Source organism: Hordeum vulgare, chromosome 2H, assembly GCF_904849725.1.
Source record: "Hordeum vulgare subsp. vulgare chromosome 2H, MorexV3_pseudomolecules_assembly, whole genome shotgun sequence".
NCBI classification, from domain to species: domain Eukaryota; kingdom Viridiplantae; phylum Streptophyta; class Magnoliopsida; order Poales; family Poaceae; genus Hordeum; species Hordeum vulgare.
Genome location: NC_058519.1, coordinates 556,984,496 through 557,056,584, shown reverse-complemented (window position 1 = coordinate 557,056,584; position 72,089 = coordinate 556,984,496). Strand labels below are relative to the sequence as shown.

Here is a 72,089-nt window from a genome sequence, read left to right as displayed (position 1 = left end):
GTTTTCTTGCGGAGTACTCCTTCTAGTCGGGAAAAAAATCATTCTATATTCTCCCGAAAGGTCTGACCCTCGTATCACGCAATTTTCCTTTTTTTTGTTTTGAGCCTGTTTCTGCTGCAGATCTAGATCGCTATGGCGTCCCCAAAAGCTCCGAAGGACAAGATCTTCGAGAAGGTCATCAATCCCTACCTCACGGGAGTGCTGCAACACCCTCAATCTATCGAGATGCGTGAGGGGATGCTGCACATCCGTGATGTTGAGGGGCCCAAGAAGACCGGAAGCGTGGAGGCAAGGCTCAAAGCATTGGAGCAACAAGTATTCAAGTGCCAAGGGATGGTGGAGCATGGACTCAACGCCAACCACATGATGATCACGAAGTTCACCAACAAGCACAAGATCGATGCCAATGACATCGGGAAGCACCTCTCCAGGCTCTATGACAGAATTGATCACCTCCAAGCCCATATCTACAACCTGCAAAACCAAAACTGTGAGTATGAGTATAGATTTAAATCAATACGGTTGGCTGCAGATTTGAGGACTCCGGAGACTCGGTCATCTTTCCATGATGGAGCACCTATGCCTTGGAAGACGGAGGATCAAACCTAGATTGCAACGACTCCACCATCATCACCTCCAAAGGAAGATAACTAAGCACGGGTATGGGCAATCCCCTTGACTTGTGCCAAGCTTGGGGGAGTTGCCCCGATATCGTATCACCATCACAACTTTTGCCTTTACTTTTCTTAGTTTGATCCTTTTTGGTTTTATCTTTCTCTAGTAGAATAAAGTTCTTAGTGTTTTAGGCTTGAGTTTTGCTTTGTGTCACCCCCGATGTATTCGAGCTCGTGAGCCATATAATAAAGAGTGTCTTAGTTAAGGGCCTTGCCTCATGCCATGATCAAAAGAATGATAAAAGAACAAAAGCATGAAAGATCATGTAATGATCTTATGGAAAGTGATGGCTTCACATATAAAAGAATGATGATTGAAACTTGTTGAGGGTGGACAAACATAGACCTTGGTCATTGTTGCAATTAATAGGAAGTGATAAAGAAGGAGAGGTTCACATATAAATATATCATCTTTGACACCGTCTGTGACTGTGAACACTCATTGAACTATTGCATGCTTAGAAGTAGATGTTGGACAAGGAAGACAACATAATGAATTATGCCTGCTTGGTTCCGAACAATGATTATATGACTAGATATCCCTTAGCATGTGACGATTGCTTCCACCTCATATCAGCCAAAACTTCCGCACTAAGTAGAGACACTACTTCTGCATCCACAAACCTTCAACCCAGTTTTGCCATGAGAGTCCACCATACCTACCTATCGATTGAATAAGATCCCTCAAGTAAGTTGTCATCGGTGCAAGCAATAAAAATTGATCCCTAAATATGTATGATCTATTAGTGTGTGGAAAATAACCTTTGTACGAACCTGTGATGAGGAAGACATAAAAGCGACAGACTGCATAATAAAGTTCTTTATCACAGGAGGCAATATATATTGACATTCCTTCACACTAAGAGGTCGGACATCCAAACCTCAAAAGCGCATGACAACCTCTGCTTCCCTCTGCGAAGGGCCTATCTTGTACCTTTACTTTTTGCCCTTGAAAGAGTCATGGTGATCTACACAAATTCCTTATTTCGCCTTTATCTTGGCTAACGTCATATGCTAGGGAAAGAACTATATTCATATGTCAACTTGGAGGTAAGTATTCATGAATTATTATTGTTGACATTACGCTTGAGGTAAATGGTTGGGAGGAGAAACTATAAGCCCCTATCTTTCTCTGTGTCCGACAGAAACATTGATCTCATGAGTACCACGTGAGTTGTAGGAATTGTAGAAGACAAAAGGATGATTGAGTATGTGGATTTGCTTTACAAGCTCTTGCTTGACTCTTTCCGATGTTATGATAAATTGCAATTGCTTCAATGACTAAAGGCTATTGGTTGTTAATTCTCAGTAAGGTTCATGATCCATACTTTACTTTGTGAAGGAATTATCACTTTAGCATAAGAGAATATATGATGATATTGTTGTTCTGATTATGATCATGATGCCTGCATGTCCGTATTTTGTTTTGTCGACACCTCTCTCTCTAAACATGTGGGCATATTTATTGATCTTGGCTTTCGCTTGAGGACAAGCAAGGTCTAAGCTTGGGGGAGTTGATACGTCCATTTTGCATCATGCTTTCATGTTGATATTTATCGCTTTATGGGCTGTTATTACACTTCACGGTACAATACTTATGCCTTTTCTCTCTTATTTTGCAAGGTTTACATGAAGAGGGAGAATGCCGGCAGCTGGAATTCTGGCCTGAAAAAGGAGCAAGTTTGAGATACCTATTCTGCGGAACTCCAAAAGCCGTGAAAATCAACGAGGATTTATTTTGGAATTTATAAAAAATACTGGGCCGAAGAAGTACCAGAGGGGAGCCAGCAGGAGGCCACAAGCCTGCTAGGCGCGGCCTACCCCCCTGGTCGCGCCTAGGTGCTTGTGGGCTCCCTGTTGGCCCTCTGGCCCCCTCTTTGGGTATAATTAGGGTTTCGTTCCAGAAAAAATCAGGAGGAGGCTTTCGGGAGGAATCGCCGCCGCCACGAGGCGGAACTTGAGCAGAACCAATCTAGAGCTCCGGCATGGTCGTCCTGCCGGGGAAACTTCCCTACCGGAGGGGGAAATCGTCGCCATCATCATCACCAACACTCCTCTCATCGGAGGGGACTCATCACCATCAACATCTTCATCAGCACCATCTCATCTCCAAACCCTAGTTCATCTCTTGTAACCAATCTCCGTCTCGCGACTCCGATTGGTACTTGTAAGGTTGCTAGTAGTGTTAATTACTCTTTGTAGGTGATGCTAGTTGGATTACTCGGTGGAAGATTATATGTTCAGACCATTGATGCTATTCAATACCTCTCTGGTCATGAATATTATTATGCTTTGTGAGTAGTTACTTTTGTTCCTCAGGACATGGGATAAGTCATGCTATAAGTAATCATGTGAATTTTGTATTCGTTCGATATTTTGATGCATTGTATGTTGTTTCTCCTCTAGTGGTGTTATGTGAATGTTGACTACATAACACTTCACCATTATTTGGGCCTAGAGGAAGGCATTGGGAAGTAGTAAGTAGATGATGGGTTGCTAGAGTGACAGAAGCTTAAACCCTAGTTTATGTGTTGCTTCGTAAGGGGCTGATTTGGATCCACTAGTTTAATGCTATGGTTAGACTTTGTCTTAATTCTTGTTTCGTAGTTGTGGATGCTTGCGAGAGGGGTTAATAATAAGTGGGAGGTTTGTCGAAGTAAGGGCAGCACCCAAGAACCGGTCCACCCACATATCAAACTATCAAAGTAGCGAACGCGAATCATATGAACATGATGAAAACTAGCTTGACAGAAATTCCCATGTGTCCTCGGGAGCGCTTTACCTCCTATACGAGTTTGTCCAGGATTGTTCCTTGCTACAAAAGGGATTGGGCCACTTTTCTGCACCTTTGTTACTATTGTTACTTGCTACTTTTTACGGATCATCTTATCACACAACTATCTGTTCCTGACAATTTCAGTGCTTGGAGAGAATAGCTTGCTGAAAACCGCTTTGTCAGATCCTTCTGCTCCTCGTTGGGTTCGACACTCTTACTTATCGAAAGGACTACGATAGATCCCCTATACTTGTGGGTCATCACTCAGCATCGATAGTAGGTTTCTTGAGAGGACTCATGTCAGCCGGGTCAACATTGGCCCTGTGGAATTTCAACTCTTCTGTCGCGCACGCCGACTCAACATATGCAACGTCTCCTTCCTCGCACTCCTGTGCTATTTTTCGATCCCCATCGACTGTCATGGTACCCTTGAGACCTGAGATGTTTAGCTTGAGATATACATAGGAAGGCCGGGCCATGAAGCGGGCGTAAGCCGACCGTCCAAACAAGGCGTGGTAGGGTCTCTTGATTTTGACCACCTCCAACATGAGAGCATCACTCCTATAATTGGACTCGTCACCAAAAGCAAAGTTTAATTTGATCTTCCCGACTTGGTATGCCGACTTTCCTCGGACTATGCCGTGAAAGACCGTTGTAGAAGGCATGAGGTCATCATTGAAAAATCCGTTCGCCGGAAGGTGTCATAAAACTAGTAGAAAATAGGGCTTCGGTCCATTCCTGAAATCCCATTAATCCCGGTTCACTCACAAACCAGGACCCGAGGGGACGTCGGTCCCTGTTCGTGAGGCCAGGGCGCCGACCGGGCCTCATGGGACATTGGTCCCGGTTCGTCTGACTCCTTTGGTCCCAGTTCCAGACAAGAACCGGGACCAATGGGCCTCACTCCTGGCCCACAAGAATTGGTCCCGGTTTGTGGCTGGAATCGTGACCAAATGTTGTCCTTCAGTCCCGGTTCCAGCCACAAACCGGGACCAATGGTTGGCCAATATATACCGCCCGCCCGTGAGCAGAGCAGTGCACTGCTCTGTTTCTTGGCCGGTCGTGGGAGAGCTTTGTGGTGCTCTAGCTCACCTCCTATGCACATGAGGTGTTCGATGAAATTCCCGAGCCACACTTAAGCTTTCTCCTCTCGAAGCTCCTTGTCCAAGCTCCATTTTTCCCAAGATTTGTCTAGGTTTGGCGGTTCGTCCTGTCCCGTCCCCATCCTCACCGTCGTCGACCGCCCGCGCCCATCTCGGCGCCGGCACCATCATGGTTAGCCTCTTCTTCTTATCTTCTTTCTAAAAGAAAAAAGTTCTTACTTGTATGATTTAGATAGATACTTGTGTAATTTTCTTACTTTTATTATTGCTTGTTATTATATAGTGCGATGGTTTTGGTATCGGCCTCTGTCGGCCCTCGTCCTGTCTATGATTCAGATGTGGTATATATTATCTTTTATAACTATTTGTTTTATTTAGTGTTTATGACAATTATGCCGGCCAATGTGACATAGATTTTTTAATCTAGGAGGTATGTGAACCGGAAATTCCAACCGACATAGAAATTCTTGTCGAGAAGTTAAATTTGGTTGAAAAAGAAAAAAATACTTGAATTTTTTTTACAAAGAGTTGAAGAGGAGAAGATGAAATTGGATTTTAATGTTGCCAATATCGTCGACGATCACAAGATCAAGGTGGATGCAATGCGCTTGAAGATTAGAAAGATTAAAAAATGCCATTCATACTGAGGCTTGGTATCATTATGATGTTGGATCAATTGGTACCTTAGTTGCGGTTATGATCGCATTTGTTGTTGCATTTAAATTTTTTAGTTTCAATGTATGTTTTAATTAGATGCTCTAGAGAGCTATATGTTGTTCAATAATGAGAACTCGGTATGAATGTTATGTATTTATAGCTCCACATGCCACTCTGCGCCATTTCTTATATCGAACTGACATTATGAAAGTAATGTTATTGTCATCATGTATCATATAATTGTTGGTGCGTCAAAACGAAATATAAATATTCTACTTGTTACACATCAATCTTGTCAAACATAAGATCTTCATACACATCGAACAACATGTTGATAATAAATGAAGATGTTTCATCTATGACAAAAATAATAAGCTTCTTGCTTAGGTGAACTGAGCAAGCTACATACGAAAAATGGTTCTTAAATTCTACGGCGGGATAACAAATGAAACCAACCATTTATGTATACTATCCAATGTATTATGTAAAAAATTCAAATGGCATGAAACAACTAATTCAAGAAGTGGCATCATTTTACCAGCTATACACTCGAGTCGTTCTGACCGTCTTTCTTATAGTTGAAAAACATATATTTCTTGAGAACTTACAAGTAATTGTTATGATTATAATCTAGAGAACGACCTTGTCCTACTAAAGAAGAAACAATCCAAGAACAATCCCCCTTTCTCAGTTGTAACATTACAACACAAGTATCATCTGATTCTAATCTCACCCTCTCTTACTGGTTATGAACTAGCTGCCTTGCTCCTCCGCTCAGGCTCGTGTGGCCTCGTCAATTTGGTCTCTTTGGTCGCCTCACACTCAACATCCTGTAGTTTTCTAATGAATTCCATTCAGTTTTAACTCAAGCAAGTTTTCTAGTACAATAAAAATTGCAACCAAACGATATGGGCAAACTTGATCATGGCCTAAGTTTTCCTCTGATCTAGCAAGAAGCTTATCGAGGCGGCTCCAACCAGCACGTGATAGGATCAAAGGGTCAGCGGCATGCTGGATGGTCCTCGTCCACTACACACCCTACAGATTTTTTGTTTGAAGAATTCATGTAATAAATAGAATCTAAGTGTAACTTCCATATATAGTATATACTCCATAAACATCATGAATTACGTGACCTATGCATCATTTAATTCCATGGAGACTTCAATGGTGTGTGACCTATGCAGTTTGGAATTTCGTCAAATTCCAATGAAAGGGGTTCGGAGACTACCTTGGAAGTTCTTCTACATCATGAATCTCTTTGAATCATTCAATTCTTACTTTGCTAATAGCAACATCCATTATATGAGGGCTATGGAATGTTTGTTTGACACATGACGTCCACCAATGTGTAAACCTGAGTTCAACACCTACCATCGCATTCAATTATTCACTTTCTTTTGTTATACAATTTTGTATGCACTCACTCAAGCTGACCCAAACTGAGTAAAAACGGGGGAAAATCATAATCTATCAGGAAATATAAAATGCATAGAAACAATAAGCAGGAGCACGTTTAGGCTGCAGTACAGCCTAAAAACTGCTAACCAAATCTAAGCACGGTAAAATAGTTATAGGCAGATTCATGAATATCTATATTCTTACCAAATCAGTAGCCTATCATTGTACAAATTTCTCGAGAGCACTACTGACAAACTGAAATTACACTCGACGCAAGAAAAATATCAAAATATCGATGCTGCTTCCCTGGGTGTATTCCCAGATTCAATTCAATAGGAAGAAGATTGTAGGGCATAGAGGAGAGAACGTACTAAATTCCACCGTGGTTAGGCATACTACTTTTGGTCCAATAAACAGAGGACTTAGAAGCAGTACTTCAGAGCAATCTGCCACTGCCATGTTGTACTCATCAAAGAGGAGGGGCACGGGGGAGGAAGCACGTCAGCATTCTGCGGAAAAGGCAGTCATGCATCCCCCCATGGAGTACGCGAGCTACCTCTGACCGCTGGTGAACCACTTGTCAGAGGCGCTAGTCCACAAATCTGACCTTCCCCTCGCTGGATGCAGTACACCACGAGCCTCAAGGCACCCTGCCGCCGCGCTCCTTCTCCGCCTCATCGCCGGCAAGCCCCACCGCCCCCGCTCGGATTCTTAAAAAAGAAAAGCCATGTTAATTTCCATGGCAAACATCGCGCCGCCTCAGACAACCCTGGCGCCTAGCAAGGTCCAGTCGTTGCTCGCCTTGATCCGGACCTGGCTGTCATTCCGCGAATCCAGCCTGTCCGCCGCCACCCTGTGTAGACCTCACTCGATCGGATCGATCAGGAAAGCCGTGTGCCTTCCCACTCGCTCTTTGACCCGCCTCGATCCGGAGAAAGGGGTAGGCGCGCCAACGAGACAGGCGGTGGCGACGCGGGGTGAGGGCGGGAGGGACGAGGCGTTGCATGAGGTGTATCGATGTTGGAAGGTCGCGAGGGCCGGCGAGGTAGGTGGTAGCTGCGTGCGATGAGGCGGGGTGGGGTTGGGCTTGGCCAGAGATGGCGGCGGGGTGGAGACGGGATTGGGAGGCACCGTAATGAGGGTGGATGGGTTATTTTTTCTCTCACACGTACCGATTTGTTGACTTACTTGGAGGACCATGGGTTGAATATGTAAAAACTCAGGGGTCTTTCTGTAAAATGGTTGCGACGGGTTTTTTGACAGAAGCAATAGCCTATTTAGTATTAGGTAAAGATTTTGGTCACTCCTGTACTTTGGCTTTAACGTGATGATGAATTTCTATTAATTTGGTCACTTCTCTATTCATGATATGTTGTAATGGGTTTTAATATACTTTATTATATAACGCACGCAGATGAATCGACGATGATGTACGGTGACCGACGCACCTCCGAGTATATTAAGGGCTGATGTCTACGCACGCTTCTATTCTTGTAGACTATGTTGGGCCTCCAAGCATAGAGGTTTGTAAGACAGCAACAATTTCCCTCAAGTGGATGACCTAAGGTTTATTGAACTCATGTAAGTAGAGGTTGAAGATGGTCTCTCTCAAGCAACCCTGCAATTAAGATACAAGAAGTCTCTTGTGTCCCCAACACACCTAATACAATTGTCAGTTGTATAGGTGCACTAGTTCGGCGAAGAGATGTTAAAAGACAAGTGATATGGATGGTAAAACAAGGTATTGTAAATCTGAAATAAAAATGACAGCAAGGTAGCAAGTGACAAAAGTGAGCATAAACGGTGTAACAATGGTGTGAGAAATAAGGCCTAGGCTTCATACTTTCACTAGTGGCAACTCCCAACAACTTTAACATAGTCTAATCACATGATATTTCCACTAAAACATGCAATGGAGACGTACTTGGAGGTCATTCGTTTTGTGATCAAGAGAGGACGAGAATTATGTAGGGCTACAAAAGCACACATCAGAGTTCGTAGTTCTCGTGTATGGATTTCCCAATGTCACCGCGGCCATCCAAAGAGAGTACCACAATCACCACAACATATCTCAAGGATAGTCAAAGACAAGCACCAAGAGACTCTCAATCTTCAATCAATTTAGAAAAGAGGAAATCACTCATGAAAATATTCTTCTAATCCATGTCTAATAGACTGTTGTCACCATGGTCTCGGAGATTATACTAGATAAGATCAAGTAAATACATCAATCCAATACATAGAAGAAGGGGAAACATCATGGGATCACCCTAGATTAACATAGCCTATGATCACAATCAAGATCACATCATGGGAGAGAGAGATGACCACATAGCTACACGTAGAAGACCTCAGCCCCGAGGGAGACTACTCACACATGGCCATAGTGAGCAAGAGGTTGATGCACAGGTGCAGCCCGGAGAGGAGACGACGGCCGACGGCGGCCACGGTGGTGGCCGCCCTTGGCCCCCCCTTCTTACTTCAAGATGATGTTGGTATAGAGGTGTTTCTCCACCCCAAGTGGCTGCCTGGGAGGAGGACATCTCGTAGCTCTTGGTGGCTCTTCATAAATCAGGTTTTTCCTCTCCTTTTATGAGTCGGGATGATCATCCTTGGCCCTCCGATGGATGCGCCTTTGATCAAAGGGCTCTTGGGCACCTCTAGAACCTTCCTAGGAACCCCTCTCAGCCCTAATGAGGTCCCCAAGTCGTGGCTTGGCCGAATCAATCTAATATGGTAAAAGTTGGACTCAATCACGTCACCGATTCCTGTAATCTTGTAATCAGATATTTGTCCTCCAGTAAAACGGGCTTACCTGGAGCGTCCGAACTCCAAATTCGTCGAATTTTATGTTTAGAATTATCAGCATAAAATTTCCCACAACGTTTGCATCTATTATGTTTCCATTTGACGTCATCTTCAAGGCGAAAACAGACGATATCTTAAATCTAAGGGGGGACAGATTTCAGGAAAGTCAGAGTCCCACTCCAACAAGGTTTCCTCTTCTATTTTTGATAGTTCCTACACATCAGAGTGTAAGACAAGAACATTGTGCACTTTTGCACCTATTAGTAGGTTAGTACAAATAAATCATAAACTTAATATAAAAACAATTGTCAACAACATAAAAGTAGCATGAAACCATCAAAAATTATAGATACGTTTTGGACGTATCAACATCCCCAAGCTTAGTTCCTACTCGTCCTCGAGTAGGTGAAACGATAAAAACAAAATAATTTTTGAGGTGGCATGCTACCAACAAAATATTGATCATCATATTTATAAAAACATTTGTAAGCTGAGATCATAGCACTCTAAACATCGGCATGATAGATATAATTCTTACAATGGAACTTAGTAACCATGTTGGAACATGAAAAGTAACACAAACAAAAGATCATGAATAATAATGCACTTGAAAGTTACACGTTTGTTTCGAGCATAAAGAAAACATAGCAAAGTGGTATTTGCTTGTCCTTAAGAGTGCGGCAAAATATAAATGCCAGGACACCTTCGAATTTCAAGTGGTGACTAGATACAAATAATTTGAGAACAAGTAATAACATAATCATGAATCAATCAATAATAAATTTTGGGACTATGCGCATTATACTCAGAATGACAACTATGCTCCCTTAATTGGTGCATAAAGTTAGAAGATGAAGACTCAAGATAAAATTGAAAGAAAGGGCCTTCGTAGAGGGAAGCAGGGATTACTCATGTGCTAGAGCTTTGAGAGATTTTTGAAATCAATAAGATTGTAAAACAAGCTTTTGGGAGGTGCATAATTCGTCAATGAATGCTAGCAGATAGCCCAATACTTCTCATGCTGGACTACTTTAGAGGAACGGCTCCCAAAGTGGGGACGATCACATCCCCTTAGTCTCCTTTGTTTATTACTATTCTGATTCTCATGAACAAAGCGTGAAGGAGGTGTTGTTTTTTGCCATTATCTTTTATGAGTTGGGCACACTCATGCCAGTCCCTCCTCGTATTAGGGTTCACAGATTAGACATGCAAACACAAGATGAAGGTTGTCAAGTATGACAATATCATGAGTTATCTACTACTTCCTCATGAGCTAAAACAGAGGCACAAAACAGGAATAATTTTGAAAGTTTTAAAGGTAGCACATGAGAAATTTACTTGGAGTGGCGGTTAAATACGACATGTAGGTAGGTACGGTGGACACATTTGGCAAACTTTTTTGTTGGGAGTTGTATGCACGAGTAGAGCTCATAGTCACTACAGGTGAAGGCTAACAAGAGACTGGGAGCGACCAACTAAGAGAGCAATAACGGCCAAAATCATGCATAGCGACAAAACATTATTAATCACAACATAAATAATATTACAAGTCAAAAACTAAATGATCATAGAGGATAGAGGTGACTAGTTTGTAGTCATAAGATGGTGTGAGCATGCGCCAAGTCAACCCAAATGAAGCAGTAAAGGAGAATACCACAATATTATGCTTCGATATGATAAAAACAACACATGATTCTTTCAATGGCACATTAAGCACTCTCAGCTCTTTGAGACAAGTCATGCTACATCAATAACTACTAAGCATATAATTAAGATAATATCTAACATGACATGTTAAAGTCTAAGCCAAAGTCTAAACAAGCTTCCTATTGCACCACTATAAGCATGAAATATTTTACTCTTCTCCAACACTAATCAAATTTCTTGAAACAACTCTCATAGATAATATTAATTAAATACCAAAGAGATAATCATATATAAATGAAGCAAACTAACAAGCTCTAAACAAAATATGAGTGGAAAACACGAGCTAAACGCAGTACTAGCAAAAAGTGAACACTCAGAGAACAATAAGAGTGAAAAGCAGAGTGTTGTAAGCAATTAAAACAGAGCGTGTCTCTCTCCCAAATAAGAATTATAGGATGTAACTTATTTATGACCATCAAACAAAACTAAAAAAACTAAGAAGTAAAGAGTGGGACGCTCCAAGCATAACACATAACATATGAAGTGATAAAATATAGCATGGAGATGGATGAACTGATGATTGTTGATAGAGAAGGGGATGCACGGGGGCATCCCCAAGCTTAGACACTTGAGTCTCCTTGAATATTTCTTGGGGTGCATGGGGGCATCCCCAAGCTTGAGTGCTTGACACTCCTGGATCTTCTTTCATCATCTTCCATCGCATACTTGAAAATTTCCTTCCTACGAAACTCATCATAAGCTGATTAGAGTGGTTAGTACCCATGATAAAATAATTCATTATCTACTAGAAATGAAGATTTTCATGAAAATATACTGTTTCTCATGATTGCCAAAAGGTTTTTTGCAAAGGAAAAACAAGCTTGAGATTTGCAAAATGATGAAAACGCAAAACATGGCAGAATCTATGAAAAACATAACAACATGTAGTAAATAATTTTTTTGGAGCACTTCTGCAACCCAAATGAAAAACTCAGAAAAAATGCCAGAAATACAATTATATAGAGCATGCTGCCAAAAATAACTGAGATCAAAACGATGATTTGGTGATTTCTGGTGATTTATTTCGTCAAGCAGACAAAATCTGTTTCTGGACAGCATGTCACAACTTTTGAACTTTCTTGCAATCGGAGGCTAAAACTTAGAACAAAGCTTGAAAATAAAGATACAATGACGTTGCTAAAGTAGTAACAAGCATCAAGACCACTAAAAACTGAAAGTAAAAACTCAAAGTAAAGATAACAAGGGTTGTCTCCCTAGAGCTCTTTCTTTATAGCCATAAAGATAGTCTTAAGATTTTACTGATGCTCTCGTAGGAATAAGAGTTGTAGAACAAAAGAGAGCATCAAGAAGAGAATACCAAAGACATTTAAGTCTAACATGCTTCCTATGCATAGGAATATTGTAATAGAATAATTCATTGAAGCACAAAGCAATAAGCATAGGAAGGCAAAACAAGTGCAACTTCAAAACCTTCGACATAAAGAGAGGGAACTTGATATTATTGAAATATCTATAAGCATATGTTCCCTTCTCATAATAATTTTTAGTGGCATCAGGAATAAACTCAACAATATAAGTATCACATAAAGCATTGTTACCATGATCCACATGCAAAAAGGTACTCTTACTCTCCACATAAGCATAATCTTTCTCATTGGTAATAGTGGGAGTAGGACTATCATTATCATTATAATAATCATCATAGCTAATTTTCTCCTCAAAAGTTGGGGACTAAAAATATCATGTTCATTAAACCCGTCATCCCAATCTTAGAGCTTTCCATGTCATTAGCAATATTGGTATTCAAAGGAAGCATACTAATAGCATTGCCACCATCATAATTGTTATGCAAATAATGAAGTTCCAAAGGTTTTTTAATTTTCTCCTCAAACACTTCATGTCCTAGTTCGAGATAAAGTTTATAAAGATCTCTCATATTTTTGTTGTTTTCAATTAAGACTAACTAGTGAAATAAAAAAAAGAAACAAAAAAATTATTTGCAAGATCTAAAGACATACCTTCAAGCACTCACCTCCCCGGCAACGGCGCCAGAAATAGCTTGATATCTACGCACGCTTCTATTCTTGTAGACTATGTTGGGCCTCCAAACACAGAGGTTTGTAGGACAACACCAATTTCCCTCAAGTGGATGACCTAAGGTTTATCGAACTCAGGGAAGTAGAGGTTAAAGATGGTCTCTCTCAAGCAACCCTGCAATTAAGATACAAGAAGTCTCTTGTGTCCCCAACACACCTAACACAATTGTCAGTTCTATAGGAGCACTAGTTCGGCGAAGAGATGTTAAAAGACAAGTGATATGGATGGTAAAACAAGGTATTGTAAATTTTAAATAAAAATGGCAACAAGGTAGCAAGTGACAAAAGTAAGCATAAACGGTGTAACAATGGTGAGAAACAAGGCCTAGGCTTCATACTTTTACTAGTGGCAACTCCCAACAACATTAACATAGTCTAATCACATGATATTTCCACTAAAACATGCAATGGAGACGCACTTGGAGGTCATTCCTTTGTGATCAAGAGATGACGAGAATTATGTAGGGCTACAAAAGCACACCTCAGAGTTCGTAGTTCTCGCGTATGGATTTCCCAATGTCACAGTGGCCATCCAAAGAGAGTACCACAATCACCACAACATATCTCAAGGATAGTTAAAGACAAGCACCAAGAGACTCTCAATCTTCAATCAATTTACAAAAGTGGAAATCACTCATGAAAATATTCTTCTAATCCATGTCCAATAGACCGTTGTCATCATGGTCTCCGGGGATTATACTAGATAAGATCAAGTAAGTACATCAATCCAATACATATAAGAAGAGGAAACATCATGGGATCACCCTAGATTAACATAGCCTATGATCACAATCAAGATCACATCATGGGAGAGAGATGACCACATAGCTACACATAGAAGACCTGAGCCCCGAGGGAGACTACTCACACATGGCCATGGTGAGCAAGAGGTTGATGGAGAGGTGTAACCCGGAGAGGAGGCGACGGCTGGCGGCGGCCACGGCGGCGGCGGCCCTTGGCTCCCCCTTGTTCCTTGGAGATGGTGCTAGTATGGAGGTGGTTCTCCACCCCAAGCGGATGCCTGGGAGGAGGAAATCTCATACCTCTTGGTGGCTCTCCAGAAATCAGATTTTTCCTCTCCTTATATGAGTCGGGATGATCATCATTGGCCCTCCGATGGATGCCCCTATGATCCAAGGGCTCTTGGGCACCTCTAGAACCTTCCTAGGAACCCCTATCAGCCCTAATGAGGTCCCCAAGTCGTGGATTGGCTGAATCCATCTAATATAGTAAGAGTTGGACTCAATCACGTCATCGATTCCTATAATCCTGTAATCATATATTTGTCCTCTAGTAAAATGGTCTTTCCTGGAACGACAAACTCCAAATGGGCCGAATTATATGTCTATTATTATCAGCATAAAATTCCCCACAACTTTTGCATCTATTATTTTTCCATGTGATGTCATCTTCAAGGCGGAAACAGACAATCTCTAAAATCTGTAGGGGGGATAGATTTCAGGAAAGTCAGAGTCCCAGTCCAACAAGGTTTCCTCTTCTATTTTTGATAGTTCCTACACATCAGAGTGTAAAAGAAGAATATTGTGCACTTTTGCAACTATTAGTAGGTTAGTCCAAATAAATCATAAACTTCATATAAAAACAATTATCAAAAGCATAAAAGTAGCATGAAACCATCAAAAATTATAGATACGTTTTGGACGTATCAAGGGCCTGCATAATTTTCTCGAAACGGCTGAGGCAAACAAGCGGAATGGTTCTATGCATTGTCCATGTACTGTGTGTGGGATACAAAGGCTTTCTCCAATTCTAAAACCCTTCACTTCCACCCTGCTTGAGAAGGGATTTATGCCACACTATAATGTTTGGACCAAGCACGGAGAAAGAGGGGTTATGATGGAAGACAACATAGAAGAAGATGATGATGACAACTACCCGCCCCTGAATACGGTGATGCTGCAATGGGGGAAGCTGAAGATCAAGAGGAACCAGACGATGTTCCCGATGATGATCTTTGTCGGGTCATTCTTGATGCATAGAGAGAATGCGAAAGTGAAAGGGAGAAGTTGAAGTTTGATCACATGTTAGAGGATCACAAAAAAGGGATGTACCCAAATTGCGAATATGACAACATAAAGCTCGGTCCCACACTGGAATTGCTGCAATGGAAGGCAGACAATGGTGTATCTGACAAGGGATTTAGTTCGCTGCTGAAAATAATGAAGAAGAAGCTTCCAAAGGATAACGAATTGCCCGACAGTACGTACGAAGAAAATAAGGTTCTATGCCCTCTAGGATTTGAGGTAAAGAAGATACATGCATGCCTTAATGACTGCATCCTCTACCGCGGTGAGTACGGGGATTTGAACGAATGCCCGATATGTGGTGCATTCCGGTATAAGATTAGAAGAGATAACCCTGATGATGTTGAGGGCCAGCGCACCGGTAAGAGGGTTCCTACCAAGGTGATGTGGTATGCTCCTATAATACCACGGCTGAAACATTTTTTTAGAAACAAAAAAATGCCGAGTTGATGCAATGGCACAAAAAGACCATAAGAAAGACGGGAAGTTGAGAGCACCCGCTGACGGTTCGCAGTGGAGAAAGATTGATAGAAAGTGGAGCGACTTTACACGTGACCCAAGGAACGTATGGTTTGGTTTAAGTGCAGATCGTGTTAATCCTTTTGGGGAGCAGAGCAGCAAGCATAGCACATTAAGTGCATATGACTCTATATATGTATAACCTTCCTCCTTGGTTGTGCATGAAGCGGAAGTTCATTATGATGCCAGTGCTCATCAAAGGCCCTAAGCAACCCTACAATGACATTGATGTGTACCTGAGGCCATTAGTTGATGAACTCTTCAATTATGGAATGGAAGAGGTGTACGTGTGTGGGATGAGAACGGACAAGAGGAATTTGACCTACATGTGTTGTTGTTTGTAACCATCAACGATTGGCCTGCTCTCAGTAACCTTTCAGGATAGACAAACAAGGGATACCACGCATGCACACAATATTTAGATGACATCGACAATATATGTTTGGACAAATGCAGGAAGAATGTGTACATGGGGCATCGTCGATTTCTTCCGACCAACCATCAATGCCGAAAGAAAGGAAAGCATTTCAAAGGTGAGGCAGATCACCGGAAGAACCCCACCATCCGTACTGGTGATCACATACTTGATATGTCAATGATTTACATGTAATCTTTGGAAAGGGTCCTGGCGGACTATCTGTTCCGACTGACGATGCCGGACGGGCACCCATGTGGAAGAAGAAATCTATATTTTGGGACCTACCCTATTGGAAAGACCTAGAGGTCCGCTGTGCAATTGACGTGATGCACATGACGAAGAATCTTTGCGTGAACCCGCTAGGCTTCTTGGGAATGTATCGGAAGATAAAAGATTCACAGGAGGCACGGGAGGAACATCAACGTGTGCATGAAAAAGACGGCATGCATCCAAAGCAGTATGAAGATCCTGTCAACTACGCTCTTACCAAAGAAGATAAGTAAATCTTCTTTGAATGTGTGCTCAGTATGAAGGTCCCGTCTAGCTTCTCGTCGAATATAAAGGGAATAATAAATATGGAAGAGAAAAAGTTCCAGAACCTAAAGTCTCATGACTGCCACGTGATTATGACGCAACTGCTTACGGTTGCATTGAGGGGACTTCTATCAGGAAACGTTTGATTAGCCATTGTGAAGATATGTGATTACCAAAGAAGATATCTGCAGAGCTAGATGGCAGTTCCTTACCTGTCCTCATAGTTGAGGGCAAGACTTTAGTTTTTTGGATCTCTCGGATTCCTCATAGTGATCAACAGACGTAAATCCCAAGTGACTCAGAGAATAGAGCTATGCCTCCCCGGCAAGGGCGCCAGAAAATAGTCTTGATAACCCACAACTATAGGGGATCGCAACAGTTTTCGAGGGTAGAGTATTCAACCCAAATTTGTTGATTCGACACAAGGGGAAGCCAAAGAATATTCTCGAATATTAGCAGTTGAGTTGTCAATTCAACCACACCTGAAAGACTTAGTATCTGCAGCAAAGTTTCAGTAGCAGAGTAGTGTGATAGTAACAGTAGCAGCGGTAACAGTAGCAGCAGTGACAGCAGTAACGGCAAAGTAACATAGCAAGGACCAGTAGGAAAAACTCGTAGGCATTAGATCGGTGATGGATAATTATGCCAGATGACATTCATCATGTAACAGTTATAACATATGTGGAGATTTGTAACTAGCTCCAGTTCGTCAATGCAATGTAGGCATGCATTCCGTATGTAGTCATACGTGCTTATGGAAAAGAACTTGCATGGCATCTATTGTCCATCCCTCCCGTTGCAGCTGCGTCCTAATGGAAACTAAGGGATATTAAGGTCTCCTTTTAATAGAGAACCATAACAAAGCAGTAGAACTTAGTGAATACATGAACTCCTCATACTATGGTCATCTCCGGGAGTGGTACCGGCTATTGTCACTCCGGGGTTGCCGGATCATAACACATAGTAGGTGACTACAACTTGCAAGATAGGATCTAAAACACACATATATTGGCGACAACATAATAGGTTCAGATCTGAAATCATGGCACTCGGACCCTAGTGACAAGCATTAAGCATGGCAAAGTAGTAGCAACATCAATCTCAGAACATAGTGGATACTAGGGATTGAACCCCATCAAAACTCACTTGATTACATTATAGATCTCATCCAACCCATCACCGTCCAGCAAGCCTACGATGAGATTACTCACGAGCGATGAAGAGCATCATGGAATTGGCGATGACGACGGTGTCGATTCCCCCTCTCCGGAGCCCAGAACGGACTCCAGATCTGCCCTCCACAGGAAGAACAGATGGCGGCGGCGGCTCCATATCGTAAAACGCGATGAACTCTTCTCTCTGATATTTTCTGGCCGAGAGAGAATTTATAGAGCCGGAATTGGAGGCGACGGAGCCACGAGGGCCCCACAAGCCTGCCACGCGCGGCCAGGGGGGCACCTCCTAGGCTTGTGGGCTCCAGGCTCCGTCCCTCCAGATAATTCTTGCGCCAGTATTTTTTATATATTCCACAAAAATCCTCTTAAATTTCCAGGTCATTTTGAGAACTTTTATTTCCACGAAAAACAACACCATGGCAATTGTGCTGAAAACAACGTCAGTCCGGGTTAGTTCCATTCAAATCATGCAAATTAGAGTCCAAAACAAGGGCAAAAGAGTTTGGAAAAGTAGATACGATGGAGACGTATCACCGGGATCCCGTTGTCGACCGAGAGCTTCTTTGGTGGCTGTCACATGGGCCACTTTCGGTGCCAAGGCTGTCGGACCCCGGGAGGAGGTACGTCGCCGTGTTAGGTGATATCCCACAAGTATAGGGGATCACAACAGTTTTCGAGGGTAGAGTATTCAACCCAAATTTGTTGATTCGACACAAGGGGAAGCCAAAGAATATTCTCAAGTATTAGCAGTTGAGTTGTCAATTCAACCACACCTGAAAGATTTAGTATCTGCAGCAAAGTATCAGTGCAAAGTGGTGTGATAGCAACAGTAACAGTAGCCGCACTGACAGCAGTACCGACAGAGTAATAGTAGTAGCAGCGGCAATAATAGCGACAAAGTAACAGTAGCAGCAGTGATAGCAGTAGCGACAAAGTAACGTAGCAAGGACCATTAGGAAAAACTCGTAGGCATTGGATCGGTGATGGATGATTATGCCGGATGATATTCATCATGCAATAGTTATAACACGGAGAGATAAGTAACTAGCTCCAGTTCATCAATGTAATGTACGCATGTATTCCGTATATAGTCATAGGTGCCTAAGGAAAAGAACTTGCATGACATCTATTGTCCATCCCTCCCGTGGCAGCGGGGTCCTAATGGAAACTACGGGATATTAAGGTTCTCCTTTTAATAGAGAACCGGAACAAAAGCATTAGCACTTAGTGAATACATGAACTCCTCATACTATGGTCATCTCCGGGAGTGGTTCCGGCTATTGTCACTCCGTGGTTGCCAGGTCATAACACATAGTAGGTGACTACAACTTGCAAGATAGGATCAAGAACACACATATATTGACGAGAACATAATAGGTTTGGATCTGAAATCATGGCACTCGGGCCCTAGTGACAAGCATTAAGCATAGCAAAGTATTATCAACATCAATCTCAGAACATAGTGGATACTAGGGATCAATCCCCGTCAAAACTAACTCGATTACATGATAGATCTCATCCAACCCATCACCGTCTAGCAAGCCTACGATGAGATTACTCACGAACGGTGAAGAGCATCATGGAATTGGCGATGAAGGAAGGTTGGTGATGACGATGGCGACGATCTCCCCTCTCCGGAGCCAGAACGGACTCCCGATCTGCCCTCTAGAAGAAGAACAGGTGGTGGCGGCGCCTCCGTATCGTAAAACGCGATGAACTCTTCTTGTTGATTTTTTTCGGAGAAAGGGACTAAATAGAGCTAGAATTGGAGGCGGTGGTGCCCCGTGGGCCCCACAAGCCTGCTAGGCGCGGCAAGGGGGGGAGCGCCTGGTGGGCTTGTGGGATCCACGCTCCACTTCTCCGGTTGATTCTTGCGCCAGTATTTTTTATATATACCACAAAAAATCCTCGTGAATTTCCAGGTCATTCCGAGAACTTTTATTTCTGCGCAAAAACAACACCATGGCAATTCTGCTGAAAACAACGTTAGTCCGGGTTAGTTCCATTCAAATCATGCAAATTAGAGTCCAAAACAAGGGCAAAAGAGTTTGGAAAAGTACATACGACAGAGACGTATCAACTCCCCCAAGCTTAAAGCCTTGCTGGTCCTCAAGCAATTCAGTTGTCAAACTGAAAGAGACAAAAGAAAAACTTTTACGAAGTCTGTTTGATCTTGTTGTTGCAATTATGTCTAACTCATATCCAGAATTTCTACAAGATCATAAGCAAACCACATAAGCAATGACATCTAGGTCTCATGGTAAACTCATATCAATGGCATAATCAACTAGCGAGCAATAATAATGAGTTTCATATGTAAACACTTCAATCAAAACAATCATGAAGCAATATGAACAGATGGTATCTCACTAGCTCTTTCTGAGACCGCAAAACATAAATGCAGAGCACCTTCAAAGACCAAGGGCTGACTGAACATTGTAATTCATGGCAAAGAATATCGAGTCACAGTCATACTCAATATCACATAGAAATGACAGAGGTGCTCTCTAATTGGTGCTTTTAGAAGAAGAGAATGACTCAACATAAACATAAACAGACAGGCCCTTCGTAGAGGGAAGCATGGATTTGCAGAGGTGCCAGAGCTCAAGCTTTGAAGACAAAGATATATAATTTTGGGTGGCATGCTTTCATTGTCAACGCAGTGACCAAGAGTTATCACCATATTCCATGCTACACATACTATAGGCGGTTTCCAAACAGAAAAGTAAAGTTTTGACTCCCCCACCACCGATCAATCACGCTCCACGACTAGCCGAACACTCGGGTGCCGTCCATACCAACAACAATCTAGGGGGAGTTTTGTTTGCAATTATCTTTTCGATTTGAGCATGGAACTGGGCATTCCAATTACCGGCCCCTTTCTCATGAGTGACAGTGAATAAACACGTATCGAAGATAACACGCCTAGCATGGAAGATACTGATCGCCCCTTGTCACCACATGAGCGGTTCGAGCATGCAAAACAGATTATTTCTTGAAGGTTTAGAGAGTGCCACATGCAAATTTACTTGGAGCGGCAGGTAGATACGTCATATAGGTAGGTATGCTGGACTCATATGGAACAACTTTGGGTTTATGGAAGTGGATGCACAAGCAGTATTCCCGCTTAGTACAAGTGAAAGCTAGCAAAAGAGTGGGAAGCGACCAACTAGAGAGCGACAACAGTCATAAAAATACATTGAGATTAACCAACATTGAGTGCAAGCATGAGTAGGACATAAATCACCATGAACATGAATATCATAGAGGCTATGTTGATTTTGTTTCAACTACATGCGTGAACATGTGCCAAGTCAAGCCACTTGAATCATTCAAAGGAGGATACCAGCCTATCATACTACATCATAATCATCTCGAGATTCATGTTGGCATCCAAGACAAACCATTATAAGCTCCTAGCTAATTAAGCATGGCATTAGAAACTATGATCTGTAAGTTGTCATTGCAAACATGTCTCTCTCACAACAAGGCTGAATCAGGAACGATGAGCTAGTCATATTTACGAAAACAAAATAGATCGAGTTCATACCAGCTTTTCCAGGCTCAGTCACTTCATCATATATCGTCATTATTGCCTTTCACTTGCATGACCGAATGATGTGAACAATAAGAGTGCTCGTGCATTGGACTACGCTGGAATCTGCAAGCAAACATAAAGGAGAAGACAAAGTAATATGGCTCTTTCACAGATAAACAGATATGCATGCGAGAGCCACTAAACATTGTAACCATGGTCCTCTACCTTGACCCGAAGAAAAATAAAACTATTTACACGGGAAAGCTCCCAACAAGCAAAAAAAGAATAGAAAGTATTTTGGGTTTTCTCAAACTAGACAAACACACGAGAAGAAAGCGAGAAAAAGAAATAAAGTAGCATGGATGATACAGTGGCAAAGTGTGAACACCGACTAACAAAGTGAAAGTGTGAGGATGAATATAAAGTTGGTGAGAAACACGTACTCCCCCAAGCTTAGGCTTTTGGCCTAAGTTGGTCTACTCCCATGGCTGGTCCGGGCGATATCCAAAATCATAATGGGGGTTGTACGGGAGCGCGGCAGCCACTACCTGAATAGCTGTCTCACAGAGGCGAGCGGCCTTTGCGTCCCTCTCATACTCCTCTGCCTCTCCTCTGGTTATGTAATATCTCCGTTTTACCTGAAAGTCATAGAAGGCAGGAGCAGGAAGGGTAATATGGAAACACGATGTCGGTTAAATACTAACCGGTATAGGAGGGATTCATTATCCCTCTCAAGGAACTGATAGTGTGTCATAGCGACGCGATCAAGGAAAGCTGTATGGAGCGGGGGATCTCCTTCACGGATGGGTACTCCAAGAAAATTTGCTATGCGAGTGGCATAGATCCTACCAAAGAAATCCCCCTTCATTAGCATTATTATTCAGCCTCCTTGCTATTATAGCTCCCATGTTGAAACTTCTATCACCCGTTACTGCGCTCTTAAGAATAGTAAGGTCAGGTGCGCAGAGGTGACAATTCTCAATCTTGCCGTTAATGCATCTACCTATGAAGAGGGCAAAGTAATGCAAGGCAGGAAAATGAATGCTCCCCATGGTAGCCTGCGTCATATCTCTAGTTTCTCCGACAGTTATACTAGAGAAAAATCTCTAACCGAAGATTTAGGAGGATCATTGAGACTACCCCAAAAAGGTATCTTGCAAATTCTATTGAAATCCTCTAAATCCATGGTATACGATTTGTCATAGAGATCGAACAGTACATATGTGTCACAGCCAGCTGAAAATTTGAATCTACGAACAAAATAGGCAGTGAGAGAAGTATGCTGTTCATATTTATTGGAGATGAATTCTTCAAGTCCAACATTGTGAACAAGTGTATCAAACTCGTCTTTGAAACCTGCATCAATCATGAATTCATGAGAAGGCCATTCACATGGTTGTACCTGTGTATTCCTCGGTTGGTAAGGATCGGGCTCCCGAATCGCGAGACGGGGACCCCTCTTGCTTGAGGAACCACCATGATAGTTTCTCCTAAACATCTTCCTTTTCTGAAATTTTCAGTGACTCAAAGGAAAAGTGAACAAGGCTCAATGTAACTCATAGCAACTACTCCGACAAGTGCCTAGAGGCCATATCACACATCAAAACTACTTGGGACCAGCTAAAATTAGCATGCCAAGCTGAAGAACAGGGTCATTAAGGTAGCAAAAATACACAACGAATAAGGCACTAGAGAAAACTAATTGGACCAATGGAGGAGTCACATACCAAGGAGCAATTTCCCCAAAACAGTTTGGTAAATGGGGCTTTGCACAAGGAGATCGAAAATCGCAGCAAGAAGAGCAAGAACACGGGTTTGAGCTGCGAAACGATTTTTTCTGGAGGTAGGAGAAGGAGATGGGAGCTAGAATAAGTGGAGGGGAACACGTGGGCCCCACAAGCCTGGTAGGCGCGGCCAGGGGGGTGCCCGCACCTCCAGGGCTTGTGGCCCACTGGTGCATCCCCCTGACTAGCTCTCCGTCTTAGAATTTTTCAAAAATTCCAGAAAAAATCACACTTGATTGTCAGGACATTCGGAGAACTTTTATTTTGAGACACTTTTCTACGGGGCACAAAAAGCAGAAAACAGGGAAAACTAAAGCTAAATCTATCATTTTTCTTCTAAGCAACCGAAGGTAAAAGCTTGGAACAGAGGTTTGTGACTCCTCGATTCATCCATCTCATGGTTATCGAAAGAAATCCGTCAATGAGGTTGATCAAGTCTCCTTGACAAACTTTTTTGAATCGCAAAAGAAAATGAAGAATTTTCGAATAGTCACTAGGTTACCTCAATGGGGATGTGCATATCCCCAACAAGCAAAGCATACTTCATCTTGAAAGTAGGTATAGGGCATTCGAAGCTCCCAATAAGAATCGATGAAGTTTTTTCAATAGCATTGATGCAATGTACCCGATATTGTTTCTTCAGAAAGTGCACCGTAAGCTCATTACTGTTGACATGGAAAATGAAATTGCCTTTGGTGCAATCTATAATAGCCCCTGCAGTGTTTAAAAAGGGTCTTCCAAGGATGACCGCCATGGCATCATCCTTGGAAATATACAGAATAACAAAGTCTGTTCAGATAGTAACGTTAGCAACCACAACAGGCACATCCTCGCAAATGCCGATAGGGAAAGCAGTTGATTTGTCGGCCATTTGCAGAGAGATTTCAGTGGGTGTCAACTTATCCAGTTCAAGCCTACGATAAAGAGAGAGAGGCATAACACTAACACCAGCTCCAAGGTCGCATAAAGCGGTTCTAACGTAGTTTCCTTTAATGGAGCAAGGTATAGTGGGCACTCCGGGATCACCTAGTTTCTTAGGAGTTCCACCCTTGAAGGTATAATTAGCGAGCATGGTGGAAATCTCAACCTCAGGTATCCTCCTCTTATTAGTCACAATATCTTTCATGTACTTGGCATAGGGAGACATTTTGAGCGTATCTGTCAAACGCATTTGCAGAAAGACAGGTCTAATCATTTCAACAAATCGCTCAAAATCCTCATCATCCTTTTTCTTGGATGGTTTGGGAGGAAAGGGCATGGGTCTCTGAACCCATGGTCCCCTTTCTTTACCATGCTTCCTAGCAATGAAATCGTTCTTACCATATCTCCTATTCTTAGGTTGTGGTTTATCAAGATCAACAGGTTCAATCTCCACATCCTTATCATTGCTAGGTTGAGCATCAACATGAACATTACTATTGATATTATCATTAGGCTCATGTTCATCACCAGATTGCATTTCAGCATCAGAAACAGAGACATCGTTTGGACTCTCGGGTGTAACAGCAACACGGTTGCTAGCATGCAAATTCCTATCATCTTTCCTTTTCTTTCTAGGATGACTAGGTGCCTCGGTGCTAACTCCTTGAGAATCTTGTTCAATTCTCTTAGGATGACCCTCAGGATACAAAGGTTCCTGGGTCATTCTACCGCCTCTAGTGACAACGCTAACAGAATTGTCATTCAACACATTGAGCAAGTCATTTTGAGCCTTAAGTACTTGTTCTACCTGAGTAGTAACCATAGAGGCATGTTTACTCAGGAGCTTAAGATCATGGACGTTTCTGTCCACACAAGCACTTAAATGACTAAGCATACGAGCATTTTGTTCCAATTGTCTGCTAACATAATCATTGAAACTTTGTTGTTTGGCAACAAAGTTATCAAATTCATCTAGGCATAAGCTAGCAGGTTTATCAAAAGGAATATCACTCTCATTGAATCTATGAAGAGAATTTACCTGTACTACCTCTTCGATAGGTGGTAGATTTTTGACATCTTTAGATTTATTGCCTTTCTCTTTCATAGATTTCTTAGCTTCTTGCATATCCTCGGGACTGAGGAATAGGATACCTCTTTTCTTCAGAGTTGGCTTCGAGGGTGGTTCGGGAATAGTCCAAGCATTCTCATTGCACAAGATATTATTCAATAGGATCTCAGCTTGTTCTACAGTTCGTTCCCTAAAAACACAACCAGCACAACTATCTAGGTGGTCCTTAGAAGCATCAGTTAGTCCATTATAGAAGATATCAAGTATTTCATTCTTCTCAAGAGGGTGATCGGGCAAAGCATTCAGTAGCTGGACGAGCCTCCCCCAAGCTTGTGGGAGACTCTCTTCTTCAACTTGCGCAAAGTTGTATATTTCCTGCAAGGCAGCTTGCTTCTTATGGGTAGGGAAATATTTTTCAGAGAAGTAGTAGATCATATCCTGGGGACTACGCACACAACCAGGAGCAAGAGAAGTGAACCAGGTCTTAGCATCATCCTTTAGCGAGAAAGGAGACAGCTTAAGGATATAGTAGTGGCGGATCTTTTCCTCACTCGTGAATATGGTGGCTATATCGTGCAATTTGGTAAGATGTGCTACAACCGTTTCAGACTCATAACCGTGAAAAGGATCAGATTCGACCAGAGTGATTAACTCAGGGTCGACAGAGAATTCATAATCATTATCGGTCACAAAGATAGGTGAAGTAGCAAACTTCAGGTCGTATTTCATCCTAGCGTTCAGAGATTTTTCATTCCACTTACACAGTAATTTCTCAAGATCATAGCTATCCTTACAAGCAAGAAAGTCCTCAGCTATCTCTCCCTCCATAACATAACCCTCAGGCATATCAGGCAATTCATATCTAGGAGAGCTAGTTCTAACACGCGAAATAGCAGGTTCTACTTCAATAATCTCAGCAGTTTCAGAAGTATCATCACATCTAGCAGCAACTCCAGCAATTAAGCATAGCAAATTAGTAGCAACATCAATCTCAGAACATAGTGGATACTAGGGATCAAACCCCATCAAAACTAACTCGATTACATGATAGATCTCATCCAACCCATCACCGTCCAGCAAGCCTACGATGAGATTACTCACGAACAATGAAGAGCATCATGGAATTGGCGATGAAGGATGGTTGGTGATGACGACGGCGTCGATTCACCCTCTCTGGAGCCCAGAATGGACTCTAGATCTGCCCTCCAGAGGAAGAACAGATGGTGGCGGTGGCTCTGTATCGTAAAACGTGATGAACTCTTCTCTCTGATTTTTTTTCCGGGCGAGGCTGAATATATAGAGATGGAATTGGAGGCGGCGGAGCCACGAGGGCCCCACAAGCATGCCAGGCGCGGCCAGGGAGGCGCCTCCTGGGCTTGTGGGCTCCAGGCTCCGTCCCTCCAGGTAATTCTTGCGCCAACTTTTTTTATATATTCCACAAAAATCCTCGTAATTTTCCAGGTCATTCCGAGAACTTTAATTTCTGCGCAAAAACAACACCATGGCAATTGTGCTGAAAACAGCGTCAGTCCGGGTTAGTTCCATTCAAATCATGCAAATTAGAGTCCAAACAAGGGCAAAAGAGTTTGGAAAAGTAGATACGATGGAGACGTATCACCGGGCTCCCGTTGTCGACCGGGAGCTTCTTTGGTGGCTTTCACGTGGGCCACTTTCGGTGCCGAGGCTGTCAGACCCCGGGAGGACGTACGTTGCCGTGTTAGGTGATAACCCACAAGTATAGGGGATCACAACAGTTTTCGAGGGTAGAGTATTCAACCCAAGTTTGTTGATTCGACACAAGGGGAAGCCAAAGAATATTCTCAAGTATTAGCAGTTGAGTTGTCAATTCAACCATACTTGAAAGACTTAGTATCTGCAGCAAAGTATCAGTAGCAAAGTAGTGTGATAGCAACAGTAGCAACAGTAATAGTAGCAGTACTGACAGCAGTAGCGACCGAGGAACTGTAGCAGCAGCGACAACAATAGCGACAAAGTAACAGTAGCAGCAGTGACAACAGTAGCGACAAAGTAACATAGCAAGGACCAATAGGAAAAACTCGTAGGCATTGGATCGGTGATGGATGATTATGCCGGATGATATTCATCATGCAACAGTTATAACACGGAGAGATAAGTAACTAGCTCCAGTTCGTCAATGTAATGTAGGCATGTATTAGGTATATAGTCATACGTGCTTAAGGAAAATAACTTGCATGACATCTATTGTCCATCCCTCCCGTGGCAGCGGGGTCCTAATGGAAACTATGGGATATTAAGGTTCTCCTTTTAATAGAGAACCAGAACAAAAGCATTAGCACTTAGTGAATACATGAATTCCTCATACTATGGTCATCTCCGGGAGTGGTTCCGTCTATTATCACTCCGGGGTTGCCGGGTCATAACACATAGTAGGTGACTACAACTTGCAAGATAGGATCAAGAACACATATATATTGACGAGAACATAATAGGTTCAGATCTGAAATCATGGCACTCGGGCCCTAGTGACAAGCATTAAGCATAGCAAAGTAGTAGCAACATCAATCTCAGAACATAGTGGATACTAGGGATCAATCCCCGTCAAAACCAACTCGATTACATGATAGATCTCATCCAACCCATCACTGTCTAGGAAGCCTACGATGAGATGACTGACGAACGGTGAAGAGCATCATGTAATTGGCGATGAAGGAAGGTTGGTGATGACGATGGCGACGATCTCCCCTCTCCGGAGCCCAGAACGCACTCCAGATATGCCCTCCAGAAGAAGAACAGGTGGTGGCGGCGCCTCCGTATCGTAAAATACGATGAACTCTTCTCCTTGATTTTTTTTCGGACGAAAGGGACTAAATAGAGCTAGAATTAGAGGCCGTGGAGCTCCGTTGGCCCCACAAGCCTGCTAGGCACGGCCAGGGGGCGCGCCTGGTGAGCTTCTGGGCTCCACGCTCCACTTCTCCGGTTGATTCTTGTGCCAGTATTTTTTATATATTCCACAAAAAATCCTCGTAAATTTCCAGCTCATTCTGAGAACTTTTATTTCTGCGCAAAAACAACACCATGGCAATTCTGCTGAAAGCAGTGTTAGTCCGGGTTAGTTCCGTTCAAATCATGCAAATTAGAGTCCAAAACAAGAGCAAAAGAGTTTGGAAAAGTAGATACGACAGAGACGTATCATTAGGGAGGAGGACGAGCACGTCTGTCTCTACATGGAGGCGCTGGACGCCAGGTTCTCCAATACGTGGCAGGTTCTTCAGGGATCTCACCCGAGCTATGATCCGGTGATGGTTCCTGCTCTTTGGGTGTCCACCGCCCGCGCCTCAGTACAGCGACAACTCTTTGTTGGTTGACCACTTAGATATTATTCGAGAGATGTACTAGTGTATTCAAGAGATGTATTAGTGATGTATTCGAGATTATATATTCGATAATATTAAGTGGATTATGCGATGATGCATTAATTAAGTGGATTATTCTATGTTTTAGTGATATTATATATACATGATGATCTTGCTGCTGAAAATGACCTAGTTTATTTATGATTACACATTTTATTTCTTGCTTCTCTTCCCTTGAAAGCACTCTCAAGCTACATCTTGTAAGTCATGATAACGCATTGTCAAGTCCCAATTCATTCATTCACAAAACATAAATCGTATAGTGATGGAACTTTTTTGGCCAATATTAATGGGAGCCAAAGAAAATGTTTTGTGCATGTTTAAAACATAGAAGTGTGTGTAATTCGGTTATTCATACAAGGATCTGAAATATTTGCAGAAACTATGGATCAAAGACCTACCTTTTTCTTTTTCAGATAAGTAAATAAGCGGACCTCCTTTCCGAGAGAAAGTACAAGAGCACGAGTTGCGTCAAATGACCAAAAACAATCTATCGAAAAGAGAAACTTGCCACTCAGCAGGCAGGGGCACTCACTATCTAAAATCGGTAGAGAGCAAGCAAGAGATGGAGCTTCTGCTAGGCCTGGTTCATTTTCTAGACGAATGGGGTGTAGGCACGTTTATTGGAGCAGTTGGGAAGAACACCGGACAATTTTTGCAATCGTTAGAAAAAGGAGTGGAAAAAGAACAGTTGTTGAGGGAGATAATCTTTGCCGGACGTGATGTCTTCTCGTATCTCAACGACACCGATGGTGTGGAAGGAGAGGATGACGGCTCGGGTGATCTAACAATGGAGGAGGAAGGACATGATCATGATGGCTCCGGTCACCGAATGCCGGAGGAAGAAGGAGACCATGATGACGGCTCCGGTGACCGAATGGAGGAGGGAGCTGTTGCAAAGTCCAGCGAGGTATATATATTAATTAAGCATGTGCTGACTAGCTAATTGATGCATTAATTGTTTTGGTATGTACATATATTAACTCTTCTTTCTTCTTTTATAGCCCTCCGGATCGAGCCAAACTTCGGTAACGACACGAGGCCCGAAGAGAAGGTTGCGCAAGGATGAAAGGTTCACGATCACAACACTCTCGGATGATGGCCTACCGATTCAACTCAAGCGGACCAAGGACGCATTTTCTTCTCAGCGCAAAGCTATTTTTAGGAACAACATCCCGATCAGCATTAAGCAATGGAACAAGCCTAAGGGTGACGACATCCCTGAAGGTGATTATGTCACCGATAGACACAAAGATGATCTTTGGACCGCACTGAAGGAAAATTTCACCCTACCACCAGAGGAGGATCCGAATAAGCCAGTTATAGAGCCACTGGTCAAGGCGTGTGCTCTTAAGAAGATGGCAGATCTATTCAGGAGGTGAAAGAAGGAGTTGAAATTAAATTTTGTCGACAAAGGGAAGACTCCAGAATTCATCGGCCGATTTGAGAAGATAAGAGATCACTGGCCCGCATTTGTGGCCTACAAGACATCGGACAAGAGTAAGAAAATGTTAGAGACAAAAAAGAACAATGCCGAAAAGAAGTAGTATCACCATCGCACGGGGTCAGGTGGCTACCTCAAAGCCCGGTTGTTCTGGGACAAAGCTGAGAATGACATGATTGCTAAAGGGGTTGAACCACGGACATTGAACTGGCCAGACCGTTCAAGGACTTGGTTCTTCAGGGTTGGGAGAACTTTGGACCTTGAAATAGGGAAGTGTCGTTGGACAGACGAGCAACATGCAATACCCATCAAGGAACGGCTCATGTGTGGCAACACTATTTCTGATGAGCTGTACTCGTTGGTCAAGGGACCATCTTCGAATGTATTCACTTACCAAGGGTACGGGATAAATGGGAATACATTTTACATGATCACCCAAGATCAAAAGTGTACCAACCAAAAGAGCGGTGTCCGCTTTGATGCAACAACCGAGAGGGGAAAGGACACATATTATGGTTACATAGTGGACATATGGGAACATGACTATGGACATGATTTGAAGGTACCTTTTTTAATTGCAAATGGGTCAATCTGTCAACAGGCGGGGTACATATAGACCCACAGTACGGAATGACAAAAGTGGATCTGAACAATCTTGCGCATGCAGAGGAACCATTCGTTCTAGCCAATGATGTGGCACATGTTTTCTATATGAAGGACATGTCTACCAAACCGATAAAAAGAAAATATAAGGAAGCGAATACATCATACGATGTGCCAAAGCGCCACATAGTTCTTTCAAGAAAAAGAGACATCATGGGATTGGAGGGCAAGACAGACATGTCTGAAGATTATGAAAAGTTTCATGAAATTCCTCCCTTCAAAGTCAAGGCTGACCCAAGCACCCTGTTAAACAATGAAGATTATCCATGGTTATGGTGCAACAAGCAAGGAACATAAGCGAAGAAAAAGTGAAGAAATGAAATGCCCTTTGTAACAGATGAGTTTTCATATGAAATCATCATACTTCATATGAAAATTTCACCCTACCGCCAAAGGAGGATCCGAATAAGCCAGTTATAGAGCCACTGGTCAAGGCATGTGCTCTTAAGAAGATGGCAGAACTATTCAGGAGGTGGAAGAAAGAGTTGAAATCAAAGTATGTCGACCAAGGTAAGACTCCAAAATTCGTCGGCCGATTTGAGAAGATTAGAGATCACTGGCTCGCATTTGTGGCCTACAAGTCATCGGACAAGAGTAAGGAAATGCGAGAGAGAAACAAGAACAATACTGCAAAGAAGTAGTATCACCATCACACGGGGTCAGGTGGCTACCTCAAAGGCCGTCCGTTGTGGGACAAAGCTGAGAATGACTTGATTGCTAATGTTGGAAATATGCCCTAGAGGCAATAATAAATTAGTTATTATTATATTTCTTTGTTCATGATAATCGTTTATTATCCATGCTATAATTGTATTGATTGGAAACACAATACTTGTGTGGATACATAGACAAAACACTGTCCCTAGTAAGCCTCTAGTTGACTGGCTCGTTGATCAAAGATGGTCAAGGTTTCCTGGCCATAGGCAAGTGTTGTTACTTGATAACGGGATCACATCATTAGGAGAATCATGTGATGGACTAGACCCAAACTAATAGACGTAGCATGTTGATCGTGTCATTTTGTTGCTACTGTTTTCTGCGTGTCAAGTATTTATTCCTATGACCATGAGATCACATAACTCACTGACACCGGAGGAATGCTTTGTGTGTATCAAACGTCGCAACGTAACTGGGTGACTATAAAGATGCTCTACAGGTATCTCCGAAGGTGTTAGTTGAGTTAGTATGGATCAAGACTGGGATTTGTCACTCCGTGTGATGGAGAGGTATCTCGGGGCCCACTCGGTAATACAACATCACACACAAGCCTTGCAAGCAATGTGACTTAGTGTAAGTTGCGGGATCTTGTATTACGGAACGGGTAAAGAGACTTGCCGGTAAATGAGATTGAAATAGGTATGCGGATACTGACGATCGAATCTTGGGCAAGTAACATACCGAAGGACAAAGGGAATGACATACGGGATTATATGAATCCTTGGCACTAAGGTTCAAACGATAAGATCTTCGTAGAATATGTAGGATCCAATATGGGCATCCAGGTCCCGCTATTGGATATTGACCGAGGAGTCTCTCGGGTCATGTCTACATAGTTCTCGAACCCGCAGGGTCTGCACACTTAAGGTTCGACGTTGTTTTATGCGTATTTGAGTTATATGGTTGGTTACCGAATGTTGTTCGGAGTCCCGGATGAGATCACGGACGTCACGAGGGTTTCCGGAATGGTCCGGAAACGAAGATTGATATATAGGATGACCTCATTTGATTACCGGAAGGTTTTCGGAGTTACCGGGAATGTACCGGGAATGACGAATGGGTTCCGGGAGTTCACCGGGGGGGCCCACCCACCCCGGGGAAGCCCATGGGTGTTTGGGGTGCCACACCAGCCCTTAGTGGGCTGGTGAGACAGCCCAAGAGAGGCCTATGCGCATAGGAAAGAAAATCAAAGAGGAAAGGAAAAAAAAATAAGGAGGTGGGAAAGGGAAGAAGGACTCCACCTTCCAAACCAAGTGGATTTCGGTTTGGGAGGGGGAGACCTTCCCCCTTGGCTCGGCCGACTCCCTTGGGAGTCCTTGGACCCCAAGGCAAGTCTCCCCCCTCCTCCTCCTATATATAGTGGGGTTTTAGGGCTGATTTGAGACGACTTTTCCACGGCAGCCCGACCACATACCTCCACGGTTTTTCCTCTAGATCGCGTTTCTGCGGAGCTCGGGCGGAGCCCTGCTGAGACAAGATCATCACCAACCTCCGGAGCGCCGTCACGCTGCCGGAGAACTCTTCTACCTCTCCGTCTCTCTTGCTGGATCAAGAAGGCCGAGATCATCGTCGAGCTGTACGTGTGCTGAACGCGGAGGTGCCGTCCGTTCAGCACTAGATCGTGGGACTGATCGCGGGATAGTTCGCGGGGCGGATCGAGGGACGTGAAGACGTTCCACTACATCAACCGCGTTCACTAACGCTTCTGCTGTACGGTCTACAAGGGTACGTAGATCACACATCCCCTCTCGTAGATGGACATCACCATGATAGGTCTTCGTGCGCGTAGGAAAATTTTTGTTTCCCATGCGACGTTCCCCAACAGTGGTATCAGAGCTAGGTTCATGCGTAGATGTCTTCTCGAGTAGAACACAAAAGTTTTTGTGGGCGGTGATGTGCGTTTTGCTGCCCTCCTTAGTCTTCTCTTGATTCCGCAGTATTGTTGGATTGAAGCGGCTTGGACCGACATTACTCGTACGCTTACGAGAGACTGGTTTCATCGCTACGAGTAACCCCGTTGCTCAAAGATGACTGGCAAGTGTCAGTTTCTCCAACTTTAGTTGAATCGGATTTGACCGAGGAGGTCCTTGGATGAGGTTAAATAGCAACTCATATATCTCCGTTGTGGTGTTTGCGTAAGTAAGATGCGATCCTACTAGATACCCATGGTCACCACGTAAAACATGCAACAACAAAATTAGAGGACGTCTAACTTGTTTTTGGAGGGTATGCTTGTGATGTGATATGGCCAACGATGTGATGTGATATATTGGATGTATGAGATGATCATGTTGTAATAGAAAATATCGACTTGCACGTCGATGGTACGGCAACCGACAGGAGCCATAGGGTTGTCTTTATAACTAACATTTGTGCTTGCAGATGCGTTTACTATTTTGCTAGGAAGTAGCTTTAGTAGTAATAGCATGAGTAGCACGACAACCCCGATGGTGACACGTTGATGGAGATCATGATGATGGAGATCATGGTGTGACGCCGGTGACAAGAAGATCATGCCGGTGCTTTGGTGATGGAGATCAAGAAGCACGTGATGATGGCCATATCATGTCACTTATGAATTGCATGTGATGTTAATCCTTTTATGCACCTTATTTTGCTTAGAACGACGGTAGCATTATGAGGTGATCTCTCACTAAAATTTCAAGACGAAATTGTGTTCTCCCCGACTGTGCACCGTTGCTACAGTTCGTCGTTTCGAGACACCACGTGATGATCGGGTGTGATAGACTCAACGTTCACATACAACGGGTGCAAAACAGTTGCGCAAGCGGAACACTCGGGTTAAGCTTGACGAGCCTAGCATGTGCAGACATGGCCTCGGAACACATGAGACCGAAAGGTCGATCATGAATCATATAGATGATATGATTAGCATAGGGATGCTTACCACTGAAACTATACTCAACTCACGTGATGATCGGACTTGAGCTAGTGTAAGTGGATCATGAACCACTCAAATGACTAGAGAGATGTACTTTTTGAGTGGGACTTCTTAAGTAATATGATTAATTGAACTAATTGTCATGAACATAGTCTAATGGTCTTTGCGAATTACGATGTAGCTTGCGGTATAGCTCTACTGTTTTTTATATGTTCCTAGAGAAAATTTAGTTGAAAGTTGATAGTAGCAAACTTTGCAGACTGAGTCTGTAAAACCGAGGATTGTCCTCGTTGCTACGCAGAAGGCTTATGTCCTTAATGCACCACTCGGTGTGCTGCACCTCGAGCGTCGTCTGTGGATGCTATGAACATCCGACATACACGTTTCTGATGACTACACGATAGTTCAGTGCAAAATACTTAATGGCTTAGAAGCAAGGCGCCGAAAACATTGTAAAACGTCACGGAACGTAAATGATGTTCTAAAGAGATGAAATTGTGATTTCATGCTTGTGCCCTTGTTAAGAGGTACGAGACCTCCAACAAGATTCTTTGTCCACGAAGTAAAGGAGAAAAGCTCAATCATTGAGCGTGTGCTCAGATTGTCTGAGTACGACAATCACTTGAATCAAGTGGGAGTTAATCTTCCAGATGAGATAGTGATGGTCCTCCAAAGTCACTGCCACCAAGCTATGAGAGCTTCGTGATGAACTATAACATATCAAGGATAGATACAATGATCCTTGAGCGATTCGCGATGTTTGACACTGCGAAAGTAGAAATCAAGAAGGAGTATCAATAGTTGATGGTTTGTAAAACCACTAAGTTTCAAGAAAGGCAAGGGCTAGAAGGGATACTTCGTGAAACGGCAAAACAGTTGCTGCACTAATGAAGAGACCCAAGATTAAACCCAAAACCGAGACTAAGTGCTTCTGTAATGAGGGGAACAGTCGCTGAGGCGGAGCAACTCTAGATACTTGGTAGATAAGAAGGCTGGCAATAGTCGAAAGAAGTGTATTTGATATACATGATGTTGATGTGTACTTTACTAGTACTCCTAGTAGCATGAGGGTATTGGATAAACGGAGACTAGCTAAAGGCGAGGTGATGATACGTGTTGGAAGTGTTTCCAAGGTTGATATGATCAAACGTCGCACGCTCCCTCTACCATCGGGATTGGTGTTAAACCTAAATAATTGTTATTTGGTGCTTGCGTTAAGCATGAACATGATTGGATCGTGTTTATTGCAATACGATTATTCATTTAAAGAGAATAATGGTTACTCAATTTTCTTGAATAATCAGCTTCAATGGTTTATTGAATCTCGATCGTAGTGTTACACATGTTCATGATATTGGTGCCAAAAGATACGAGTTGATGATGATAGTACCACTTACTTGTGGCACTGCCGCTTGAGTCATGTTAGTATAAATTGCATGAAAAGGCTCCATGCTGATGGATCTTTGTACTCACCTGATTTCGAATCACTAGTGACATGCAAATCATACCACATGAGCAAGGCCTTGTTTTCATTGAGATGAAATAAGATAGTAACTTGTTGGAAGTGATACATTCTGATGTATGCAGTCCAATGGGTGCTGAGGCACGCAGTGGATATCATTATGTTCTTACTTCACTGACGATTTGAGTAGATACAGGAGTATTTACTTGATGAATCACAAGTCTGAAATGTTGAAAAGTTCAATTCTGTTTCAGAGTGAAGTTCGTCGTAACAAGAGGATAAACTGTCTACGATATGATCATGAAAATGAATATCTGAGTTACGAGTTTTGGTACACAGTTAAGACAATGTGGAAATTGTTTCGCAGTTCATGCCACCTGGAACATCATAGTGTGATGATGTGTCTGAATGTCATAGCCACGCACTATTTGGTATGGTGCATACTATGATGTCTCTTATCGAATTACCACTATCGTTTATGGGTTATGCATTAGAGACAACCGCACTCACTTTAAATAGGGCACCGCGTATTTCCGTTGAGATGACACAGTATAGACTGAGGTTTAGAGAAATCTAAACTGTCGTTTCTTGAAAGTTTGGGGCTTCGACACTTATGTGAAAAAGTTTCAGTCTGATAAGCTCGAACCCAAAGCGGATAAATGCATCTTCATAGGATATCCAAAACAGTTGGGTACATCTCCTATCTCAGATTCGAAAGCAAAGTGTTTGTTTCTAGAAACGGATCCTTTCTCGAGGAAAGGTTTCTCTCGAAAGAATTGAGTGGGAGGGTAGTAGAACTTGATGAGGTTATTGAACCATCACTTCAACCAGTGTGTAGCAGGGCGCAGGAAGTTGTTCCTGTGGCGCCTACACCAATTGAAGTGGAAGCTGATGATGGTGATCATTGAGCTTCGAATCAAGTTACTACAAACCTCGTAGGTCGACAAGGTCGCGTACTGCTGCAGAGTAGTACGATAACCCTGTCTTGGAGGTCATGTTGTTGAGCAACAGTGAACCTACGAGTTATGGAGAAAGCGATGGTGGGCCCAGATTCCGACAAATGGCTGGAAGCCATGAAATCCGAGAGAGGATCCATGTGTGAAAACAAAGTGTAGACTTTGGTAGAACTACTTGATGGTCATAGGACTATTGAGTAAAATGGATCATTAAAATAAGACAGACGATGATTGTGATAAGTCACTATTAAGAAAAGCTCGACTTGTCGCAAAGATGTTTTCGACAAGATCAAACAGTTGACTATGATGAGATTTTCTCACTCGTAGCGATGCTAAAGGTCTGTTAGAATTATGTTAGTTGTTGATGCATTATTTATGAAATATTGCATGTAGGATGTCAAAACATTGTTTCCTTGACGGTTTCCTTGAGCAAACATTGTATGTGATACAACCAGAAGGTTTTGTCGATCCTAAAGATACTAGCAAGTATGCAAGCTCCAGTGATCCTTCAATGGACTGGTGCAAGCATCTCGGAGTTGGAATATACACTTTGATGAGATGATCAAAGATTTTGGGTTTGTACAAGGTTTATGAGAAACTTGTATTTCCAAAGAAGTGAGTGGGAGCACTATAGAATTTCTGATAAGTATATGTGGTTGACATATTGTGGATCAGAAGTAATGTAGAATTTCTGTAAAGCATACAAGGTTGTTTGAAAGGAGTTTTCAAAGGAATACCTGGATTGAGCTACTTGAACATTGAGCATCAAAGATCTATGGAGATAGATCAAAAGCGCTTAATAGAAGTTTCAACAAGATGCATGCCTTGACAAGTTTTTGAAAGAGTTCAAAAATAGATCAGCAAAGAAGGAGTTCTTGGTTGCGTTGTGAGGTGTGAATTTGAGTAAGACTCAAAACCCGACCACGGCAGAATAAAGAGAATAGACGAAGGTCGTCTTCTATGCCTTACCGTAGAATCTAAAGTATGCCATGCTGTGCACCGTACCTAATGTGTGCCTTGACTCAAAATCTGTTGAGAGGTACAGAGAGTGATCCATGATTGAATCACTAGCAGCGGTCAAAATTTGTCCTTAGTAACTAATGGACTAAGGATTTTTTCTCGATTATGGAGGTGCTTAAAGAGTTCGTCGTAAAGGGTTACGTCGATGCAAGCTTTGACACTAATCCGAATAACTATGAGTAGTGAAACGGATTCGTATAGTAGAGTAGATATTTGGAGTATTTCCGAATAGCACATAGTAGCAACATCTATAAGATGACATAAAGATTTGTAAAGAACACACGGATCTGAAAGTTTCAGAACCGTTGACTAAAACCTTTCTCAAGAGCAAGACGTGATCAGACCCCATAACAATATGGGTGCTGGATTCGTTGGAATCACATGGTGATGTGAACTAGATTATTGACTCTAGTGCAAGTGGGAGACTGTTGGAAATATGCCCTAGAGGCAATAATAAATTAGTTATTATTATATTTCTTTGTTCATGATAATCGTTTATTATCCATGCTATAATTTTATTGATTGGAAACACAATACTTGTGTGGATACATAGACAAAACACTGTCCCTAGTAAGCCTCTAGTTGACTGGCTCGTTGGTCAAAGATGGTCAAGGTTTCCTGGCCATAGGCAAGTGTTGTCACTTGATAACGGGATCACATCATTAGGAGAATCATGTGATGGACTAGACCCAAACTAATAGACGTAGCATGTTGATCGTGTCATTTTGTTGCTACTGTTTTCTGCGTGTCAAGTATTTATTCCTATGACCATGAGATCATATAACTCACTGACACCGGAGGAATTCTATGTGTGTATCAAACGTCGCAACGTAACTGGGTGACTATAAAGATGCTCTACAGGTATCTCCGAAGGTGTTAGTTGAGTTAGTATGGATCAAGACTGGGATTTGTCACTCCGTGTGACGGAGAGGTATCTCGGGGCCCACTCGGTAATACAACATCACACACAAGCCTTGCAAGCAATGTGACTTAGTGTAAGTTGCGGGATCTTGTATTACGGAACGAGTAAAGAGACTTGCCGGTAAATGAGATTGAAATAGGTATGCGGATACTGACGATCGAATCTCGGGCAAGTAACATACCGAAGGACAAAGGGAATGACATACGGGATTATATGAATCCTTGGCACTGAGGTTCAAACGATAAGATCTTCGTAGAATATGTAGGATCCAATATGGGCATCCAGGTCCCGCTATTGGATATTGACCGAGGAGTCTCTCGGGTCATGTCTACATAGTTCTCGAACCCGCAGGGTCTGCACACTTAAGGTTCGACGTTGTTTTATGCGTATTTGAGTTATATGGTTGGTTACCGAATGTTGTTCGGAGTCCCGGATGAGATCACGGACGTCACGAGGGTTTCCGGAATGGTCCGGAAACGAAGATTGATATATAGGATGACCTCATTTGATTACCGGAAGGTTTTCGGAGTTGCCGGGAATGTACCGGGAATGACGAATGGGTTCCGGGAGTTCACCGGGGGGGCCCACCCACCCCGGGGAAGCCCATGGGTGTTTGGGGTGCCACACCAGCCCTTAGTGGGCTGGTGAGACAGCCCAAGAGAGGCCTATGCGCATAGGAAAGAAAATCAAAGAGGAAAGGAAAAAAAAAAGAAGGAGGTGGGAAAGGGAAGAAGGACTCCACCTTCCAAACGAAGTGGATTTCGGTTTGGGAGGGGGAGACCTTCCCCCTTGGCTCGGCCGACTCCCTTGGGAGTCCTTGGACCCCAAGGCAAGTCTCCCCCCTCCTCCTCCTATATATAGTGGGGTTTTAGGGCTGATTTGAGATGACTTTTCCACGGCAGCCCGACCACATACCTCCACGGTTTTTCCTCTAGATCGCGTTTCTGCGGAGCTCGGGCGGAGCCCTGCTAAGAAAAGATCATCACCAACCTCCGGAGCGCCGTCACGCTGCCGGAGAACTCTTCTACCTCTCCGTCTCTCTTGCTGGATCAAGAAGGCCGAGATCATCGTCGAGCTGTACGTGTGCTGAACGCGGAGGTGCCGTCCGTTCAGCACTAGATCGTGGGACTGATCGCGGGATAGTTCGCGGGGCGGATCGAGGGACGTGAAGACGTTCCACTACATCAACCGCGTTCATTAACGCTTCTGTTGTACGGTCTACAAGGGTACGTAGATCACACATCCCCTCTCGTAGATGGACATCACCATGATAGGTCTTCGTGCGCGTAGGAAAATTTTTGTTTCCCATGCGACGTTCCCCAACAGCTAAAGGGGTCCAACCACAGACATTGAACTGGCCCAACCGTTCAAGGAATTGGTGCTTCAGAGTTGGGGGAACTTTGGACCCTGAAACAGGGGAGTGTCGTTGGACGGACGAGCAACTTGCAACACCCATCAACAAGCTTCACAAGTGTATCACCGCAGCGCACGAAGGGGCGTTCTTTCCCGAAAGAGAGAAGGACGAGTTGACTGAGGCCGTAGGGAATGCTGAGCACCCTGGACGAACACGAGGCACACCAGGCTCCGTTCCGTGGAAGGTTGGATTTCCCGACACAGCCGGTTACAGAAGCCGAGCGAGAAAGAGGAAAGCGGAATTGAGCGACATGCAGAAGATCAATGCAAGACTACAAATTCTAGAGGAACTTCAGAGCCAGCGAGCTATGGACCAACCATCTCACCGCACGAAACTACCCCAGAATTTACCCCGCCATCGCAGCGAAGAAGCAGCGTGGCTTCCACGGAGCTCGTTCAGCCTGACTTCACGCCTCCTAGCTACCCCATGGATACTATCACGGAGTCTCAACCTTGCTAGCTTTTGACGAAATGCCGGAACCTCACTTTCAAGGCTGCTATCGGCGTTGTTGCACCTCCTCAATCCAACGGAACTTTTAACTGTCATCCGATTCCATGTGGTTATGCTCTTGTGACGGTGGATGAAGTAAAGAATGATTTTGAGAAGCTCGGGCTTGACCACCCTATACGTGAAGATGAGAATAAGCTGGTCCATGCTTTGAGGAGTACATGTCTATGGCTGAAGGAGTACATCAATCTTCCAAACTGGACGCCTCCTCCGACGACGACGACGAGTGCTCGGGGCACTCCTCATCCTCCTCCGGCAACTGATCAGGGCACTCCTCATCCTCCTCCGACAAATGATTAGGGCACTCCGGCTCCTTCGACGCGTGAGGGCACTCCGCCTTCTTCTTTCGCTCCTCCTCCGGCGCGTCGGAGCAGTCTGCCTCCTTCTTCGAATCCTCCTCCGGCGCATCGGAGCACTCCTCCTCCTTATTCGGCTCCTCCTCCAGCGCGTCAAAGCAGTCCTCCTCCTTCGGCTCCTCCTCCGGCACGTCGGATCACTCCACCTCCTTCTTCGGCTCCTCCTCCAGCGCTTCCGAGCAGTCCACCTCCTTCTTCGGCTCCTCCTCCAGCGCGTTGGAGCAGTCCTCCTCCTTCTGCTCCTCCTCAGGCGCATCGGAGCAGTCCTCCTCCTTCGGCTCCTCCTCCAGCGCGTCGGAGCACTCCGCCTCCTTCTTCGGCTCCTCCTTCAGCGCGTCGGAGTAGTCCTCCTCCTTAGGCTCCTCCTCAGGCGCATCGGAGCAGTCCGCCTCCTCTGCAACAGCGGAAGATAGACGTCGTCGCCGCTCCGTCGAAAATTACACATGTAAGAAAGATGCCGCCTCCTCCTCCTTCTCTTAACTGGAAGGCAGACTCCACTGCCGCTCTGGCGGCAAGCAGTGATGCAATGTTAGCAAAACAAAGAAGTGCAAAAATAATTCCCCAGCTCGGCCAACAGAAGAAGCAATCGTGCCCCCCGCTCAAGTTGTCTAGCGATATCATCATGGCTAATGATTCAGGGTTGCTTCCCGGTACCAATCCTGGTGATTACGTGCACGATTCAGTAATTTTTGAGATAGCTGAGGTAACAAAGGAAGAAAAATATACATATGTGCTCTGGAAGCCTCTCGTCAAACCTGGTCATCCTCCTCTAACACCGAGGATGCACGAATTGCATGAGTGGTACATGAACATCTTCAGGGAGAAAATGTATGTGTATATGAGAGTGAAAAAAGATCACAAATTCATTGGAGCTGGAGTGCTGCTTGTTGAATTTGAGGAGTTATTTCAGTTATACAATGACCTGGCCCTCGACAAACAACTCCTGACCTCCTACTGTTTGTAAGTATTACTTCTATAGTTAAGTCTCTAGCTCAGCTCGTTCATTGCATGTATCTATAATTATCCTCACTATATATATTATGCAGATTGAAGATCGTCGAATTAAAAAAAGCAAGAATCTTCGATGTTGGGTTCATTAGCCCATAATCGGTAAATGTATTGTTGGTACGAAATGAAACCAAAGAGACCGAGGTTAAGTTGCTAAATTCGTTGCTTGTAAGTCAAAACAAAAGGGAAATACTCTTTCCTTACAACTTCAGATGAGTGTTGCTGTGTTCTCTGTATACTCGTTTTCGCTTACTCGAGGTTAATTAGTAAATATAATTGATGAGTTATATATGCGTGCGCAGTTACCACTGGATTCTGCTCTCCATTAAGCTTGACGCGGCAAAAGTAAGTGTCTTAGACTCGAGACGTAAAGATCCCGAGGATTATGTGGACACGACTGCAATGCTCAAGAATTAAGTTCACTCAATACTGGGACCATACCAGCATGCAACTTTCGTTAATTTCCTGATATCAAGTAATCATTTTCTTTGCCTGACAGGATTTGGAAGAAGTTCACGAATAAGGTTCGCGGTATACCCAAATAGTTGCAATTTACGCACCCCCTAGTAAGTAGTACTAGCTAGTTCCACGCATCTCTAATTGATTCAAATTTTCATCAATATATCATTACCATGCTTGCTTATCAGTTTGATTGAACTCTATATATTCTCGTAAAGTGCTTGTACCAGGTAGTTGGGACTAAAAAATGTGCATACTACGTATGCGAGTTCATTCGCCTCTCGACCTCTGGGCGGGGCATCTCCGACGAACAATTTGAAGTACGTAAATAATATTCACAATTTTATTTTATATATTACCAGAAATTGTACTGAGTTTTATTCATATATATGCATGTATTGACCCCCTTCTTTAAATTAGATCTGGAAGAAGCGGGATGAACCCTATCAGATGATGGCATACGAGCAATTAAAGAGGAATTGGCGGGATTCTTTCTTGACCACATCATACCTAGTGACGGAGAATACCATGTGAACTATTTGTGATTGGATCTTAGGTAGATGATGTTAGGCATTGTAAAAGATGTTAAGTATTGTAAATGGTTTCCTTCATTTTCTTATTAGCTAGCATCATCTCTCTATATGTATAGTAGCTAGCATCGACCAAGAGCGGAGAAAGAGAGGACACTTCTCTCTATTAGAGAGCTAACACAATATGAAACTACTAAATTAACCCTCCAACCCCCCCCCCCCCCCCCCCCCGCGTTCAAAAAAACAAAAACCCCAGCTCCGGCCAGATGCTGACGCGTGGATGCCATGTTGTCTCGGTTGATGTGACCAACCGGGACTAAAGAACCTCCTGCCAGGGCTCGCCGCATCGGCCACGTGGAGACCATTCGGTCCCGGTTCGTAAGCGAACCGGGACTAAAGAACCTCCTGGTAGGGCTCGCCGCATCGGCCACGTGGAGACCATTCGTTCCCGGTTCGTAAGCGAACCGGGACTGAAGGTTTTGGGCTTTAGTCCCAACCATTTAGTCCCGGTTCAAGAACCGGGGCTAATGGGCCTCTGGAACTGGGACAAATGGGCCATTTTCTACTAGTGTGAGGCCATCGCAACTCTGTGGCGACTCAAAGGTGTTAATCAGGAACGGGAGGCGAGTTTACCAGGTTTGGCCCCTCTGATGGAGGTAAAAACCTACGTCCTATTTTGTGTGTATTGATGATGAAATCAATTACAAGGTTGCAGATTTGCCTCACCTAGCTCTCGATCGATTGTTACTTGAATCTATTGGCCCTGGAGACTCGCCTTTATATACAGGTCGAGACCCGATGTTTACAAGAATCTGTGTCACGTTATGATTCGTGATCCGGTATGTCTCTAAGTCGCCTTGCCTTTCAGGCAAGGTTATTCATGCCTATCTTCTATCTCTTGGGCCTTGACCCACCACCGTCGTAGTAGAAAGCTGCCAGGCAACTCAATGGAACAGGCCGCCTTGTACCTTTGGTCTTGTTCGTCCAGGCCCATCTTGAGTACAATCTTAAGCCGCTATAATCATGACCTGGCCCCATAGGGCGGTTACGCAGCAGGGTAATATCCCCAACACATCGTGACAATAGTGTGTCGTGGAAAGAGGAGCATGCCATGCACACCTTACTGCAACGATGCAACGAGGGGGCCACCCACTGGTTTTTTAGGCATCTTGGGTGGTCTACATGCCTTGCTGCAACGCTTCATGAGTGTTAATGGTAGGCGTGTGACACTTTACTACGTCGAGTGGAGTAGTGGAGCAGGGCTACGTCGAGGGCATGGCGGAGTAGGGAACTGCGCATGGCCGAGCGAGCATGCATGCAACAGCGGGCGGACATGGGTGCTGCGCGTGGGCGAGCAGGCATGCAATTGACGAGCGGACACGGGCGTTGCATGGACGCTGCACGTGGGCATGCAGGCTCCAACCGACGCTGCGAGTGGGCCTGCATGCAGCGATGAAACAGGCGGTGTGCGCGTAAGCTTGAGCCATGCATCGCGTCAACTTGTGTCATGGGATTTAAATGAACGGTCGTGATGCGCCAAAGGGAGATGCTGATTCAGCCAATCTGTGCGTCCCATGCGGATTGATGGAGGTGTAGCTAACCCTAGCGCTTAATCTCAACCGTCCACACACAAAGATCAACGGCCCGGAAGGGTGCGGGGTTATGCTGGGTTTTGAGAGGTTTTGAGAAGATTTATCTCATTAGCGTTGAGCATAACTAATTAAAAAATCAAACAAATATAAAACTTGCGCACATAGTCTTCTTATGTCGTATAATAACAAGGAAAAAAAATATAAATATGGTTTACATATATTTTTACGAAAGGGCTTAAAACAAGTGAGAGACCTCAAACACTTTCAAATGAGCAGAACTAATTCAAAAAAAATCAAAAAATATAGAACTTGCGCACATAGTCTTCTTATGTTGTGTAGTAAAGAGAAAAAAAATATAAATATGGTTTACATACATTTGCACGAAAAATCCTTCACCCAATTGTCTTTCCTGAATCAATGTAGTATGGATTTCAAGGGAGAGAGTAGGTGGGTTTTTTAAATGAAAAGTGCCAAACCTCATCAAAGCATCATTTTAGAGTGACTAAGAAAAATCTGAACTTACTTTCTCATTTTCATGTTTTAAACCTATTTTATATATGATTTTCTATTAAATCATGTTTTTTAAGAAATAAAATAAAATAATAGAAGATTGATCCAATAAACAGTGAGACTTCACATTTACACTATATAGGTAGAATAGATATGTAGAAAATTTATTTGGCTCATTTAGACAAGGTGCAAAAAAACTTGCTTAGAAATGAGGTAGTTTACCCTATGTTCGGAGGTCATTTGAAACACACTTTTCATGACTACGAGTTTAACTTAGCAAAAGGGCTCACATTGAATATCTAACAAACATATTTGAGTTGAGCGAGTTGAGATAGCATTGAAACATCAATACCCGAGCCCAAATTTGAATCTGAGCCCAAATTTGAATTTAAGCAGAAATTTGAATTTTGCTTCAAGATTGAATTTAAGTTTTAGAACAATGACCAAATAAATTCGAATAGAAATATGGGGATACATAGTGTGTACTAGTACACACCAAGTTACAAATATTATTAAATTATTTAGCGAAACAACAATATTGTGAATCCTTCATGGTCGTAGAGATCTTGCAAGTATTAAAGCGTTAAATATCGTGCATCAATATTTTGGAAGAAGTTGGATATGAAAACCACAAGGAAACTGAAGTCCAGGAGAAAGCACCATGGTCCCTCCCTTGATCACTTTCCAACTGTAGAAGGCACACACAAGTATAAAATTTAGAGTAAAGATCTATGTGAAAAAGTCTCGCAAGGAAAAAATATTTGTACACAACCCTACATCAGAAAAAAAAACATAGCATTCATGTTTTTTTTGATAGAGTAATGCACTGCCAACATATTTCCAATTAAAACGATATTCTATTTCTTTTGTAATTAACAGATTGATGATGTTGTGTGCTAATTACCTCCATGGGGGTAACACTAACCCTTAATTTGAGAGATTGATCCAAGAGGTTATTTTTGGACAAATCAGATTCAAATATTTAGAATTAGTTGTGCGCTTACTAGTTTGCACTAAAGATTTTGCGGTGCTAGCAACTTTGATAGTTGATTTTTACGAATATACATGTAAATGATCTTAAATTTACAAAGTTGAACGATGTTCTATAGGAAACTAATAATATATTCATATCTAATCAAATACATATTTTGACTAGTTAGTATCCATGAAAGAAATTCTAGTGCATGGTTTTGACGAAGTCATGTGTCTTGGAGAAAGTAGTAATGATTTTTTTCATAAATAGAAACTTTCCCTATAACATATAAAGGCAATGAAAATAATATATATATTATTTATCCAAGTTTTATATATATATATATATATATATATATATATATATATATATATATATATATATATATATAAGAACATGTATATACAACATAATTGCGCTAGTGAAGTTACATGCACCCTCCTACTCATCATGCTAACACACTTGCCCCTAGTGGGGGACCTAGCCCACTAGGCGAGGCTGAGCGAGCAGTGCTATAGTACATGCATTTTTTCTTTTATTTTTCTAGCCTTTCACCTATATGGTATAAAAGCTATTTTCAAATCTCAGGGTGGGTCATGGCCCACCCTGGCCGCCCTCTACCTTCGCCACTGCCCTCCCTTATTCTAGGCATTGCATCCTCCATTAAGGCTACTTGTTTAGGTTTCTTCTTCTTGTCTAGCTCAAAGAACGTCAACGCATACACAATAGGGTTCAAGTGGATACAGACACCCGAGATCTAAGGGTAAGAGGAATGGGCATTATAATGTTGAGCGGGATTGGTGGCTATTTAATTTTATATTTTCATTTCTAGTGTATCATTTTCTTTTTCTATTTTTAAAGTATGTTACCTGAAACTCATAATGTAACACTGGTTTTATTAAATGATTTTTTCCATTTTCATACTAGAACTATTTTATTGAAGTACATATACACCTTTTTGCAGCAGAGTTGGTTCAATTTGAGTAAGATATGATAACTAAATATACATCTTGTCCCCAAGAAACATAGTAAGAACCAACGATGTTTAACGCCTAGTGTTGTGATTTATATGCAAGCAAAATCTATGACTACATGAGTTTAGACTCACGTCTCTAATATTAAATAAGAGTTAAACAATACTTACTATTGTTGGTAGAGTAACCATTTATTAATATTTTGAGTTCAAGAAAGGGCAATTTACCTGTATTTAGTAACTAAGAAATGTAGAAAGATAGCCATTTGTAGCTTAGCAAAGTCGGCACCAACACATAATCGTAGCCCGCCTCCAAAGGCCATGAACTCCTTTGAGGAGCCACCCACTGGTTCAGTAATATCCTGTGTACAAAGTTTTCACTAGGTTTTAGAGAGAGTTTTTTTTGCATAACAATTAATACCTCCCTTTGTTTGAAATTTTCTTAGCAATCCCTTTTTTATTGTTTCAACAAGAAAATATTAGAGATTAAAGAACCAAAATCTATGCATTCTCCTACATATTAATTCCTATATTTCCATTCTTAATTCCCACTTAAAAATAATTCAATACTCCTTATGCTTATTTTTTAGAAATATAACTTTTCTTAGTTTGTAGCTATTGAACATGAGCTACTTTTCCTTTCTTGGAAAGGTTTTGACCTAATTTTCTCTTGTAATAATATAAAATTCTGACTATGTTGTGGATGCATATTAACTAATAAGTTTAAACCGGGATACTATATAGGAAACATTATGATAAAATATCATGTATTTTGGATACAACATATATCATTCAACCCTATGTTGCTCTATGATAAGAACAAGTGTGTTGTCTTATTAGAAGTGACATGAAACATCCCTTTGAAATAGACAAATGGTACAAACCTTCCATCTCCAAGGATTGAATGCATTGGGATCCTTGTAAATAGTAGTATCGAGATGGATGCTAGAAGGACTAACCATAATCTTCGATCCTTTTGGGATAGTGTAACCTGCACGAATCACAAGTGTATATGCAATACATATCGAGACATCATTCGGTTAAATTGTTGCAGCCTCTGCCACCCTTTCTCTACCCTCCTTTTGATTACAAACAGGGTGCACACAAATTACTATATGTGCACAGATAAACGCATTAGAAAACTGCCCATGGGCCTCTCATAAATCTATGATTGGTAATCCTAATATCACACGTGTCTCGTCCCCTTAGCAAATCTTCTCACCTTTTATATGAACTTCCTCTATTGCTTTTCTAAACATTACCGGAGCGATGTTAGCCAGCCTTAATGATTCATGTATGACCTACAAATAAAAATTAAGCTAATGAAATAATGCCACTTGTAGAAGTGATCATGTCACTAATTATACAATAAGAATAAATAATCTTATATTTGTGTATGGTTGATGTCATGCAAAAGAAAGGCCGAAGAGAGACAAACTATATACATGAGATGTAAACTTCATGGACTTGTATTCCTCCCATGTGATTTCAGAGTTAGGGTTGGCCTTCCTTTTCCGGATATTATTGTGCTCCTCCTGGAATTGATACATTTACCTTAAGGTTATTTGTATACGTGAATTACCAAATTACACATACACACACACACACACACAATAGTTTCTTGGATTATGGATAAGAAGGCCTTTGGGTGTTACCGGGTGTAGTTTTATCCACATGCATTCCAAATGATCTAAGGGGTTTGTAACATACTGAGTATATGGTGGTAGTAACAAACATATACAAGTCCACTTAGACGTGACTGCGTTTTTGGTGCCATATGATACACATCTGTAACTATAGCCATGAGCAAGATGGGTATTTCTTATATGGTTAGTCGTGTATATTTTGCTCAATAATTATAGATGGAAGTGCTAATGCTATGTATTGTGTGTAACACAATGCACATATGTGGAAGTATGGCTAGTAGTGCGGGTGAAGAATTCTAGTGTGTACGTCTCTAGGCAAATATTGTTTCTGGACTATTAAACCACTTAATTGTCTACTTCCCTTTCTCCACACTTACCGTTAATTCTTGCAGGGCCTCGGGATTATCAGATAGAAACTTGAGTGCAACGGTTATACCAGATGACGTAGTTTCGAAGCCCGCGAACAACAATAAGAAGAGTAAATCCAATGCAATTTTCTCACTCATTAAAGTCTTGTTCTCTTTCAAATCACTGATCAAGATATTTATAAAATCAACACTCCCCTGACATGTTGCCCTCTTCCTCTTATGAAGCAACTCTTTCAAGATCTTCATGACATTCTTCCGGCCCTAGTCAATGATGCAACCATACGTATATCAAAAGCTGATTTCTGGGATAGTGTTATAAAATATATTTTGAATTTGTGCATTGAACTCACATGTGCGAGCACCATGGAGCCCAATTAATCAGGCTATATATTCACAATTTCTGTTTGAGGAAATAGTATTGAGTGAAATTCATCTCACATATTGTTCTATACTAGAATTCAGTGGTAGATCCAAATGAGTAAGCCAGAGTTGTTAATTAGTAGAACTTTTTGTATGTATATTAATTTGTTTGTGCTATTATATGGATAAATATGTAGGTTGTAGTAGTCCCTAGTTACCTGCATACATTTGTAGAATGATGTGCGAGGAATGTAAAGTGGAAATGCTAGTAGTCCTTGAAGAAATGCATCAAATTCCTTCCACAACTTCCCATCCGAGCTTGAGGAGTCATAGCTGATTAACCGCTTTGCCGTGATGCCAAATATCATCTAAAATAAGGCAATTTTGTAGTTACTTGAAACCTCATCTATATGAATAAGATTTGCTAATTAAATAACAATTCAATGAAATAATTTTTATATCCTAATTTTAATCAAGTTGTTCAACTTAAACCCGAATAATATCAACATAGGGAGATAAATAGGAGGACATACACTAGCGGTTGCCTCTTTCACTTCGATACTAGGAAGATCGAGCCAGGAGAGTAGACTGGCCTGGGCCGTCTGTTGTACTTCATGGAGTAGAACCGTCCTAAGGTTTTCTGGGCCGAAGAGTCGAAGTACCAGACTCCTGAGGTGCTTGTGGAAAGTCCCAAGTGTTGCGATAATGCAGTCAGCTCCCATGATTCTCATGAGAGACTCTGGATACCATATTTGGAACAACTTCTCCTCTTTTTGGAAAACCAAGTTGTTCAGATCTTGATCTAGGGAAACAATGATGTCTTCACCGATCAAATTTGTCCTAAAAATTGGACCATACCTGAAATTTTAGCCTTCCATGATCTTAGTTCAATTGTCATAGAACGTTTGGGTAGTTCATCCATATAAAATGATCAATATCCGACTAAGAGCGGCCTTATAGAATCGTGTCAGATCATCGGTGATTATTTCATTTTTTGTGGAAACAATAACTCGTTTTATTTGTTAAACTTATTTTTGTTAATATCAACATGTAATATTTTTTTTACCCACCAATGGTAAGCTCATAAAAACCGTGTCATTTTATAGCAGGTTACACGATTCTCCACTCTAGTTATCAAGTCATTAATCATCTGTGGTCACCAACCAATAATATTATTGCACTACGATGATAGATAAGTTTGTCCAGTAAAGGGTGAAACATAATGTCTTCTTGCCATACTTTTATTGCTCGATGGTGAATTGATGAGTCATGAACTTACTCAGACAACTGTAGATCAACCTATATCACCTCCTCGCTATATGTACATAATGAAGGCCTAGTAATCCTTTTTTAGAAACACACCAGCTCAAGCATTATAACTTGGAGCAAGATACTTATACATACTACCACCTTATCCGTTTAAAGGTCCCACACCATATTCCTAGATCAACAATTTGACAAACGTCACATGAGACGAGTTATATCTCTCAAAAAATACCATTGTAAACTTCCAATGTTATAATCTTCCAATGGTATAAAACTATTAATTTTGTGAATATAATGTATATTATATTGATCACATTGTCAATCTAGGGATACGAATGAGCATTTCAAACCACAAACAAGGTAGTTTGCTACGTGACTTCTTATGCAAAGAAAGGAAATGTTGTTAGAACTTATCCCATTGGCATGCATCATTGTTGTATTTCGGAAAATAGGAATTGACAAAATAGACCATGGATCAAATAAATTGTTGAACCAGAAAAAATATTTGAAATATAGAATTGTGTAATTATTTCTTGTTATCAAAAAATTGAAATGCAAGTAGAGGCAATCTTTGGTAAGGACAAGTTTTGTTCATGGCCACATCTTGTCAAACTTCCAAACTTCGATAGAAAGTTGAGTATCAAAAATATAGCAAGGCAGGTGGACCCCGCCTTTCTTTTCCCTCTTGCAAGGTGACTAGTAAAAAGTCATCCTCCCCTCGATCTTCACAAGCGAGCCCGTGGATTTTCCACCCCATTGTTTGCCGCTGGGCAAAAAAGACAAAATATGGCGGCGAACCAACCATGTGGGGCCTCAACCTCTACCTCTCTTCTCGCATTTGATGATCTTCGCAAAATCATGCATCATATCTTTAGTTTAAATTTTTCGTATGGATAAGAATGATTATTTAGTTGAAGGTTTAATAGAAGAAGATATATGATTCACCCGCAAAAAAGAAGAAGATATATGATTGATTAGATATGACATGGGTTGTTTACTCGTTAGTTTATCGGAGCTAAGACAAGTCATCAACACTGTATCAAGGGAACGGTTATAGTTTTGATGTCATAAATATCTTAAAAACAACGTGCTCGCAGCTACCAATATATTGAGTAACACGGATTTTTATTTATGTTAATGCAATGGTTAACAAAGGAATCACCCTTTTGATTTCAACGCCTATCTATTTCTTCTATTTCATCACCGATTACCTATGAGAGCATAAACATTTAGTTCTATACTCTACTTCATTTCCAGGTTAATTGCTCCGTTTGCCACGAGCCATTCCTGCTGTCCCTCCTTCTTGATGTTTTTCTTGCGAGGTCCTCCTTGTGCATGTTATTGGGTTCTAGAACATAGACCGGTCTATACCTCACAAGTTCAACTTACATGAGAGGACAAAATATAACCAAATCAAGTTTAGTATATATGTCCATTGATTTCAGTTGTGGCCCTTGGAACCAGACATGCATAAAAAATCTAACTCTAGTAGTTTGGAGGTTTTGTTCTGAACGCTGGATCACCCCCCCACTTATGCAAATTGTCGTGAATTGCTGTAATTTTACTATATCTGGATCATTTACATACAGATGACTCTGTGTGTCGTGTGGACACACAATCGAAGGTCCTAGTGGATAATAACAAAAAATATTAAAAGTCATAGATTCCATTAAAAAATAAAATTACATGTGGTATCTTTGGAGGGAGTTGTGTTAACCAAAGACAATCTCGTCCGTTCCAATTGACAAGGAAGCAAGAAATGTAGTTTTTATACTCATAATGAAACAATCAATCACCTCTTTTTCTAATGCAAGTTTGCACATTGTACGTGCTCAGTCATCCAAATAGCATCTAATTTGTATCCGTCTACAAGTGTTCTCAATATTTTTGATCATTTGTTGGATTTTATTTCAATAGATTCAAAACACTATAAGAGGGGAGTGTAGTATGTCTTATTATATATGATCGCTTTGGTTATTTAAAATGATTTGGTTTTAATAGCGAAAACTCTATTCCTTTGAAGGTCATTCTCTGTCGTAAGCACTCGCTTCGTTCGTGATCTGCACTACCAACCGCTGTTTCAAGACGGTGTTTATGCGGTTGGAGCGAGTGTTTTGGATTTTTTAGCCAACATGCGTGGAAACATACTTATCGAATCAGCACACCACCTTCTCCGACATAGACATAGTGTCAGCCTATATGACACTATTGTTGTCTATATGTATTCCTTTTTCTTTTTCTTTTGTTAGACTATTGGTATTTGACTGTGTGCATCTTACATATGCAGAGGTCGAGTGTTGCTCGTCGTATCCGTTTGATACTACATTTTAAGCTAATAAAAGTGTCTACAAAAAATCTTATTGCAAATTTATTAAAAATCCACCAACCGCTTAAAAATAATCTGAGCGGGTATTTACATGATATTGTTGTACGCGTAACAACAGGTTTTCTTCAGTTGCATGCGTCACAGTAGGAGTCAGACGATTAAACTGATTAGGAAGAGTAATTACCTATCTAGACGTCGCTTCAAGAAAGGGGTCAGCTCGAGCGATGGGCTCCGGGCGAAGAACTCGAGCGACTCACCGAGGACGGGGAAACCACGCGACCCCGGCGGCAGCATTGCCCCTGCTTTGCATGGTGGACTCATGTTCCATCTCATGACAAAATGGATCAACCAGGCAGCCAATAGGGCTGCCATGCCCACGAGAACAACCCAAGGCATGGCCACAGCTACAGGGATGGAGGCCGGCATTTGCATGTGTGTTCACTAGAGAGAGCTTAGCTAGCTGGGTTTTGGCTACCGTATCTCTCCTGCATGTGATTTATACTACATTCCCTAAATCTAGACCCGTTTAACTTTTGTGGATTTGTTGAGTTTATTTAGGGTTCCGAATTGATAAATGGGGTGATGACACGTGTGATTAGTTTGGGATATGACGGGGTATATTTTGACGTGTGTGTAGCAATTTTCACAAGAAACCTCGATGTGTGTCCATTAGTGTATGTGGTCAACTTGACTACATCCGTTGCATGTGCTCGGTACTGCGGTGCATGTGGTTGATTTCACCATGCATATTTACCTGAACGGTTACACGTATAACATGCACAAAGTCAGCACCGCTTACAAATCAAAGACGCGCACATCACCTAAATCAGCGACATGACGTGGTGAATCCACCCAGATAACACAATCAATGAAAAGCGACATGTATAAAGCATGTAAGATTAGGCAAATCAAACATGACTGCATGCACCGCTTCAAAAAATGCATGGCTGACAGGCTGCATGCCGTCGCTGTTGCCGCATTCTCTGAAAGCCGGTCTTTGTTTCGGTTGATTAGTATTATTTTGCTTTGTGTTCTTGTTCCTTCCAGGCTTCTATAAATATGTGGTCTGCTTCATTGCTTTCCTCCATCTTGCACGGTGTTGCCTTTGCTCATAGATGGATCGTGGTAGGTCTTGTCGAAGTGGCTTTCATCGTCCAGGGCGTCCTCCTGGTATACGTGGAACTGTTATTGGGCGTAATGATCTGTGGCTCCGTCGTCCGGGTCGTCCTTGTGGGATTCGTGGGGCGGTTATTGGACGTAATCATCTGCGAGGCCATGGAGCTTCCATGTCGGAAGCTGTCAGTGGTGGTCGTCTGTACGATGTTGATTTACTGCATGGGGGGCGTCCTAATATTCATCGTTCCATTGGCTTCACACATCTACTGGTTGGTTCAGTATATTTGATCTGTCTTTGCGTTGTTGCGTGTTCACCGCCTAAGTAAGTATTTGTATGGTTGTTTCGTATAAAGGTTCGAGGTCAGAGTTCCTCTGCTGTTGATTTACGTCGTCGACGTCAAGAGATCCGTCTAGGAAAGCGGCATGTTGATTCTGTTGTTGGTAAGTACATCTATTCTAATATTGAGTTGTTTCAGTCTTTCGGTTTATTTCTTTATTACCTATTTGTTTTTCATCTTATTGTAGTTGATTCTTCTGCTTCATGTGGCTATGGTTTTCCTCGCAATGATGCGACCCCTGTTGCTTTCATACCAAGTTCTTCGTCTGTACTTTCTGGTATTGCTTCCTTGTAAATTATTCCCTTCCTAAACTAATATAAAAGCGTTTAGATCCCTATTTTAGTTATCTGAATACTTTTATATTAATTTACAGAGGAAGTAGTTTTTACGAATAAAATATATTAAATGGCTCGCCATGTTTTAAGATCGGCATAAGTTCATTTGAGATGGTACAAGTTAAATAAATGTTGTTCTATGTAAAAGGCAACACGTGTTCGTGTTGCATGCCGGGGTTGCCGACGAGGCTACGTGCATGTGTCATGCATTAATGCGTCCTGCCCCATTAACATGTACTTTTCCCGTTCCTAAATATTTATCTTTTTAAAGATTTCACTACGGACTACACACGGATGTATATAGACATAATTTAAAGTATAGATTCATTTATTTTCCTTCGTATGTAGTCCGTAGTTGAATATTTAGAAAGACACTAGCAAAAGAGCCCGTGCGTTGCAACGGGAGAGAAAATAATACACACTCTTAACCCAATAACCATGACTCAAGACCTTAGTAGGCCCATGTTTTCAGTTTCACATGGCATCACATTTGTGTTGTCAGATAGTGGCCTCAATGCTTATACAATGAAAACACGTTTGATTGTGGTCAGTCCTAAGATCTCTTTCTCTCTCTCTCTCTCTCTCTGAAAACATACAATATGTTCAGTATGCTTAGTTACAGAGGAAGTATACACCAACTCGATGCATATTTAATGAACAAATCAAGAAATAAAAGCATGAAAGAATATTGAGTACAAGTATTCCAAACAATTTAAATCCATGTCTTGTGAACTTATATTATTAATGAACATATAATAAATAAACATGGATATGATCTTACTTGATGTTTCAAGTTGCATGGTCTGTGTTCTCCTCGGTGATGCCACACAAAATTTGCATTATGATGAAAATGACAAAGTATGTTTTGTTAATTAATGATAGCATATGCATAAGAGCATTATTTTTATCTTGTTGATATATGTGTTTGCATTTGTAATCCAAGTGAAGTCTTAATTTGGTCGCAAACATATTAGGCAGCTCCATCAAAAACAATCAATTTGTAAGTACATGCATACCAAATGTTCAAGGTTGCGTATCAACTTCGATATTCTTACAAAAATCATTAGCAAAACAATTTATATATATGAAAAATCAAAGCTAAGCCATTTGTTTACGTAAAGCTTGTATAAACAACATTATAATATTTTTATACATTAGAAACTTTTTTTTGTGTGTGACATCAGAAACATTATTTAGTTTTGATGTCAACACCAAACAGACCCATGCATACATGCATGCACATCCTTGCCATTGCAGGACTTAAAATCGAGCACCAAACCACATCACACCAAAACTTGGACATCCAAATTAGCTGTCAGCAGCATCAACTTGTTGAACTACCCTACCTATATATGTACGCAAACGCACATCCAAGGTGCAAGGAACTACTCTGCCAAGCCTAGCTAAAATCAGGAATTAGATCAGGACGGGAGCGGAAGAGCAGAGGTGGATCTGCTAGTGGTGGTAGCAGAGGAGGGCGACGACGCATCGGCGGATGATGTAGAGCCTGACTTGTGCTCCCTCAACATCCTGCTCAGCCCTCCTGATCCTGACCCGGATCCTCTTCCTCCCCGATGCTTGCTGCCGCCATGGCTCTTCACCTTGTACTCCATCTCGAGTTAGAACGAGCGCAGGGTACGTGATTGAGCTCGCTAGGCTCTGCACTTGCACTGCTACAAGATGTGGATCTACCTCTGCTCATCTGCTGTGTGGCTGTGGGCTTCTGGCCAAATGCCCAGCGTTTGTATGCTTATATAGCATGGAAATGGCCAGCTGGGAGAGAGGGGCGGGCATGCTTTGCCTACTTGCGCACTCGATCCCCTCTAAGCGGTGGCTGCCGCGACCCAGGCTAGCGAGGCGCTGCAGCTCCCGTGCTCGGTCCCGAGCTGGACGACCTAGCACGCGCAGGCCATGGCAGCTCCGGCGAGCAGGAACTGGCGAGGCCGGCTGAGTCCTGTGACACAGAGAGGAGGAGAGGCCGGCTGAGGGCTGGGGCGGCCGATGCGGGAGGCTGTGGCTGGCCTGGCGCGGCTGGTCAACGCGGGGATCGGGCAAGGCGCTCGACCTGGATCCCGATCCAGGAGCGAGGCGAGGCGAACGCCCTGCTCGGCTGACCCGATCCAGAACGGGGCGACAAGGACTGGCAGCAGGGATCCGCGGCGGAAGGAGACTGACGGCGGGCGGAGCTTGGGCGGCGGCAGCTGCTGCGCGGTGCGGCGGGGCACCTCAGGCACGGGAGGTCGAGCTGAGGCTGCTCGCTCCGATGGGGAGGCAGGGAGGCGCATCTTCGATGGGTTATTTTTTTTCTCTTGCACGTACCGATTCGTTGACTTACTTGGGGATTGCGGGTTGATTGCAATTCGTATGGTCGCCGGAAAGAGAGGAAAAAAAAGGATCGTGCACTACAGATTAAGTTTGCACCAAAAATAATATTTAATAAGTTTTCAACAGCTAAAAATAACATCCTATTTAGATTCTACACATTTTTTTCAATCAAATTTCATATATAACATGTTAAAATCGGAGTTACGTTTTAAAAGATATGGATAATTTTGTTTTAGATAAAATATGGATTGATTAACTAAAAAGTCAGGTTTTTTTTGTTAAAACAAAAAAACGTTTCGGCTGACTTAAATGGCGACAGCGGGTCGATTACCTGAAACATCAGGGATTTTTCTGCAAAATGACAAAAAACGGTTCGTTTGGACTGCGGGTTAATTAACTGAAACTACGAGGGCTTTTCTGCAAAATGACCGATGACGGACGCCAGAAGCGCTGCGCGTTTTATTATTAGGGGAGACTAGCACAAATGCCCGTGCGTTGCAACTCGAAAGAGAAAAAAAATATCATGTCAATGACCCACTCCGATAATCGTGAAAAAACACAAGATGACATTTTTTAGGGAAGGCCTATATGGCCTAGTTTATTGATAACTAACAGTGATTACATCTTCCACAAGATAAGCAGTTAGGGCGGTCATCGTCCCAAGTACAAGAAACATTATTAAGATAATTATACTTACAGCTAGTTCATGAGCCACAACATTGGCCTCACTTAGACAATGCATGAATTTGACCTTCCCTCTTAAAGACACACAATCCATGATTTCTATGTATATTGCAGCAGCTGGAAACACCGTTTGTCTCGCCCGAGCACAAATTAACAACGTGGAGGCAATCAGATTCCGCCATCACATTATGAATACCCCCAGAAAAAAATAAGCGATAGTATTTGTTGCATCGGCACCATGTGAAGTTTGTCTATGAAGACACCGTAAATACCAAGCATCGACAGAGATGACCATTTGTATGGTAACTGACGGCATACATTGCAGTGGCTGTGAAAGGATACAAATAAAGTGCTCCAAAATTGCAGATCCTGAGCGATTCAAGGCAGTTGCGTCCGAAATCACATGAGCTAGTCCCAGCGCATTCCAAAGGGCAGTGGCTCGGCTGCAGGTAAACAAGAGATACTTGACATCTTCGGCACCCTGATTGCATATAGGACAATGACCCATTCTACCTATTTGGCGGTTAGTAAGAATTGATTTCTCCAGCAGAAGATCTGAACTTTGAGAGGTATGGATAGTTTCCAAAGACAATGCCAAACTGGGATAGTAGCTGATGGACCTGAAGATGAAACATTGGAATCCCGCCTATATCGACGAGTCCATTCAACATAGCAAGCAGTTCGAACCAAGAAAATAACAGTCCTTGTGAAGTGTCAGGAGATAAAATCCTAAAGCGCCATGTAATTAAGGGGAATGTGCAATGTTCTTCCCACATCGACGGTACAAAAAATGGAGGACATTAAGGGTTCATCCCATTGATGACCTAATCTTTGGTGAAGACAGTGCTACATCCACAACAAGGCCATCAGACTCTCACATACTTCTATGCAATGTTGCTCCTCCTCTCACGGCTGGTGGGGAGGGGAAGAAGACGGAGAGACTGAAATCAGTGGGCTCGAGAAAACACATACATGTAATTTGTCCAACAAATTGACTGAAACATGCAGCAAAATACACCGTCAATGGTTTTTTCCTTGCTTCACCTTAACCAACACGCAACACAATACATCGTCATTGAAATGAGATTTCAACAAAGGAAGAACGCTACTTAGTAAGTTTAAGGGGTTTCAGCCCAACATTGACTAAAACTGTTTTCGAGAAACTGGATGGTTGGACCTACACCGAGATAGAACAATATACAGAGTATTCCCTGGAGTAAACGTTGGCTCTAAAAATTGGCCAAACGAAGCCGACATGTCAAAGCCCTGAGATAAACATATCCAATAAAAAAACTCCATGCATGAACAACTGTATGATCTAGCTGGGTGCGCAAATAGGTGTTAAAAAAACTCACAGGAATAATCTTGGAGAGCATAAATACATATTTAGTCAAATTAAAAGGCAAAGTCAGAGCAGGGAATAGTTGATCCGAAAGACCTGCCATATCAATGCACAAACATTCATATGAGTGTTCAGGAAGAAGAAGAAAAGCACAAAGATGCCATCTCCTATAGCTAGCTAATGTACCATGATAAACATTATACATACTTTGGGGAAGCGAGTGGTGCCTCCGATGACGAGGAAAGCAGCAGGGCAAGACCAACTGTCTCGGCAAGTCGAGTCAGGAAAACCGTCAAACGGCTCGGAGATGGTCCTGACGGTCGTGGACTCGGATGGGGGCAACTGAAACCTGAAGCACACATCGATCCGGCCACCGCAGGGGGATGGGGATTGGGAAGGTGGCGACCTGATTGTGCATGGAGTAGCGAACGCCGCACTCGGTCCTCCCGCAGTCCCCGTCGACAGCCGTGCCGACGCACGTGCAGCCGCAGCCGCAGTGGTACTGAGGCTTGCCAATCTTGCGGTTGATGACGCGCTGCATCACCACCACCGGCACATAGAGGAGAGTAGGGCATGGCCGACACGGCCTCCTTCCGCCGCTCCTCGCTGCCCGCCCGACCCTGGGGTTCCACGATGGTGGCGGCGCACGAGAGACGGACGGGGGCGGCAGATCTAAGATATGGCCGGAGTGGCACAACTTGGTGACGGGAGGGGTGCAGCCCACCGCTGCGCACTCAGCCAGGATTTGCCGACCCACTGCCACGCGGGCCGCAGGCGACAGCGAGGGAAGGAGGAGGGGGGAGGAGGTCGTTGCGCAGGCGAGATGCGTCGTCGCCCGAGTCGCCCTGGGGGAGACGATCTGGGGGCATGTGGTTTCGACTCCCGCTGGTTCAATATTAAAAAGTGTAGGGTCCTTTTTGTAAGAACGAAACGTTTTCTCAGTTCAACCACTTAAATTAGGACTGCGGGTTGAATACCCAAAACAATAGGGACTTTTTTGCAAAACTACCACGACGGACGACAGAAGCGGTCGTTGTTTTATTATTATTACGACTAGCAAAACGGCCCGTGCGTTGCAACGGAAGAAAAAAAATGCAAAAATATATAAAGATGTAATAAACAATTTTTTTTTGAATCCAGACGTTCGTCAGCTTGTCTTTCGCTCTGACGGTCTGTTCAGATTGCCTCGTGTAATTGTTCTTATTCCTTTGTGATTAATTGTATGTGCCTTTGAATGAGAACATATTCTTCGTGAGAAGGTATTGGGTACGGCGCCAAGATAAAAGAGAAGGTATTGTCAACTTTTTTTCATTATCTTCTTCCTTCATTCAGTATGTCCATCTCTTGATCTTCTCAATCCAAGATCTCCACATATATCAATGCACATCCGACTCGCAATCTATCACACAGATAAAATAAAACAATAAATAAAAATGCATTTACCTACTCCCTATATCTGCAGTTATAACACTGCTACTTATTTCTTCTCTCGTGTGATCAACATTTGAGTGTAATATGTCAATATAGATGTCAATAAAACATGGTCCATGCATGAAATTATGCTCTCAACTATATCTGCACCGCCTACTGCATCATCGGCGCCAAAAGATAAAAAGGAAAAAAGAGGACGCTGGCAGGATTCGAACCCACGCCTCCCTCTAAGAAGAGAGGAGACTGAAACCACCAGGCTAGTTGACTGTTTTTGCCCAGAGAGGTAAGACTACCGTACTCCTCCCAGATGTGTACCGGAGTCCTACCAGATAATATGTTTCAACAGATCCATCAGCCTGTCCAAATACAATAGTTTCTATAAAAATTAGTGATGTACGGTATTTTAGAAGATTCTCTTCTTCCTTAATGATCCCTTCTTCTTACTCTCGAGGAGATAATTTTTCAGGTAAGACGTACTGTCAACTTTACTGAAACATCAAACTCCAAGGAGACGACACGACAGAACAGGAGAACATCTGCATTTAGTAGCGCATTTTTTCAGTGGAGACCAGCACATAAATACAGCCGTTACAATGTAAAGGTCAAATTCTACAGAAGCAATAATCTATTCTGCATAATCACTAACTAAACTAATATATGTACACGAGCTGAAATGGCTACAAAATTTCCTGGCCCTCCTTTGAGGCGCTCCAACTAAGTTCACTCCTGGCTCCTGGCAGATCATTCATTTGGTAGAAGCAGCAATAGCTAATGAGGAAACTGACCCGGTGTTTGTTCAGAATCATCTGCAATCATTTCTGAATAACGTTCAGTACAACGGTATTGTGATTGGCATATCTTATTACCATTGACTCCTCAGATCATCTCTTCTTCACATTGTACAGACCATCATTGAGAAGCAAAGCGAGAAGACCATGAAATCAGATGACAATGACTCACAGTTGATGGGGAGAAACAAAATAAGAACAAGTGTATATAGATATTGCGTTGTCGCGCGAACCAGTTTGAGATATTTCAAACGCGCTCAAGGATAAGCAATGAGATATTTGAAAGATATGTAGGTCAAGAAAGAGTACACAATACCGTTGTCAATAGGTGCAACCATGCAGAAATAGCTAACCTCCAGTTCTACCCCCTCGATTTTGACCTCTGTAAAGAAAAGATCTTCGCCACAACAGTTACAATCATCAGCTCCTTTAGTCTTCATAGTGAAATTGATATGATAGTACCTACGACCATTGCCCCCAGCAACTGATTCCAAGCACACAACATTTTTGAGTCCATATGCAAGATCCCGAAATTAAGAAACATCAATCTGATCAGCAACCAACTGTTATATGAATATATGACAACACAATGCAATCTTCTAGAAAAGAAGAAAAAAATGAGTGCAGGAGAGATGGGCAGAGATCAAACCCCTGAAAGATGGTGCTGATCATTATACTTGTCCACCAAAGTTTGAACCAACTGGCGCTTCCAATCACGCCTTTCATCCATTTGTTGCGATTCTGAAAGCTTCTTCCTTGTGCCATCAGGAAGTAAAGAGATAGTCTTACCACCCTTTCCAGCCGAGAAACGGCTACAACTCTAGGACTGCACCTTATGGAATAGACAGCTGATCTGAACTTCATTGAATGAACATAACCATGGTCCTTGAGCGAATAAAAGCGAACCATGGTAGGCAGTTTTGCACTCCGATCTGGGACGCCTGGCGCCAGAACCGCTCGCCGGCGCCCCGCCGCCGCCCCTGGGTGCAGCGGCGCCGGCGGTAATGGTGCTCCTGGCCCGGTTCCTGACGAAGGCGCGCTGGAAGCACCACGGCATGAGCGCCTTGTACCTCCGCCCGCTGGTCGCCCTGGGCGGCACCGCCGCCTCCCCGGTCTCCATCTCGCGCCGCGGCCGCCCTCCCGTCGCCTGGCGCATCTTCTCGGACGGGCCCCTCTATTCGGAGGAAAACAAATCTTGTCGGGTCTCAGCACAGATCGAATGGAAGGTGCCAGAGAGGGGGAGAGAGAGAGAGGAGATGGGGTCAGGAGAGGAGGGGGGCGTACCTGAGCGAGGGGCCGGCGACGGCGGCGGCGGCCTGACCTTCCCACCTCGACGCCGGTGACCGTCGGTGAGGATCTTCTCCAGTTCTCGTGCTCCGATGCGGCTGGAAGAGGATAAGATCAAACAAAGGATCGCGACTGAAAATTTTACAGATGCAGGGGCTTTCTTGCAAATATGAAACGTTTTTTCACATATCCACTTAATCAGGGACTGCAGGTTGAATCCTCGAAAACGGAGGGGCTTTTTCGCAAAATTGCCACGACGGACGACCAGAAACCGTATTTGCTTTATTATTACTAGTAAAAATGCCCGTGCGTTGCAACGGGAGATATAATTGATGTGCATTTAAAATTAGCTAGAATTAGATGGCAAAACACAATGATATATAACTTACTATTGTGTGGGTCTACACATTTTGAAAGGGGAGAGCTCCTGTTAATAACAATTTTAACATGAGAAACGTCGTGGGAATTTTACCATGAAGTCAAATTCCAGTCCGAGAAGAGAGAATATGAATGATGAAATATGAAGAGAAAGAAGAAAGTGAGAAAAGGAATCATGGTCTGAAATAGTTTTTGCCCCCATGCCCTTCAACATATCATTTGCCGCTGACTCGAGGGGAACATCGATCCAGATGGTGACTCCATGCCTCAGTAGCCCTCTTGAGATCATTAGACATAAAAATCAGGCAAACAAAGGATCGGCATACTACAAGATTTCCATTAAGAGTGAAATGATGCTCCTCTTCTTCTTTCTTACTCACTGGAAAAAACATCTCCTGATTAATGTTCGGTCATTGAGCCATGTACATTTTACAACTGGCCGCATGAATAACTTGCAGCGAGGAACCGTGTTACTATAATGTCGTGAAAGACTCATTTACACGACATGGCGCATGTCCTCAAAGCCTTCATACGCACACACTATGTATATGGAATGTTGCAAAAATATTGAAATCAAGCTACGGAACTTGATTCCTCGGATCTCAGTCCGTGCTCGAATCATTCAGGCTTCCCAGCAGCTTCCATCATTGCCTTTGCTTGGATCAGCTTCTCAATCTGACTCACAATCTGAAAAAAGAAAATCGAAATGCGTCCAACGTCACCATTAGCTATATTCATGATAAGTTATTCACACGAAAAAAGTCCTAAATTTGTGTCCAATAGTGTAGGCACACTTCTATCTAGTATGCTTATATTGCAATACCTCAACGACCATGTCCTCCAGGCTCAAAGAGTCGATGCTCTTCAACATACCGTTCACGGCTAATTCAAGCGGGACATCGATCCAAATGGAGACTCCATGCCTCAGTAGCCCTCTTGAGATCATTAGACACAGACATCAGTCAGGAAAACCTCTAGTAGACCCACACCCACAGAATGGCCGCTGACAACAGAGAGAGAGGCACACATCCAGGTTGGTGGAGTTCATGACGACGCCATCGCCGCAGTAGAGCATGTACATGCCACCATTTACAACCAGCGTCGCCGCCTTAGAGTTCGCCGCCGCCAGCCGAGATCTCCGGTGACCAGGGCCTTCTCCGCCGCCTTCTCTTCCTTCCCTCCTCCTGCTGCTCCTCCCTCACCCCCTCCCCCTTGTCTTGTTTTCTCTGCCAGGGGATCCATTGCGCCGCCAGAGTTGCAATTTTGATGTTGTCCCAAGTTGCCGCCGCCGTCGCTCGCATGTAGGTCGCCCCATCGACCAGATCCATCTCTCCACCACCAGAACCCGCCTCTCCCGTGGATCTAGTACACCTCGGATGGCTACATGAGATCCCGTCGTTTCCTTGCATTGCCACATGCACACAGAGAGGAGCGGGAGCCCCGCACGTCGCACCTCCATTTCCACCCCGACGGCGACCAGCACCATGTCCGTCGCCGCGCTTTGCCGTCCACGCGCTGCCTCACTCCAGCATGGCCGCTCCGCTCGAAAGGAAGCATGTGGATTTGTTTTTGCAGCGGCAGAGCGCCTTGGCGGGCACGCGAGATGATCTCCACCAGGATGTCGTCGATTAGCTTGCCCGCCGGCGGCCCGCTCGGGAGAGCCCTGGGGAAACACGGACGGTGGTCAGGGGATCGGTGGAGAAGGAGGGAGAGGGTGTGATGGCGGTTGTTTCCGAGCGTACCGGGCGTGGATCGAAGCGCGGCCTTCCTCTCGCCGGCGAGAGAGGTCCCCCGCGGCGGACATGGCGATGGGAGGAAGAAATCCGGCGGCCGATTGGATCTGGCGAGCGCGCCATCTGCTGCCGCCGTGCCTCCTCGCCTCGGAACATGTAGGGTCTTTTTCATAAAAGTGAAACGTTTTCCTCGCTCAAGAAAGGACTGCGGGTTGATTAACTCAAAATGGAGGGACTTTTTCGCAAAAATGCCACGACGGACGACCAGAAACCGTATTTGCATTATTATTAGGGAGAGACTAGAACAAATGCCCGTGCGTTGCAACGGGAGAAAAATGAACAATGAAAAAAATAGTCCATTGATAAAGACGCGAGTGGATACTGTAAAAAAAAGACACGTATATAAGGTCTTGGATTATAAAATATGTACTCCCTCCGTTCCTAAATATATGTCTTTTAAGCAATTTCATTAAGGGACTACATACAGAGCAAAATGAGTGAATCTACACTTTAAATTATGTCTATATACATCCGTATGTAGTCCTCTAGTGAAATCTCTAAAAAGACTTCTATTATGGCACGGAGGGAGTATAAAGAAAGAACCTAATGCAAGTACATCATGTTTAAAGGTTGTAACATTTTCCAAATATTTATGCTTAAGTTTACATGTTACAATCTACGACTTTCTTTTTGGAATCAGATTTAGTGTTTCATATTAAATTATGTATGATGATAAAATGTTAACAATAAACCACACCAGCTCAAATTGTTGGCAAAGCTGAATCTTAACTGATGTGAGGTCATATTGTTCTTGATCTCTTAAGTGTGTACCTTGTGAATAATTTGGCATCACGTGGTTAATGCCCTGGTGAGTTTAGTTCCATAATGCACGGATTATGTTTTATCATGTTAATTAAACATGTGCATTTCCTCAACTTTTATTTGATACATCCAGTTAATGCGATATGACCATCGAGATGGCCTGCTGAGTTTAGTTGTGTGTGGAGAAAAAATATCAAAAGGACCATCACTCCTAACGATATATTGGCAGGTGATCCTACACTCTGGTTTGGGTGGAGTTGTCGATTTTTCCCAAGCTTGCTTGCTGCCTGTAGCTAGGATAGGATCCCCACCTTCTCCCCTTATCTCCATCCAGCATAGAGCAAGTAGCCTCCCGTCCGTCAGCACACCCCATCTTCCCCGCACCACCTTCTCCCCCTGGATCCAGCCAGCAAGGAGCAAGAAGCAGCACACCCCACCTCCCCTCACCACCTTCTCCCCCCTGGATCCAGCCAGCAAGGAGCAAGCAGCAGAGCACCCAACCTCCCCTCCCTGTCTCCGGCAGCAGCGAGCAGCCATGCGGGAGCTACCTTATCCCAATTCCACCAGCATCAGCAGATCCGGCGTCGCTGCTCCGACGCGCCCCTCCCTCCCTCATCCAGGGAAGAGGGGCGCCTCTGCTGCACCCCCCGACACGCCTTCAGGACACGACGTGCCTCACCCGCGCAATGCTCGTCTCCCACAGCTGGTTCCGCTTCATCTCCGACAAGCCCTTGCTCGACCGTTTCCGTGACAGTCTACCGTCGGATCCTAGACGGATATCGCCGTCGCCGCCCGCCTGGCTTCTGCATCGCGGCCAGCCTCGACCTCCAGCTCGCTGCAGAGCCGCCCGCTCGAAGCCAAGCCGGTCCAGCGCGCCTGAGACTCCACCGCCATCGGATCCGCGTGGAGGCTTTGCCCGAAGGACGCAAACGGTCGGCGGCGATCGGGGAGGGGCGGACGCGATATGCGCCGGAGTGACAGCTACCCAGGGGCTTTTTTGAAAAAACGAAACATTTTTTCCACTTAATGAAAGACCGCGGGTTGATTTCACAAAAACAGAGGGACTTTTCTGAAAAACTCCATGACGTACGGCAGAAGCCATAGCTGCTTTATTATTAGGGATATATATATATATACATAGGGAGAGAAATATGTAGGAACGGAGGCAGTACTTCTTTTTTTTAGGAGAATCTTCGGCTCTGTTTGATGGTTCGGTTGTTGATCAGTCTGCTTCTTGTAATGGTGCCTGAGTGCCTCCCGTATGTTGTTTGGTATCTTTTACGTATATATTTTTAAATTTGTTATATTGATTGCTTTTTATGTTTTAGTACAAATGGCTGTTGTTAATGTTGTAACTCGTGTGAGACAGGATCTTTTTGTGGCTTCACGTTGTTGATCAAGTTAGACGACCACATGTGGTTCTGTTGCGTAGAGTGGGGTCTTTTTATTGCTCCACTCCTTTCGGTAAGTTTGTGTTTTGTATTGATGGTCTATTGTATCTTTTATGTATGGTGTTTGGTTTAGATATATCTAATTTCGTTCTCTTTTCATTATTAGTGCTGGTCTACTCGTATTATGAAACTTGCTGATATTGGTTTCTAATTTGGTTCTGTTGTCGTTTTAAATGCTGGCTACTCCCGTTATGGAACTTGCTAATATTTTACGTAACTGATGGAGAAGCGGAGATTGATAAGGGCATATCGGTCGGGAAGGAAAAAAGGGAGTATTATTGTTAGGAAAACGTTTTCCGTCAGCGTGCCGGCCAAAACGTTCGGCCGGTCGCCTGGCTGGCGTTGGATAGACCAGATCGGGCGTGCCCACTGCCTCCTCCTTTCCTCTCCCCCTTCCTCCATCTCCTTCCTCCTCCTCCTCCTCCTTCTTCTTCCCTCTTCTTCCCCCTTCCCCCCTGCAACCTCAGGCGTTGTCGACGAGCGTTGCGGCTTCTCCACCGGCAGCCGCTGCGCCTGACGACGGGGATCTCGCGTGCCCACCGCCTCCTCCTTTCCTCTCCCCTTCCTCGATCTCCTTCCTCCTCCTCCTCCTTCTACTCCCCTCCTCTCCCCCTTTCCCCCCTGGAACCTCAGGCGTTGTCGGCGAGCACTGCGGCTTCTCCACCAGCAGCCGCTGCGCCTGACGGCGGTGACCGAAGGTGAACCACGTGAGATGCTGCAGCGGGGCGACGGTTGAAACTTTTTTAATATACGATAGAAGCTTTTTCTGTCAACGTTTGCAACTTTTTTCCTCGTGAAGTATTTGGTTGAAGCTTTTTTTAAACGGTTGAAGCTTTTCTATACACAGTTGAAACTTTTTTTAGGAGTGACCACGCGAGATGCTGCAGTCGGAGCGGCGTTTGAAACTTTTTTCATACACGGTTGAAGCTTTTTCTGTCAACGTTTGCAACTTTCCCTCGTTGAAGTTTTTGGTTGAAGCTGTTTTTCTTAACGGTTGAAGCTTTTTCTACACACGGTTGAAACTTTTTATCCAGCGTTTGCAACATTGGGGGTGAGATGCGACGAGGTGAAGATCGACGGGCTGCATCCATGGTGCTTTCGACGGGCGGCCGAGGCGGTCGGCGCGTGCTGGGGCGTCGACGCAGGCGAGGCGGTCGGCGCGTGCTGGGGCGTCGGCGCGTGCTGGGACTGCGGCGCGTGCGAGGATGGCGGCCGGTGGGGGCTGGCGCGACCAGATCTGACGGTCAGGGGCCCTGATCTGACAGCTGCTGCGCGACCGGCGCGAGCCCTCGGGCCGGCGCGCCGGCGCCTAGCACTGCCCTTATTGTTATTGTCAACATATTGATTGATGCTATTTAATATGTAGTGTGTGGAATGGAGCCTCCTATTCCAAAATATTATATTCTTTTGCTAAAAGGTACGGTTGTATGTGATTTGCAATTTTTTGATGGTCTTTTTATTCATTATCTTCCTGCTGCTCCCTTTTATTTAAATCGTGTAGTGGTGTTGTAGAAACATGTAGGGGTCGTTCGTATTACGGTGGACCGAAGTTCAGCTGCCATAGATGTGGAGCTTTTTACTGGTTTCGTGAAGGATGTACATATCATGTGGGTGCAAATGCTCGACAACCCATTTATACAGGATGTTGCCGTGCCGGCAAAGTTTCCTTGCCTAAGTTTGGCGATTGGCCATCTCCATTAGATAGCTTAATGCGATTTGAGGGAGATGCAACTTCAAGTTGGTTCATGCGATTAATCAGGCAGTATAATTCTATGTTTTGTTTTACATCATTGGATGCTCAGATTGACCACAGTATCAATACTGGTGGTGCTCCCTACATGTTGAAAATGAATGGAGTAGTGTACCATCGTATTGGTTGACTTTTGCCACCTGAAGATTCTACTCTAAAATTTGCACAATTATATATGGTGGATTCTGCTGATGAGGTTAGGCGTAGAATTAATGTATTTGACAGAGAAGAAAATGGTTCTCTTGAGTCTAATCCTGAGATTGTTTCTGCTCTTATTCAAATGTTGGACACACATCATCCTTTTTTTTAAAAAAGGAGGATGACCCCGGTCTCTGCATCTAGGAAATGCATGCGATCATTTTATTGATTATTTTCGAATACCTTACAAAGTAGTACAACAGTATGCATGAATCCGCCATCTTGGCAACATCTGCCGCTACTTCTATCCATATGATGAAGACGTGCAAGCTGGACCAAATACCCACACCTCTCACCTAAGCCTAACATCTAAAGCCGAAGGCCCGATCGAGCCACATATCGGGTCCGGGGCATAAACCGGTCTGACGCACTCACATGTGTCACCGCCACCATCTTCCACCGGTTCATCTTCAGAGCAGATTGAGGTGCCAGCCTTGGCAGGTGCCTCCGTCATCGACGCCACCATGACGCCGAACGATGACCTCCACCTACACGAGTCCATCTCCAAGCAGCGGACGCAGATCCATGCTAGGATAGGGCCGCACCACCGTCGTTGCCCACTATCCACAAGCACCACCCAGCCCCAAGGTTCCCCAAGTGGTACCTTCAAGAAGGGAACGACGCCGTGAGCGCCGCGGTGGCCCGACAAAGTTACGGCTTTCGCCCGGGGGACCTAGGGGAAGGGGAAGTGAGAGAATCAATCCATACCAACGCCTCCAAGGAGGGGAACGACGCCCTCAGGCATCGCCGTCGATGCGGCCGGCCATGGCCGGCCAGGGCGAAGAACTAGATCCCCGTCATCAGCAGCGCCTCCTGTACAGAACCGACGACCCAAGGAAGCGCGGCCCGACCAGGTTAGCCCGCACGCCGAACAGGGGAGGAGGGGATGCGTCAGATCGCGCGCACCGGCCACCGCAGAAGCCGCTGTCGGCCGCCAACGATCATCGGATCCCGCCGCCCGCACGGCTGCTAGCTTTCCGTGCCTCGCCCATGAAGCCGCCGCTTCAGATCCGGGTTTCCCACGCAGAGGCAAGGCAGCCAAGGCCACACCGCCACGATCCTTGGCGCTCCGGGCTTGCCCGGTGGCTGCCTCACGCGGCAGCGAGGAAGGGAGGGGGATGGAGTGAGGCCGGGGGCGGCTAGGGTTGGGAGGGTTGGGAGCCTCTAGGTATTGATCTATAGTGTCTAAGGAATTTAGCTGGACACACATCATCCTTTGGTTCGTAAATTTAGAATTGCTCGGCAAAATCTGTGCAGTCCTGGCATTTCAAAGGTGTCTATAGGTTTTTTGGGAGATGATGGTGGTGTTCATGGCACACGATATTCTGATCCCACAGTTTCGGAGGTCGCTGCAATTATAGTGGGCGAGCTAACTCCTGAGTGTAGAAAATTTGATGTTGTGGCCGAAACACGTTCTGGTGTCTTGAAGCATATATCTTCTCTTAATTGCAATCTCATGGCTCTCCAATATCCTATTCTTTTTCAAAATGGTGATCAGGGCTATCATTTGGGGATTAAATATAGAGCTTTTTTATGGTACCCTATACTGTTTGGGCAAGCGGACCAGTATAACTAAATTCCGATGGGCCAAAGATGCCAGCCTATTTCGTAGCTGGGAATCGTCATCGCTTGCCAGCTCTCATCACCGCCATGCTCTACCTGACCTTGCTGCCGCTTGCCGCATACTACGACCCGACGCGCTCCATTTCTCCATCTGCCGCCATAACCCCATCACACACATACATGGAACAAGACATAGTGGCCACGGCTCTGTCAGCGCGCTCCTCTGTCCTGCCCGGGCGCCATGTCCGCGACGACGAACTTCTGTACACGACAAAGCCTTCACATCGACGGACATCGGCACCATCTTGTTTTGTCGCCACCGTTGCAAACCAGGAAAAACGAGAGCAATATGAGGTATGCTCGGCCATGGGAGGGGCACAGACCAACGCCTCATGGCCGTCAGACCTATTGAAGAAGAAGAGCATGGTCCAGGCCGAGGCGTACGCCATATTGTCAAGCATCGGATCCATGAACGGGGAAGGGATGGGATTCAGGCTTGCGAGGGAGGGAAGGTGGGCATGAGAATGAAGAGGAGGCACAGCTTTGGCCGCCGAAACTCTGCTAGCGTTGGTGGACAAGAACAACGGTCGTGGTGGGTCGGAACTGGCTGAACTGTAGAACATGCATGTATACAGGTGGTCAAGAACAACGACCAGTGCTACCTATACTGGTCGCCATGCCGTTGGTCTGATTGCAGTGGTACAGATCAGTTATGGATATTGGATTTCGTTGATGGACGATCTATGTTCACTCCCGGATACCATAAAAGAGCTCTAAATATATTGATGTTAATAGTCATACTACCACGGATGGTCCAAGTGCGCCATTTAGTGATCCATTGGATGATGTTGATGATGAAGCTGATAATATTGCTGATTTTCAGGATGTGAGTGTTCCTCATGGGAAAGTTTCTATGCTGGAATACTACCGTTATTATTGTCACTATCGTGAAGCTGAGGTGAACCCGTATATATACAAGTTGTGGTCGTCTAAGGCAGCAAGTGGCCGTCAATGCATATTCGTGCATTGATTCTGATCGTTTGAAGTATCATTTTTGGAAACAAGATAAACTACGTTCAAAGACTTATCAGGGCATATCTGATGCGATGGGCGAAGGTAATTCTACGGGAAAGAATATCGGTGTCCAGTTTATATTGCATGGCAGTTTTACTGGTGGTCGACGCTACATGTTACTAGACGTTACTACGCGGGTGTTTAGTATGAAGTACGATGAATTTTTAGATGGAGTGAAAGATGGTTCTTTATTCGGTCCTATTCAAGCATGTGTGTTTTGGTAACTTCTATTCTAATCATAAATTAATATTTTCATATAAATTAATGCATCTAATTTTAAATTAATACTTTTTCCCCTTACATATTTGTATGTTGTGGAGTTTCAGAAGAGAGGACTTCCACATACACACACATTGGTGTGGTTGAAGGCTGACACTAAAGATCCTTGGCCTTCATTTATAGATAGCCTTATTTGCGCAGAGTTACTAGATCCTTTGGTTTATCCCTTGGGTTATGCTCTCGTTGATGAGTTCATGGTACATGGGCCATGTGGGGTGTATAATGATAAGTGTCCTTGCA

General features: G+C 43.5%; 1 protein-coding gene across 1 annotated transcript; it reads right to left on the bottom strand.

Moving 5' to 3' along the window:
• Positions 1-42,976: 42,976 nt before the first annotated feature.
• LOC123430521 (cytochrome P450 87A3-like) lies at positions 42,977-53,351 on the bottom strand (the record flags this gene model as incomplete). Its single annotated transcript, XM_045114388.1, has 10 exons — positions 53,140-53,351; positions 49,897-50,221; positions 49,582-49,731; positions 49,013-49,264; positions 48,435-48,524; positions 48,212-48,290; positions 47,874-47,980; positions 47,218-47,351; positions 45,648-45,731; positions 42,977-42,986 (listed from the first exon to the last, which is right to left on the bottom strand). Coding segments are annotated over exons 1-10 (1,443 nt in total), but the record flags the coding sequence as incomplete, so codon positions are not given.
• Between the last annotated feature and the right edge of the window lie 18,738 nt (positions 53,352-72,089).